The sequence below is a fragment of the Eretmochelys imbricata genome, chromosome 20 (assembly GCF_965152235.1).
Source record: "Eretmochelys imbricata isolate rEreImb1 chromosome 20, rEreImb1.hap1, whole genome shotgun sequence".
NCBI classification, from domain to species: domain Eukaryota; kingdom Metazoa; phylum Chordata; order Testudines; family Cheloniidae; genus Eretmochelys; species Eretmochelys imbricata.
Window position 1 is genome coordinate 14,742,005 of NC_135591.1, and position 68,946 is coordinate 14,810,950.

At 56.6% G+C, this 68,946-nt stretch overlaps 2 protein-coding genes across 6 annotated transcripts; one reads left to right on the plus strand and one right to left on the minus strand.

Moving 5' to 3' along the window:
* Nucleotides 1–6,245: 6,245 nt before the first annotated feature.
* On the minus strand, nt 6,246–16,759 carry TARBP2 (TARBP2 subunit of RISC loading complex). Of its 2 annotated transcripts, none has more exons than XM_077838749.1 (9): nt 16,554–16,759; nt 15,696–15,865; nt 14,765–14,870; nt 14,108–14,191; nt 12,710–12,779; nt 9,485–9,602; nt 8,907–9,034; nt 7,941–8,133; nt 6,246–7,492 (listed from the first exon to the last, which is right to left on the minus strand). In XM_077838749.1, exons 1-9 carry the CDS (start codon nt 16,604–16,606, stop codon nt 7,335–7,337), a joined length of 1,080 nt encoding a protein of 359 aa, XP_077694875.1. In that variant the 5' UTR covers nt 16,607–16,759; the 3' UTR covers nt 6,246–7,334. The 2 variants fall into 2 exon arrangements, with proteins under 2 accessions (XP_077694875.1, XP_077694874.1); XM_077838748.1 differs by having other exon boundaries at nt 12,710–12,782.
* Nucleotides 16,760–17,335: 576 nt separating this feature from the next.
* LOC144277711 (pleckstrin homology domain-containing family A member 3-like) lies at nt 17,336–26,784 on the plus strand. 4 transcript variants are annotated; one of them, XM_077838662.1, is made up of 8 exons: nt 17,336–17,427; nt 20,262–20,378; nt 21,192–21,347; nt 22,547–22,683; nt 23,332–23,502; nt 23,910–23,953; nt 24,366–24,523; nt 25,160–26,784. In XM_077838662.1, the coding sequence occupies exons 1-8, from the start codon at nt 17,388–17,390 to the stop codon at nt 25,219–25,221; spliced, it is 885 nt and encodes a 294-aa protein (XP_077694788.1). In that variant the 5' UTR covers nt 17,336–17,387; the 3' UTR covers nt 25,222–26,784. The 4 variants fall into 4 exon arrangements, with proteins under 4 accessions (XP_077694788.1, XP_077694786.1, XP_077694787.1 ...); XM_077838660.1 differs by having other exon boundaries at nt 26,579–26,784; XM_077838663.1 differs by having other exon boundaries at nt 17,361–17,427; nt 20,029–20,378; nt 26,579–26,784.
* Nucleotides 26,785–68,946: the final 42,162 nt, after the last annotated feature.

Sequence of the window (68,946 nt, forward strand, 5' to 3'; positions counted from 1 at the left end):
TACACACACACAGGCTGTGCCCACCCTGGAGTTGGCACCTGCCCACTCTGGCAGTTACAGGCACACCACCCCTCCGGCCAAGCCCTGTGCCCTCGGCACCACCTTTCACTAGCCCCCGGGAGGAGCCGGTCTGTCCAAAGGGCTGAGCATGCCTGATGCCCTTGGGCACTTTGGGAACCTCCTCCCCCTGCCCAGCGGGGTGTTGATCCTGCATGGGGGGGGCGGGATTCCTTCTGCCCCCGACTTCCTTGGCGCTGCCCTCACCCCCCAGCATGCCGGCCAGCCCTGGCAGGGGGAGCCGGAGTTTCTCCAGCGCGTGTGTTCCCATCTCAGCCTGTCACTGTCACCGAGCCCCAACCGCTTGGTAAATGGGTTTCATTAAGCAGGGAAGTGGCGCCGAGGGAGACAGGCGGAAGCGACAAGGTGGGGACCGTTAACCAGACAGATGACGCCATGACAAATGTGTGGACTGGAGTGGGGAGGGGGTGGGGAAACCGAGTCAGTCTGACAAGGCGGCTGCGGGGCAGGGCAGAGGTTGCAGGTGGGGGAATCAGTGGCTGAGGGACCCTGGTGTAAACCCCCCCCCCCGCCCCGTGGGCCGGCACTGGCAAGCAGCTGTGATAAACCAGCGTCAATTAACTCTCACTTTTAGAGGGGCTTAAAGGGCCATTTGAGTGGATTTATCCCTGTAATAATGTACAAACAGCCTGGCCCGCGGGCTCAGGCTGGTGCTGGTGCTGTCTCTCCTGGGGCCACCGGCTCCTCTCTGGGCCCAGCGTGGCAATCAGTTCTGCAGCTCTGGTCCCCAAGCCCCCGCCTTACAAATGACTGGTGAGGCTCCCCCATCAATCCCACTCGCAGAGCCCAGTCCGTGCGTTGAGCTGGGCTCCGGGTTTGGGGGGATATAAGAGCCGCAGCGGGGGAAGGTGTTCACACAGCGCAAGGAGGGAGCGGGGCTGGGGATCATACCGCAGCCATGGATGTGAGCCTGGCGCTGCTGCTGCTGGCCCTGCTCTCGGGTACCGCGCCGATGGGCCAGTGCCTGGAAGGAGGGAGCGTGTCCAAGGAGACCCTGGCGGACGAGCCCAACGGCTACCTAAAGAGACTCTCCGACTTTCTGGTGAGCGGGCGCTGCCCAGGGAGGTGGCAGTGGGCTGGGTAGGCAGGGACCACGGCTCTTGGGTGCACACAGCAGATTGTCGCTCCCTCACTGGGTCCAGGCCAGTGGACAGAAACGGGACCCAGGACTCCTGGGTTCCCTTTCCATTGCTGGGAGGGAGCGTTGGTCAGTGGTTAGAGCAATGAGCTAGGAGCCTGGATGTCTAGGGTCTATTATGGGCTTGCTGTAACCTTGAGAAGAACCACATCCCTGGCCCCCTCTGTGCCTCAGTTTCCCCATCTGTTAACGAGCCCAACCTACCTCATGAGGCTGAATTAATGAAAGGGCTCTGAGTTGCTGGTGGGAAAGATGCAATGGATGGGCAGAGGCTCCCTGCTCCCCTCTTTGAGTCATGGAGCCTCCCCCACCCCCACCCCAGCCTTGCAAACGGGAGTGGCTGAGTGCTGGGCTCTTGTTCCTGGTGGTGCCTCACGCGGACTCTGCTCTGATCCTTGGGCCACTCAGTGCCACCCACTGATGTCAACGGACCACGTGGGTGCGACAGGTGCCTCGCACCAGCTCAGCCCCTCCTGGCCAGCGGCGTTGGTGGCAGGTCACTGGACACAGTATGTTAAAACCAGGGCTTCGCACGGGGACAGCTAGGATGCTGTCACACATACACCCCCACCGCCTTGCCCCAGCATCAATAAGCCTCTGCCCTCACCTGCACAGAGAAAACCCCGACCCATCCACAGTGACCCCCATTCCTGGCTGCTGGGCTCTGGGGTATCCTCCCTCAGTGGGGCTGGAGCCGCACCCGGTGCTGTGGGAACACGATGTCTGTCTGTCTGTCCCAAGGCCTTTGAGCTGCTGGCGGATCTGAGACACTGGGGGGTACCCCATCCCCAGCCAAGCAGTGCCCCAGCAGAGCCACAGGGATCTGGTAGGCTCTGGACCCCTCCTGGGGTCCCCCATGCTGATGGGCTGAGCCTTTCCCCTGGGAAACAGGAAGGTTCTGGCAGATGGAGAGGAGAGACACGAGCTTCCCGCTGTCTGCTGGCTCCTCGCGGTTCAGGCAGGGTGCCTAAGGATTTGGGCACTTGGATGCTACGGGAATCGGGGGATGGGCTCCCCTGGGATTTGGTGGCAAATCCCAGCTGCCCACCTTAAGGCCAATGATGTCAAAAGAGGCCACCGACCTGGGGGTGGGACGTGAAAGAATCTCAGGCTGTTCCCTCCCCGCAAATGGAGCTAGAGCAGCCCACAAGGGGGCCCCTCTGAGAACCTGGGGGCCCAAGGAATTATCCTTCCACCCCGCTCCCACCCTGGTGAGTAGCATCACCCCCTTTTTACAGAAGGGGAAACTGAGGCACATCACGGGGCAGGAACTTCCAGGATCACCCAGCAGGCCTGTGGCAGTGCTGGGAATGGAACCCAGGTTTCCTGGCTCCATGTGCTAACCACGACTGAGTTTAGAGAGCGGCTGAGTAGCTGGAGCGTCCCCTGGGAGTCCATGCTGGACCCAGGTTAGTTCTGGGGGGGACAGGAGACAGCACCTCTGTGATGCTCATTCAAGCACATCTGTTGTTCCCCATGGGTCTGGCAGCGGGGTCGGAGGTGCCCGTTAAAGGGCACCTGGTGTTGGATCCCGGGGAACCAGGGCGTAAGCCCTGCCGTCCAGGCCCACGTCCACCCAGGCAATTCCCCACTGCCTCCCTGCATCCCCAGCAGGAAAAGGAGTTTGCCATCCCTGTCCGCCTGTAATGCATGGTTAAACACGGCTGCTGTGCTCCACCCCAGAGGCAGCTGCCTCCCGGCGCGGGCAGCACCAGCCCGGGCTGTACACACTACGGGACAGCTTGGGTTCCTTCTGGTTAAAAGGCTGAGGCGGGTGCGTGAACATTGCCCTTCTGCAACCAGGAGCAACAGACACCCAGTGCGAATTCTTGCAGGGCCTGAGGATGGCCCAGGCTGCCCGTGAACGTCCTCGTTTAACCCCCTGCAGTCAACCCACCTCCTCCCCAGATCTCTGGGGTTGTTCGGCTCTGGGGCCGCAGTTTGCAGCATGGGGCCCTCTGCTGGCAGGCTGGACTCAGGGACTCTAGCAGGGTGAAGAGTTTGGCCTAATGGCTGGCAGGGGGAGGCTTGATCCCTTGATGGGAGAGTCTGATGGGGGTGTGTGTGGGTACCCTGCCTGGCTGCCTCTTGGGGGGTTTGATATCCAGACGGTGCTGCCCCGAGTGTGTAGGGTTGGGGCAGCTGTTAACGGGCAGGGGCACTTGGCTGTTTGCCCCACTACACCGCGGGGGGGGGGGGGGATTGGATATATATGGGTTGGCCAAGAGCAAACCCCAGAACCACCTTGCTCATGCCTGCCCCCCGTTTCGGCTCACCTGCAGCAGTTTAATACGGTGGCACTGGCCCCTGGGGCCAGCCGAGCTGGGGGCCCAGACCCAGCCTAAACGCCATCCCTGGGCCAAATTCCCCTCCCCCCCACGCGCTGGGACCCCTCTGCAGGCAGGGGGCTGTGTAACCACATCCTGTCCCCGCCCCTTGCAGCAGGAGAGTGAGGATCGCGCCCCTCGGTCCCTCTCCGCTGAACGCCTGCCGAGCACCCTGCTTCGCTCCCTGCTCTTCGCCCTGCAGCGACCCGGCCGCAGCCCCTCCTTCCTGTTCCAGCCCCAAAGGTAAGGAAGGGGGGCACTGGGGCCCACCCACACCCCAATAACCCCCCCGCCCCGCTGCTCTCTGCAGCAGCCTGGAGTTAATATCCCTTGACTCTCCAACACGAAGCAGCATCAGCCTTGCTCACTGCTTGGCTAGAAGCCCCCCCCACCCCCGCCCTTTTGTAAGGGGACGGAGGGTGAGTGCTCATTTTACCAGTATACCTGCCCCTGACCCCCTCCCGACCCTCATACATGGGACTGGATCCCGGGTAGCTCAAGCCCCTTCCCCAGGGCCACACACTAAATGGAGAAAGCCCTTTTGCTACTGGAAGAGGCGTCCACACCAGGGGTTAGACCCATGTAACCACCTGGGCTCAAATACAGTCCCAAGGGCCTGGGGGATGTGGTGCCAACACAGAACTCGGGTTTGGGGGCTAAAGGGAATTGAGCTAACCGGCATTATAACTCCTTGGTCCCCAGACACGCCACTAGGGGGCACCCTCTCCTCAGGGTCCATCTACACCAGGGCAGGACAAACCGTGGTTAGCACGAGTTAAACCTGCCCCACTTGGCACCAGAGGCAGCCTGTGGCATATGGCCAGCTAGCAGTCGTTTAGAGGCACAGAGTTGGCCTAGGGCCCCCTCCCCAGCCCCTGCAGCTGCTCCTAGCTACACACCCCAGCGCGGATCTCGGCAGCGCCTCCCAAAGTGGGTCAGTCACATGAGGTCAAGGCGTCCCGAGTCCCAATCCAGAACTCTCGCCACTAAGCCAGACATCCTCCTACCAGGCCGTGCCCTGCTCCCCAGCCAGCTGCCGGGCCGAGGGGCCGGGCTGGTGGGTCTGCACTCGAGTCTGGGCCCTCGAGTTAGGTGACTGGCAGTGCCGGCCTAGTTCACACGGGGCCGGTACTGGGATAGGGCTGGCGCGGGGATACTGTAGCCAGTTAGCCCGGTACCACCTCGTGTGAATACGGGTGTACTGGCGTAAAGGAGCCTGCTACAGGTCACAGAGTCCGAAGCCAGCAGGGACCATCAGCTCATCCAACTGGACCTCTTGCCAGAGGCCCCTACAGTTCCCCGCGTCGAGCCCAGGACTTAGGTTAGACCAAAGCAGACAGGCTCAAGGCGCTGACGCTGTTGTGAGCCCAGATGCCAGAGGCCCCTGCCACAGCAGGGGATTGAGTAGCAGAGACGTGCCCGCATGATCCCAGCAGGCGACCTGTGCCTCACGCTGCAGGGGAGGGGGACCCCCCCGCAAGGTCCCTGCTGATTTGACCTGGGGGCGGGGGGGATTCTTTCTAGCCCACCAATCTGACCCCTGGTTCACCCCAGAGCATGTGAGTAAGACCCACCAGCCAGGCACCAAGAGAGGATCCTCTGAAGTGCCTCAGAGCACCGTTTCCACCCCAGCGGCTGCCATGCCCCCCTTAGGTGACAAGCCCCAGAGTCCAGCTGGCGGGACCAGCTTGGGCTGCAGCAGCAGCTGGCAGCCCAGTCTAAGCATGGCTGTAGCTCCAGCAGCCTGGTGAAGGGGCTACGTCGGTGGAGACACAGCCCGAGGCCAGCAGGGATGCCAGGACGTCAGGCTGGCCCTGCCACCAGTGGGTGCATCCCACTGGCCCTTACTTGGTTTGATGGACCCGGCCGTACAGGAACAGGGGGCACCAGCCAAGCTTGGGCCATGGGTTGGGCCAAAGGCACTTCAGCAGCCAAGGGCTTCATCTGTCTCCCTGCAGGTTTGGCCGCGAGACCCAGGGGAGCTGGGGCAGCGAGGGCCGGCTCAGCCAGCGCGGCTGGGACTCCATGGCCCCCCAGTTCTGGAGCATGGCCGTGCCCCAGCGCTTCGGGAAGAAGTGACTCCGAGGGGCTGCTTGGCTCCAGCACCCGCCGGCCTGGATCAAAGCCCCCCCACCTGTGAGCAGACTGGGCTGTGGTGACCATGGCTCTGGCAACGATAATAAAACGTGAGCGTCACAGCTGGGGGATATGTGGTCAATGTGCCCGCGGCACAGTACCGCCCTTCGCCTCTGGGGGCAGCCCACACCCAGGGGGCAGCACCCTCGCCGTGCCACAATCTGAAGCAGGGAGGGAGCGGTTCTGAGTTCTCCCCTGGCTCCAGTCAAATGGGCTGAGCTGGAAAGGGAGAGGCCGGGGGCCACTGGTCTCTGCCCCGTGCGCGCTAGATCCCACTGCCTCCACCACAGCCACATGCCGGGGGGCGAGGGAAGATCCTACAAGCCAGGGAGGGAAGGGCCCAGGTGGGCCCATCTCAGCGCCAAGATAGGCCAAGCTGCCCCGGCCAAACCAGTGCCCCCGCCTCACGATGGGCAGCCGGGTGCCTTGGCTCCACTCGGCTCCCCCCACCCCACTACTGGGCCTCAGACTGGCCCCAGCGCCCGATTGCACCCACCCAGCCGAAGACTCAGCTGGCCCCATCCCATCTCCCCAAAAGGAAACACATCAACGTTTTGGAGAAAACCCCTCCATCCAGTTTATTTCCCATCTCCTCCGGCACTTGCTGCCCCCAGGGCGGGTTCCGGGACAGTCCCCCCCACAATCGACCCATGGGTTCCAGCACTGGCCCCCTGGCCATGGCGACTCCTCCGGCACGGCACGGACGCCGATCAGGACAGGAGACGCGAGGGCAGCTGCCCCTCCCAGAGGGGATTTGATCCTGCAGCAAGGTCCTTGGGCCCGTGGCAGGGGCTGGCTGCACCTGAATTTGGTCTTAAAAACCTTGTGTCTCGCCTTTAAACAACAATAAAAATCTACCCCGCCCCCCCGCTCCAGTCCCACAGGGGCGGCTCCAGCGCAGACCCCTGGGGGGCGGCTCTTGCTCCTGGCGGCCCGGGGCAGCTCCATACTCCAAATCTGCTCGGGACCCAGTTCCTAGGATGGTGCTTCGGCTGCTGACAGCGAGGGTGTGGGGGAGCAACTCCTGGGGGGGAGGGGGGGTTCCAGCCCCGCCCAGGTCAGGGGGCACAGTCAGAGGCTGCTGACGAGTCTGGGGATGTAGCGACAGGGGTAGGAGGGCGCTGACCCTCCCTATGGCCAATAAGAACTTTTGCTCTGTGCAGCTGGAGCAGGACAGCAGCTGGGGGGGCAGGTTGGAACAGCCGTGGGGCAGCATTAGCCCCCCAACAGTGCAGTGGAAAGCGCTGGGCTCGGCTGGGGGAGGGGGACTCCCTGGAGTGGGCAGCGCTTGGATCAGGAGCAATCTCCTGCTAGGGTGAGCTGCTACACTGGCCCTCTGTGTCCCCACGTGTGGTGGGGGTGTCGGAGCAAGTGGGCCCCGCCCCTGAGAGCCCAGTGTGTCCCTGCATTCAGAGCCCACTCAGGCCTGGTGGAGGCTGCTGGGGCAGGGCTGGCGTCTCTCCGGGGGGCTCCAGGTCCTGCCCCTCACGAATCAGGGGAAGCAGGACGCCCCGCCCTGGCCATGGGGCTGCGTGTGGGTCCAACCGGTGTCTGCCCCAGCCCCGGCCTTGGGAGGCATGTGCCGGCATGGCTCCAGGCACCCACCTGGCTGAGCGTCCACGGCCCCAGAGGCTCTGCTGGGCCCGGGCACCTCCTCATTTGCCTCCCGCCATGATCTTGAGGTACTGCAGGGCGTTGCGGGCAGCGGCGGTGCGGGCAGCAGCGCGGGAGGCGGCTGAGCCGTGGCACACCGTGGTCGGCTGCGTGGACAGCTCCACCAGGCACTGGTACAGGCCGCTCAGGCTCATCTCGTCTGTGGGGAGAGATGGGGCGTCACGGCCGGGGGCACTGCAGGCTGAGCCCGGGGGGACGTGGGTGTGAGCACAACAAGGTGTGCTTGGGGGGGGCTGCTGAGCCCCGGGAAGGGGGGGGGGGCAGGATGCTCAGGCCCAGGGGAGAGGAAGGGGCAGAGGGTGATGGGCGGAGCCCCTGAGGTTGGGGGGCAGGGTGCTCGGCCCCTGTTTGGGGCATGGGGGAGGGCGCTTTTCCCGCCAAGGCTGGCGTCAGCAGTAACAGACTCTGGAGGTCGCTGCCCCTGCTCCCCACGGCCGGCCCGAGGAGCCCCCAGCATATGGCGCAGTGCTGGGGAACCCTCGCCCCACAGGAGGGACAGTGCCGGCCCTCAACGGCATGGTGGAGCATTCCTGTGGGGGCAGGCGCCTGGCGGGCAGCGGGGGCCAGGTGGGGTCTCTGCCCCTTACCGATGTCCAGGTAGCTGATGTCGAAGCTCTGCTCCTCGGAGAGCTCCTGCAGGAGGCTGCAGAAGCCGGCGTTGAGCGCCTCCAGCGGGTGGCTCTTGAGATGGAGGATCTTCTCGCCGGCCGAGTTGCGCAGTGAGTCCCAGGTGCAGCCCGAGAGCCGGCCCTTCAGGCTGTCCAGCTTGTTCCCCACGGTCTGGAGCGGGGGAGAGAGCATCAGCTGGGGGCCCAACCCAGCAGTGGCCGAGGGGCAAAGTGTTGGGGGAGCACGTCTAGGCCTGGCCTCTGCTTACAAGGCAGATCTGCAGAGCTGCACTGCCCGGGGGTGAGGAAAGGGACGCTCTGACGTGGGCACAGCCCTGCCCACCTAGCCCTGACGCGGGCACAGCCCTGCCCTCCTAACCCACAGAGGAACCCCCACTTCCGGTGCAGGAGGCTGCGTCTACACTATGGGTCCCACTGGCACAGCTATGCCGTAGGGTGGACGAGCCACTACTTTGAGCCCAGCCGCTCAGCTCGAAGGGGCAGGCTGGGCCTTGTAACCTCCATAGGTTGCCCCCACAATCCTACTGGGCTCCTTTGTCTCTAAGCGGCATGATGCATTGCGTGCTGGGAGGCGTAGTCTCTATGGGCCACACCCTCCATTAGGGAGGGCAAAGCCCCACTGCCTCCAGCTCCCAGCATGCCATCTGTTGCGCTGCTTATAGTCTCCATGGGCCACACACTCCCCTGCTAGAAGCCCAGACACATGCCCGCTATTGCCTCCAAGCAATATGGAGCACTGCATGCTGGTAGTTGTAGTTTCTATGGACACACCTCTCCATCAAAGGGTGAGACCCCATTGTCTCTTAGTAGCACACAGAGCACTGCATGCTGGGAGTTGTAGTCCCTATGGACACACCTCCTCCATCAGAAGGTGAGGGCCCCATCTCCAAGCAGCATGCCAGTCCCGCCCTCGCCCGCACTCACGATGGAGAACTGGTCCTCCTCCACCTCGGCCTCGCTGCCCTCCCGCTGGTCCATGGGCACATTGTGGATTCGCACCAGCATCTTGGCCGCCGCGTTGCGCTTGGCCAGCTTCTTGGAGGTGCCGCTCCCTGCGGGGGGAGCGCTGTCATCGCTGATGCCCAAAGCCCGGCATGGGCACCGCTTGCCCTCTGGGGAACAGGGGGTTAACTCCTGCGCAGCACAGGGAAGGGCTAGAAGAGGAGCCCTCTGGCTGCACCAAGGAGTCCCCTAGGGCCTTGTCTGATAGGGAAAGATCACCAATGGGGGTGTGCCTTCAAGAGGTTAGGATTGAGGGGCACAGGCAGAGCTGGGGTGGGGAAAGCCCAGGGCTGGGACTGTGAGTCAGGACCCTGCCCAGCCCCTCCCTGCCTCCACCTTTGAATGCTGGATTCACTCACCCACTTTAGGGGCACCATGTTTTCTCTGAAATTAATCTGAACACCCCTGTAATCCCCACCCTCCCCGGGACCCTCTTCTCCCCATGGGAGGTGGAGATGCTCCCATCACCCATGTCGCCTCAGTACATGGCCGGCAGTTACCTATTTCGATGAACCTCTCAACCCGGCAAGTCATGGTGAATTCCTTTCGGTGGGCAGGCCCCGATTCCTGGGTGACGGTGTATTCTGGCAGTCTCCAGCCCTTCTGGACCACCAGCTCCTTGGGGAGGGTGACAACGGGGCATCATGAGAGCCTTGGCAGGATCCTCCTCAGGTAGGGGAGTGGGGGACCACCTGACCCCAGACACAGCTGGTGGTGTGAGCACCAGCAAGGCTGGTTCCAGGGACCTGGGTGGAGAGGCCCTCAGACTGGCAGCAAACAACCAGGATAGGGCAGTCCCCGATGCCCCTTGCAGATAAATTCCTACCCAGATACCCTGGCCAAGCTACTACCATTAAACACCAGGGACTGGAGGAGGGGGTAACTGGCTGGGGCAAGTCTGAATCCAGGCATGGTCAGTGCAGACCAACCTCCCCCCAACCCCCTCCCCCCAGTCTGTCACTTAGTGGCCCATGTGACGTTTGGGTCTCATTTAGGGCTGTCAAACGATTAAAAAAAATTAATCACGATTAATTGCAAGATTTAAAAGATGGTGATTAATCGTGAGAGAAAAAATGAATTGTGATTAATCGCAGTTTTAAATCGCAGTGTTAATAATAGAATACCAATTTAACTTTATTATAAATATTTTTGCATGTTATTTTTTCTATCTTTTGAAACATATTGATTTCAATTTCAACACAAATACAAAGTACACACTGCTCGCTTTATATTATTTTTTATTACAAATATTTGCACGGTAAAAGAAAAGTGCAAATCTACAAGTTGAAGCATGAAGAGGCATACGAATGTTTAGCGCATCTGGCACGTAAATAACTTGCAATGCCAGCTACAACAATGCCATGCAAATGCCTGTTCTCACTTTCAGGTGACATTGTGAACAAACAGCAGGCAGCATTATCTCCTGTAAATGTAATCAAACTTGTCTGTCTGAGCGATTGGCTGAACAAGAAGTAGGACTGAATGGACTTATAGGCGCTAAAGTTGTACATTGTTTTGTTTTTGTGTGCAATTGTGTAAAAAACCAAATAATTCTACGTTTGTAAGTTGCACTTTCATGATAAAGAGATTGCACTAAAGTACTGGAGTACGCTGGAGGGCAGGGATAGGATACAGAGGGACCTAGACAAATTGGAGGATTGGGCCAAAAGAAATCTGATGAGGTTCAATAAGGATAAGTGTAGGGTCCTGCACTTAGGACGGAAGAACCCAATGCACAGCTACAGACTAGGGACCGAATGGCTAGGCAGCAGTTCTGCAGGAAAGGACCTAGGGGTGACAGTGGACGAGAAGCTGGATACGAGCCAGCAGTGTGCCCTTGTTGCCAAGAAGGCCAATGGCATTTTGGGATGTATAAGTAGGGGCATAGCGAGCAGATCGAGGGACGTGATCGTCCCCCTCTATTCGACATTGGTGAGGCCTCATCTGGAGTACTGTGTCCAGTTTTGGGCCCCACACTACAAGAAGGATGTGGATAAATTGGAGAGAGTCCAGCGAAGGGCAACAAAAATGATTAGGGGTCTGGAACACATGAGTTATGAGGAGAGGCTGAGGGAACTGGGATTGTTTAGTCTGCCGAAGAGAAGAATGAGGGGGGATTTGATAGCTGCTTTCAACTACCTGAGAGGTAGTTCCAGAGAGGATGGTTCTAGACTATTCTCAGTGGTGGAAGAGGACAGGACAAGGAGTAATGGTCTCAAGTTGCAGTGGGGGAGGTTCAGGTTGGATATTAGGAAAAACTTTTTCACTAGGAGGGTGGTGAAACACTGGAATGCGTTGCCTAGGGAGGTGGTGGAATCTCCTTCCTTAGACGTTTTTAAGGTCAGGCTTAACAAAGCCCTGGCTGGGATGATTTAATTGGGTATGGGTCCTGCTTTTGAGCAGGGGGTTGGACTAGATGACCTCCTGAGGTCCCTTCCAACCCTGATATTCTATGATTCTACTCATATGCGTTGAAATGAAAAATATTATTTCTTTTGTTTCTCTCTTTTGCAATACAAATATTTATAATCAAAAATAGTAATAGATAGTGAGCACTGGACACTTTGTATTCTCTCTTGTAACTGAAATCAAGATATTTGAAAACATAGAAAAACATCCCAAAGTAGTTATAATAAATTTAAATTGGTATTCTATTATTGTTAAACAGTGCGCTTAATCACAATTAATTGTTTTAATCAAGTTAATTTGTTTTGAGCTAATCGCTTGAGCTAACTGCAATTAATTGACAGCCCTAGTTTCGTTGTTTTTATCATGGTCATGCCTAGAGGTCTCAGCTGAGATCAGTCTCATTGTGCTGCACAGACACCAGGTGAGACAGCCCCTGCCGCAGACAGACAAAGGAGGGGAAACTGCGGCACGGAGCGGGGATGTGATTTGGCTGAGATCAGTAGCAGAGCCAGGAAGAGAATCCAGGTCTCCAGAGTCACAGTCCAGTGCTCTAGCCAACACCACGTCCATCCCTAAGTCACCATGGCAACCTACCTGCTCGCAGACTGGCTCAGCAGAAGCCATGGAAACCGAGAGCCCAACCCAGGGGAAACTCAAGGGGAGGGTGGGGAGTTTGCCCAACAGCGCCTGGGCTGCCCAGTGTCTGTGGATGGGGACAGCCCATCTGGGCAGAGGTCCCAAGAGGGTTAGGAACCCAAAAGCTATTGGAAGGGGTCCTCACATGGTGCAGCCGGTGCTGTGAGACTCACCCCTCAACACCCCCACTCTTGAGGGACTGAGGGAACCCGACAGCCACAGGCGAGACACATGGGACTGGGCACACCAGCTGCGGTTTGGTTCTTCCAGTGATAAGCCCGGGATCTGAGTGCTGCTGAAAGGGGCCAGCTGGACAGCTCCAGAGTCCCGTGACCACAGGGTTGGGGACAGCCCAGGCAGCCCAAGCCCGCCCCGAACCACCCGCGAGAGGGACCCCTGTCTGCTGAAGCTGCTAATGGAGATGGCAAAGGCTCAGATCTACCCAGGAGCCATCAGACAGCTGTCAGGATTTGGGCCCAACCAACCCGTTCCGGGATTCAAACCAGCTACTCTGCCCCATCTGGCCACCCAGGGTCTCTGGTACTCGAGGGTCATGAAGCCTTTTGCTTCAATAGCTTCGTCCCCAATCCAGCCAGCCCAGGCTTACCTGGGGCACTCTCACTCCCCAAAGCGAGCAGAGGCCCTTGCGCCACGGGGAAAAGTGCCCCGACAGCACCTACCTGCAGCGCCCCCACAGGGTTACACTCCGACTGCTGGGGCGAGACGGGCGACTTCACTTCCATCGGTGAGCTTCTGAGTGAGACACAAGGGCACCAGTGAAGGGGGCTGAGCTGGCTGTCTGGGCTGCTGCCTACAGCCCTTGGCCAGGGAGTCTGCTGGAGGTGCCAGGGGCTTGCGGGAGGGGATGGGGAGCCACTGGCAGGAGACACCCAATGGAACTGGGATGGGTTTCTCAGTGGAAGGCACTGGCTGCAATGCTCCAGTAGGATGCTAGGGGGCGCTGTGCTGCAGGGAGTACAATGGGGGAATCAGGAGGGGACACTCTCCCCTCAGAGTCAGCGCTGACTCCAGACCTCCAGCCCCCCGGTGCTAGCAGGCAGTGCCAGAGGCGGTGCTGTTTAGTTGAGCCGTAACAGCGAGGTCCTACGCACTGGGGGTCACCCGAGTCCCCCTGGCTCTTTTCACAAGAGTTGGGGCACGAATCCCCATTTCGGCAATTCCATTCCGGCGCCCCAAATACCCCCGGCACTTTCAATTACCAACAGGATCCTTCTTCACTCCCTGCCCTAAACTGTAGTTGTATTGCTGTAAGACACCCGCCATGCTCTGCCCCAGAGACGGCTGCATTGCAGAGATGGACGACACAACCCAATACTCAAGACATTTGGGGATGAAAGGTGCGGGCGAGACGTATGTGCCTCTGAGCTCACCAGGCCAGAGGTTTCCCAAGCACAGCCCCCAGCGTGGATTTGAGTGATTTTTGCGTACCCAGCTTGGGACCCTGAATGTACCATGGCCACCCCCGAGGGCTCAAAAACCAGGGACTGGCTTAAGAATCAGGTGATTTTTAAACAATAATCACTGTTGGGTTCTTACATTTACCTGGTGGTTACTAAACCTTTTGCAGCTTTTCTAGGCAACCCCCAGGGCAAGACACTTAACCAGTTTTTTAATGGAAGCTGAGATTCCCTGTGAAATAACATGACTCGAGGAGCTGGGGCTTTAAGAATAAATACCAAATAGCATGCAGATTGGCAGTACTGCTGATAGGGCCCTGATACCTGAGTTCCCACTCGGCACCAGCCTATGGGCCAGTCAGGCAGGGGGACTACATTGCCCACAACCCCTTGCAAAGCGCTCTACTGCCCCAATGCATCCTGTGATACAGAGTCCTCACCAGGCCTCTACCTACAGGCCAAATGGGCAGGAGGACTACATTAGCCACAACCCCTCCTGCCCCAATGCATACTGGGATACGGAGTCCCCACCAGACTCTGAAAACCAATCCCCTTTGAGGTGTCTTTAAATTGAGCACCCCACCAATACAAAACAAAGTGTCCCAAGATCACACTGGGTGACCTTGGCCCAGAGCCCCTCCCTGTGACTTTCCCTTTTACCTGGGAGAGGCAGCAGGCAAGATGGGCGCTGCAGGGGCCGCTGCGGTGCTGAGCTGAGAAAGGGGCTCTAGGGAGAAAGGAGAGCTTTGAAAATAAAAGGTGACAAACATTAAAGCAGGCTTTGCGCCTCCGAGCGCAACAAGAACCAGCTCTTCCTACCTCTAAACGCTTGGGTGTGGTGCCACTTGGGGGCAGGAAAGGGACCGCGGGGACTAGGGATGTTTTAATAATGAATAATACCACCACCCAGCTCAAATGTAGTGCCTTTCATCCACTGATCTCAAGGCACTTTACAAAGAAGATCAGTACCATTATCTACATTTTACAGCTAGGGAAACTGAGGCAAAGAACAGGGAAGTGACTTGCCTAAGGTTACCCAGCAGGCCAGTGACAGTGCCAGGAGTAGAACGCAAATCTCCTGACTCCCAGTCCAGTGCTCTAGCCCATAGGCTGCACCAGCTGGGGGCCATTTCCTCAGCTGAGATTCTCCATCCCCAATTCTTCCCACACGTACCCCCAAATCTCTCTACTCTGACAGGACTGGAGTGGGGAGTAGAGGGCGGGTTTGGGTCTGGATGCGAGTCTGCAGGTAAAGGATCAAAGAAGTTGAGAAGCAAATTAAGTAAAGGCCCAGGTCCCCCCTCTGCCCCCCCTCACCTGGATTCCTCCGATGCTGCTGGCTCCAGCATATTTCCCCCTTTCAGGAGCTTTAGGGCCACCTCTGCTGCCTTGTGCTTGGCTGCCTTCTTGCTTGGGCCTTGACCTGGAAAGCAGGGTGTCTAGCAGTTAGAGCAGTGGGGGGCTGGCAGTCAGGAGTCCTGGGTTCTTTTCCCAGCTGTGTCACTCAGTTGCTCTCTGTGCTGGTGATAGATCAGCAGCTCCCAAAGCTGACGGCCTCTAGCCCCCAAGCAGGGACAGCAGCAGGGCAAGGAACTCTGTCTCCATGGCCCATTCTTCCTTGAAAAGTGGCCCATGGGGGGCTGGCAAGTGCCAAGAATCAGGAGGGTTGTTTTTATGGTGGAGGCGCCTGTGCCACTAGGAGCTGGGCTGCGACCCAGCCATCTCCCTCCACCCAGAGGCTACCAAACAAGACCTTAAGTGCTAATAGCTGAACTTGAACCCAAGACCTCAAGGCCCTGGGATCCTCCCGCCAAGGATGCTCTAGGCATGGTTCAGATTGGGAAACAAGAAGCTCCGAGTTCCACCCCCAGCCTGAATGGGCCCCATACACCAGGATGATGACTCCCATCCCCCTCAGAAAATCTTAGTCACCACCCCCTACTCCGGGGAGAATTCTGGCCAAAGCCACCTCACCCATTCCCCCTCCGCTCACTATAGCGCCACCACCTAGCTCTTACAAAGCACGTCCAGCCACAGGGCTCAAAGCACTCTATAAAGGAACCCAGATTCGAACTCAAGAGTCCTGATCCACAGCTCCCTGGCTCCAAGCACGAGTGACAACTTTAATGCAGAGACACGATCAGTCAGCAGGAGGCAGCTCAAGATCAGGCCCCTCAAGTGGGTGGCAATGCCAAGGTTTCCCTTGTTTGGGAGCCATATTTACCCGCCTCCCACACAAGTAACTGACCGGTGCAGCTAATGTCCCCGACAGTCACGCGGAAGGTGAAGTTGGGCTGATGCGCTTGTCCCTCGGCTTTGAGTAGATCATACACGGGCGTCTTGCCTATTCTTGTCCCATACTCCTGGAGAAGGCTGATCGGGGTCTTTCCGGGATTGGAGGCAAGCATTTGCTCTATACTGGGGCAGGGGACACAACACAGGGACACAGGCTCAGAAACCACCACAGATCAGGGCTTGCCCCAAGGCCTTAAACACCCAGGGCTATTCCCAGAGCCGGAAGGGGGAGTTGTGGGGAAAGAAGCAGTGGGAGAAGCTCCCCCTCCCACACCAGAGCACCCCACTGATCCTGTGAAAGAGTCCCCCAGTGAAGGCGGAGGGCTCTAATGAGAGCAGCTACCCCCTCACCCCATGGCAGTCTCCCTGGTCCCCCAGTAGGAGGGGTCAGTGGGATCAGCTACCCCTCGTGATGCCCCCAGTGAAAATCCCCTCAGTGCCCAGTTGGGTGGTGGGGCTCAGTGTGAGAAGCCGTCCTCCACCCCTGGATGCTCCTCTACGCCTGTCTGAGGACACCCCAGTACCCCGTGGGAGCAGCTGGCTCTATCCCATGATCTCCCACCCCTGTACCCAGCGGGGCGGGGGGCCAATGGGAGCACGTCCCCACCCCGCCCCCATTGGGGTGGTGATGGGAGGAGCTGCCCCCCAGGACCCGCCCCCACCTCCCAGGGGTGCAGTGGGAATGGGCTGACCCCCCAGGACACCCCAGTGAGGGGGGGCAGTGGGAGGGGCTTCCCCCAGGATCCGCCCCCCCCCAGCGCCCAGTTTGGGGGGAGCGGTGGGCGGGGCCGCCCCTGAGCCGCCCCGTTACCTGGGGAACCCGCCACTCTTCTTGGTCCCACAGGCCTCCTCCTCCTCACTCATTCCCTCCTCCTGCCCCACCGGAGCCACCGTGCCTGCAGCCCTGGCTGGGAGCCCCTCTCCGGCCAGCGAGCGCCGCCACCGACAATGGCTGGGGGAGGCCGCCCGCGCCGCCCAGGGATCCCTGGAACATGGAGTCCTTACCAGGCCCCTCGTCCCTGGCCCAGCGGCAGGGGGACTACATTACCCACAACGCCCCCCGCGCAGCGCGGCTCTGCCCCGATGCATCCTGGGACATGGAGTCAGCACCACGCCCCCTCTTTGAGCCATGTGGCCAGGGAAGACTACATTACCCACAAACCCGTGAGACGCACCCTGATAGCCCCGATGCATCCTGGGACATTGAGCTCCCGTCTCTGAGCCCTGTAGGCCGGCGCAGGAGGACTATATTACCCACAATCCACCGCCGGGCGCTCAGCTGCCCTAGGGCTCCCTGGGATTTGTATTTCCTGCTTGCCTTGCCACCAAGGAATAGAATGGGCTGGAGCACTACATCACCCAAAGGCCTTTGCGCGCCATAAGTAGGGGAAATGGCGGCCTGGCGGAATGGAGAGTTCTCTTTAGCCACAGGCCGGGGTCTGTTGATGTCATTAGTGCCACGCCTGCTGTTCCCTCCCACACGTGCACTTCCTTCCATGGTGATTGGCTTGCCTTTCCCAAGTCCCGCCCCCGTATCCAATCCGCTCTTTTTATTGGGCGAAAGCGTTCAGCCCGCCCTCTCGGCTGGTGATTGGTTGGTCGCTCCCGTGTTGTCAATGGGCGGCTCACATTTACTACCCTGGCGATGGAGGGAGCGTTACTGAAATGGACCAACTACCTCTTGGGTAACGGCCGCGGGTCCGGGTCCGGGTCCGCCGCCCCTGGGGGCTGGGGATTCCCCTGCACTGGGGGCGGGGGTGGAGGCGGACCATCCCCGAACCGGGCCAGGTCCGCGAGAGCCTCCCCCCCCCGCCCCGGGCTGAACCGGGCCAGGTCCCTGTGACCCGACCCTCCCCCACCCCGCCCCCCGAACCGGGCCAGGTCCCTGTGACCCGACCCTCCCCCACCCCGCCCCCCGAACCGGGCCAGGTCCCTGTGACCCTCCCCTCCCCCCCCCCCGAACCGGGCCAGGTCCCTGTGACCCTCCCCTCCCCCCCCGAACCGGGCCAGGTCCCTGTGACCCTCCCCTCCCCCCCCGAACCGGGCCAGGTCCCTGTGACCCGACCCTCCCCTCCCCTCCCCCCCCCGAACCGGGCCAGGTCCCGGTGACCCTCCCCTCCCCTCCCCTCCCCCCCCGAACCGGGCCAGGTCCCGGTGACCCGACCCTCCCCTCCCCTCCCCCCCCGAACCGGGCCAGGTCCCGGTGACCCTCCCCTCCCCTCCCCTCCCCTCCCGAACCGGGCCAGGTCCCGGTGACCCTCCCCCCCCCCCCCCCGAACCGGGCCAGGTCCCGGTGACCCTCCCCCCCCCCCCCGAACCGGGCCAGGTCCCGGTGACCCTCCCCCCCCCCCCCGAACCGGGCCAGGTCCCGGTGACCCTCCCCCCCCCCCCCCCGAACCGGGCCAGGTCCCGGTGACCCTCCCCCCCCCCCCCCCGAACCGGGCCAGGTCCCGGTGACCCCTCCCCCCCCCCCCCCCCGAACCGGGCCAGGTCCCGGTGACCCTCCCCCCCCCCCCCCCCCGAACCGGGCCAGGTCCCGGTGACCTCCCCCCCCCCCCCCCCCGAACCGGGCCAGGTCCCGGTGACCCTCCCCCCCCCCCCCCCGAACCGGGCCAGGTCCCGGTGACCCTCCCCCCCCCCCCCCCGAACCGGGCCAGGTCCCGGTGACCCTCCCCCCCCCCCCCCCCCGAACCGGGCCAGGTCCCGGTGACCCTCCCCCCCCCCCCCCCCCCGAACCGGGCCAGGTCCCGGTGACCCTCCCCCCCCCCCCCCCCCCGAACCGGGCCAGGTCCCGGTGACCCTCCCCCCCCCCCCCCCCCCGAACCGGGCCAGGTCCCGGTGACCCTCCCCCCCCCCCCCCCCCCGAACCGGGCCAGGTCCCGGTGACCCTCCCCCCCCCCCCCCCCCAACCGGGCCAGGTCCCGGTGACCCTCCCCCCCCCCCCCAACCGGGCCAGGTCCCGGTGACCCTCCCCCCCCCCCCACCCCGAACCGGGCCAGGTCCCGGTGACCTCCATCCAGAACCGGGCCAGATCTGTGTGCCCCTCCCCCACCCCCTGGCTGATCCGGGCCAGGTCCGTGTGACACCCCGCCCCCCTCCCCGAACCGGGCCAGGTCCCTGTGACCCCCCCCCCCCCCCGAACCGGGCCAGATCCGTGGGATCCTCCCCTGCTACCCCAAACCGGGCCAGGTCCCTGTGACCTCCATCCAGAACCGGGCCAGATCTGTGTGCCCCTCCCCCACCCCCTGGCTGATCCGGGCCAGGTCTGTGTGACACCTCCCTGCCACCCCGCTGAACTGGGCCAGGTCCGTGTGACCCCCCCCCCCACCCCGCTGAACTGGGCCAGGTCTGTATGACACCCCTGCCCCCGCTGAACCGTGCCAGGTCTGTGTGACCCTCCCCAGCTGGTCTGGGTGTCTGTGCCCTCCTCCCCGCCACAAACTGGGCTGAGTCTCTGGAAGACGACATCCCCTCGGAACTGGGCCAGCTCTCTGTAACCCCTCCACCCCCCACTTCCAAACTGGGCCGGGTCTCCCTGCCCTCCTCCCCTGACCTGGGCCTGCTCCCCCCGAATAGGGCAGGTCCATGATCTTTCTCCCCCAAACCAGGACAGGTCTGTGACCCCTCCGTCCCTGAAGTGGGTTCACTGCCCCTGAACCAGGTTCACAGGACTGTGACCTGGACCCACCCCCCACAAACCAGGCTTATGTCTCTTCCTTCAAAGAGGGGCTGCCTCCCTCTCTTTGAACGGGGCCAGGTCTATGCCCCCCTCCGCATGTTTCCGGATGGGGTCGGAGGACCCCACCATCCCTTCCCCCAACAGGCTCCACGGCCTCTCCCAGTCCCAAGCTCTAACTCGGCACAAAGGCTGGCTGGCCCATGGGCGGCTCCCTGTTCCGTTCTGAGAGCCAGGTGCCAACTGGGGGCAGGGGCCACCCTGTGCCTGGGGGGTCGTGAGGATGCAGAGTTTGTAATTCTCTTATAGGGTAAGCGACACAGGTGGACCCCAAAGTGGGAGGGGTAGCAAATAACCTGCTGGCCCAGTTGGCTTTTAGCTCATGCAGTAGAGGCTCGTGCACTAAGCTTCAGAGGTCCCAGGTTCTATTCTGCCCGCTGACGACCGGGGTCTGTCGGCGTTACGTTTGCACACCTCTGGCCCCTTTCACTGGAGCACGTCACCCCCGTAATACCCGCATGCAGACACCGATGGGGGAGCGATGCGTCGGGGGCACAGGCAGGGGGTAGGACCCAGGAGTCCTGACTCTGAACCTTCTCCTCTCCCACAGCCAGGAAGAGAATCCAGGAGTCCTGCTTCCTGGCCCGTTGCTCGAAGAACTAGACCCCACGCCCTCCCAGGGCTGGAAATAGAACCCAGGAGTCCTGGCTCCATGCTGACCCTCGCGTGAGCAGGGCTGCTGTGCGCCAGGCGGCAGCCGTGGGAGCTGGGCTCCCTGGAGGAGAGAAGCGCCCTGGCAGGCATTAGGCGGGTGACTGGCCTGGCCTTTCCCTTCCCCTCTAGGTTGGCAGCCACGGTACTTTGTCCTGGACAGCGGCATCCTGTCCTACTATGACTCTCAGGACGACGTGGGCAAAGGCAGCAAGGGCAGCATCAAGATGGCCGTCTGTGAGATCAAAGGTTGGTGCCCTGCACTCCCCCGCTGGGTGAGAGGCTCGTGCGGGTAGGGGGCGGCAATTGGACCAGGAGGGGGCTGGCTCGCTGTGCTGCTGACCTGGGATCCTGGCAGGGCAACGGTCCAGAATTTAACGAACACTGAGGGGGCCAGATTCTCCAATGGGCCCTTCCCACCCCGTGCCGCTCTCACCTGCCCCTTCCCCCCCCGGCAGAGACACACACGCGTCTCTCTGGGCTATTTCTGTCCTCCCCAGTCACTGCCCCCTTTGGGTTTGCACGTCGCTTCTACCTCTGAGCGCAGTTGTGATGCCACTGAAGATGCACCTCGCACCAAGGGAGCCAATCAGTCGTGTGGGAGGTTTCCCTTGGATTCAGTGGGCCCTGAAACTCTTCAGAGCCCGGGCTTGGGCTGCAGCCAGCTGAGGGTTTCGCTGTGGGTGGGCTGGAGACAGGGCAGCTCCCCAGTTTAAGAATCTCCACCCTGGAGACCATTCCAGGGCTTTGTCCAATCTAGTGGTGAGATTCCACAAAAGAGTGTGTGGCTGTTGGAATCCGGCATAGAACCCAGGTGTCCTAGCACTCAGTCCCCTGCTCTAACCACTAGACCTCTCTCTCCTCCCAGAGCTGGGCATAGAACCTAGGAGTCCTGGCTCCCAGTCCCTTGCTCTAACCACTGGATCCCACTCCCACTCTCCTTCTGGAGAAGCCCTGGGTCCCTAGACTCTGCCTGCAGAGCTGATTGTGTCATGCAAGGTGAGAACAGACTCTGCTACCCGAGCACTGGGCTCTCGCTCAGCGACTGTCTTGTCCCTGCAGTGCACTCCACCGATGCCACGCGCATGGAGCTGGTGATTCCCGGGGAGCAGTATTTCTACCTGAAGGCAGGGGGTGCTGCGGAGAGGCAGAAGTGGCTGGTGGCCCTGGGCAGCTCAAAAGCCTGTTTGGGCGACAACAGGAGCCAGAAGGACAAAGGTGGGTCCTTCCTGAAGAGAGAGGGTGGGCACTGTGCCAGAGAAACGGTGATCTCTGTTGCGGTGTGGCAGATCTGGGCAGTGTGTATGTCAGGAGTCAGGGACAGATCGGGGGGTTGGGGGAGCCCAGGGCTGGGGTAGCAGGGGGCAGCGGGTTGGGACTGAGGGACATCGGTGAGGCTGTAGGTCAGGATTGAGGGGCACCGGCAGAGCTGAGGGTGGGGAGCCTGGCACTGAGAAAGCAAGGGGCTGTCGGTTGGGATAGAGGGGCTGGGGTTGGGGGGCAGGCTGGAATAGCAGGGGGGGCTGCGGGTCAGGATTGAGGAGCACCGGCAGAGCTGTGCGTGCGGGCCCAAAACTGCGGCAGCAGAGGGGTGTGGAAGGGCTGGCTGCACCGGGGAGCAGAGACGGGCTCGGGTGCCGGCGTTCCCCCCTCCTCAGGAAACAGTCACTCGGCGGCGACTGCAGAGAACCGGAATTTCATCCTTCAAGCCAATCCCAGCTGGCCTCTGACCTGCTGGTTATGGGGTGGGGGGCCCAGTAGCGGACGGCCTGACCCCAAAGCCCCAGCCCACTAGAGGGTGCCAGGCTGCAGGGAGTGATATGGAGGGGCTCAGGGAGGGGGCGCCCTCTTCCCTTGCAATCTTCCCCTTCCGGTCAATGCTGAGCTCAGTGCTATGCTCCGTGGCAGAGAAAACAGGGGGAGCGGAGATAAAAAAAAAAAATTAAAAAGGCAGCACTTCTGCTCAGTGGGAGAGCGGCCGCTGCCCCGCTCACCCCTAGCTACGTCACTGGCTGTGCTGGAGGGTGGGTGCCTCCAGTAGGGGGCGCTTTCTCCTCTCTGGGTCAGTGCTGAGCCCGATGGCCCCCCGCACGAGACAGGTCCGCTTATTACCAAGCCCAGTGCCCGCTGTAAGAATCGGGGCATCAACCTCTGTGTCCTGGCTAAATTCCAACGTGGGCCATTCCATTCTGGCTCCCCTGACGGTTTCTGCTGGATCCTCTGTTTTTCTTCACTTCCTGTCTTAGACTAGTGCAGTGTTATTGCAGGTTGTTAAGCAGATGCTACGTTCCACCCCAGAGGTGGCTGCACTTCAGTGGCAGGGGCGAAACAGTCCCTGCATATAACATACAGGGCATGGGGCTTCCAGGGGAGCAGGATAGGAACGAGGCAATGCTGATCTTCCCATCTCCCTCCAGACATGCACCTGAGCAGCGAGTCCCTGGGCCGGAAGCTGTCAGAGCTACGGCTGTACTGCGATGTGCTGACTCAGCAGGTCTTGGACGTCCAGGAGTCCACGCGGCCCCAGGACAACGGCACCCCGCTCGATATTGAGGTTCAAAGGGAGTGGGGGGGGGGGGTTAAGGGGGAGCTGTTGGGTTTTAGGAGGATCTGGAGGACACAGGTCCTAGCTACCCACTCCCTCCTGCTGAGGCACAAAGGCCACCTGATTCCAACAGCTCAGAGAGGGCTGCAGCACGCAGTGCAGAGTCAACCAGTGGAACTCCCCGCTGCAGGGCTGTGCTGCTATACCACCTGCTCAAGTGGCTGGGATCCTCATGGGGTATGAGGCTTCATGGCATAAACAGATGGGGCGGGGCCCAGGAGTGAAGATATGCGTGGATGTGAGCCCCCTGATCTAAACACTTGACCCCACTCTGCGCCCAGAGGCAGGAATAGAACCCAAGAGTCCTGATTCCCACTCCCCTGCTCTATCCGCTAGGCGTGACTCTCTTTCCCAAAGCTGCTTCTGTTCTGAGCAATGCCTTGGCCTGTGCGTCTGCAATGCCAGCTAACACGGAGCCAGCTAACAAAGGCGCGGGGAGGCCACCGACTCCCTGGGTGGCCGGGGCAAGTCACTGCCCCTCTCTTTGCCTCCGTTTCCCCACCTGTACAGCAGGCTTGGAGAGGCTGAAGCTACACGAGCGCAAAGGATTGTGGGCGGCTGTTCCTCTTGGTAACCCTCTGTCCTCCCCATCCCCAGAAGATGAATGAAGCCTCCTCCCTGCTCAAAGCCACCTGCAGCCAGTTCATCTCCACGCTGGAGGAGTGCATGAAATTCGCCAACGCCCGCCTGGCACCTGAGCTCTACCAGCCCTCGCCGGCCCCCCTGCCCCAGGACTTCGTGGGCACCAAACTCCCGCACTCCCATAGAGTAAGAGCCTCCCTAGGGCAGGGGGCAGCATTTGAACTAGCAGTGGCATCTGCCGAGGACAGATCGGAAACCCAGCATGCTTCGCTTCTTTGCCAGCCCCAAGTGCCGGGGCAGGGCTGTGCGGGTCGGCTGGGAGCTAGCCGGGCTCTGGTCACGGCCCCAGAGCGGGCAGAGCCCAGGCAGCACCAGGGCAAGCTTCTGAGCAGGGTGTCTGGGGTCAGTTTGTCCTTGGCCTCTTTGCGAAGGACATTGCTATGATCCCAGCGTGGCTCATGCTGGCCCCCAGCTGTCATCAGATGTGTGCCCACGCTGCCAGTCTGAGCTGGATCTGAACCAGCTCCAGAGCTGCCCGGTGCCCCCAGATCGCTCGGTTCCATCTGACCCTCTCCCACTTTCTGGCCTCGCAGGTGAGACGCTCCCTCAGCCACACGGGCATCGTGTCCCCCGACAGGTGAGCAGGCTGGCTGCGAGGGAAGGGAGGAGGGGGCTCCTGGGTGGCGCAGAGGGGCTGGGTGAGGATCCCGCCGTCCCTGCGCTCAGCTGGGGTCTGAGACCGAGCGGGATGCAGGCGCAGGCAGGCAGCTGGCTTCTGGGTGCCCATGACATGGGTCCTGGCTCCCTCCAAGCCAGGCCCTCGCCCTTCGTGGTGCTGCCCTGGCTCCCCTAGCTGGAGGTGGGGAAGGTCCTGGAACTCAATCCCCAGCCCCCTGGGCCGGCTGAGGCCACCCTTCAGGGCATGCTGGGAACCCTCCATGGGTGGGTAGCCTGGATGGGAGGGGGAGCGATCAGCCGGGCTCTCCCTTGGGTGCCACCCTAGGTGCCCATCCCCAAGCCAAGGCTCTCACCCCGTCTCCCTCTTGCAGAGGGGCGGAGCCGCCCCGGCCCCCGGTGCCGCCGCAGAAGGGCGCCGTGACGGTGGTGCGCAACCTGGAGGAGATGGTGATGTTCCGCTCGCAGCACTGGAGCCAGCAGGGCCCCGCGCCCGACAGCCCGGTCGGCACCATCGTGGAGGAGAGGGAAGGTAGGAGCCGCGGGGCAGCCTCCCCGTCACCAGGAGGAGCCGGCACGATGCAGTGCGGTCACAGCTTGTCCCATTGCAGATGATTTACAGGGATTGAAGGACAGCATCAGCCCTCCTCCCCCGCGCCCTCCAGCTTGCCCCAGCTGACTCTGCCTTTCCTGCTGGCCCCGCCCCCCGCTAGCCATGCCCCAGTGGGCCCTTTGGGGCTGAGGTTCATGGCTCCCATGTGTCACGCTCCCAAACTGTGTCTCCTGCGAGCAGGGGGGCCCCATTGGTCAGAGGGGAGCAGGGGAAACAGGTTCTCTAGTGGACTGAGCACAGGACTGTGAGCCAGGACTCCTGGGTTCCATTCCCAGCTCTGCAAGGCAAGGGGCGAGTCCCTCCCTGTGCCTCATTCCCCCAGGATGGCAAGGCTGGTAGAGCCTCTGGAGGTGGCAGTGGTGGGTTAGGTGAGGCTGTCCTGTGCAGGAAGTAACAGGAGCTGAGTGACTCTCTCTGTCTGAGGGGTCCCTTGCCCATGCCCCCTGTCTGATCCAGTCTGGGGACTGGAGCCCTGGGCTCCCTCTTCCGGCGCTAGAGCCCCCCAGAGGCCAGAAGCTGCTGGTCTCCCTAATTCCTCCTCCCCTCCCTCGCCAGAGGCCCCGCTGCCCACGCAAGAGTCCCCGGCGGAATCGGCTGGCGGTGATAAGCGGGAGTGAGCGGCACCAGGATCCGGGCGCTGCCTCTGCCTCACACTGGGGGCTTTGGAACATCCCTGGCCCAGCCCCATGGGAGCACGGCCCTTCCCTGTGCTTGGGAGCTGCCAGGGACCAGCAGAGAACAACGGAGCTGTGTTCTCCCCCCCCAACTCCTCAGGCTGGCCCCCAACTGCTTCCCCCCTCGCCCAGCGCTGGTCCCAGCTCCGGAGGGGCGGTGCCCTTCTGGGAAGGGAGTAGTGTCGAGCAGGGGACTGGGCATCAGGATGCTTGAGTCCTGTGTCCCGGGGTGGGTCACCTCCACTCTCTGCGGCCATTTCCCCGTCTGCACGGAGGAGGGTCTGGAAATGGTTTGGCTGTGCAGGCGGAAGAGGCCAGGGGGGCACTGCAGGGTGGCATTGCTCAGTGGGTGCCATGGGTGGTGAGAATGCAGGCTCTCTGGGATGAGGGGACCGAGCCCCCAGCCTGGGGTGGGGCAGAGGGGGCCTTGTCCCGGGAGCAGAAGAGAAACATTCTCCTTGGTGCTGATCTCCCCTGGGCTTGGCGCCCTGGTGCCTGTGTTGGCCTTACGCCCGTCTCTGGGTCGATCGGGGGCAGGGGGAAATCTGCTGAGCATGGAACCCCCTCTCTGCTCCCCAGCCCAAGGAGCCCAAACACCGGCTGCCCCGGCCTCTTGTCCCCTCCCCCTTGCTGTGATGCTGGGCGTGATACCATCAGCGCAGGAGTGGGGGGGGACCCGGGGTGTCTGCGATCACCAGCCAACACAGTATTAGAGCTTCAGAGAGCCAGCCAGTGTGCTGGGGCTAATGGCCAAATGTGATCCAGCAGGATCCCCTGTAATCCGTGGGTGCACAGCCAGTGTCCCCACTGTGTGGTGTGTCGGGGGAGAGCTCTCCCTGCCCCGGGAATAGTACCGCTCCCTAGAAATGGGGCTAAGAGGAGATCTTGCTCTTCTACCCCTCGTCCCATCCAGTTGGTGCCCAGTTTGGTGCCATGGTGCATCAAACCACCTCTTACAGCCAGGCTTCACCCATCGGGGCTCTCTCTTCACTTTCTCGCCACGGCCTCTGGATCCAGCAGGCAGGTGAGAAGAGGCTGGTTCCGACGATCTGGCAGAGCGCCTCCCTCTGGCCAGTTCCCGGCCATGCCCTGCTGACGGTTCAAGCCAAGGTCAGAAGTGAGAGCCCAGCTGGCTCTCCTGCTGCAGGGGCTGCTGGGAGTAAAGCCTACCTCTCATCTCAGGGACAGTAGATGCAGAGATGAGGAGAAAGATGGTGCCAGGGGAGGGTTGGCTCCTCCCACCCGGACTTCACCTGAGTCAGGTGACTACACCCAATGCTAACCTCTTTGAACACTACAGCAAGGACCAAGGACGTGGCCGATTCTAATGGAGGTGCAGAACTGTCCCTGCTCTCGTCCTCTGGCTCTCTGTCCTTTGACACAGGATTTTTGTACAGACGCGTCGTCAGGTTGGGGCTGTTTTTTTGCTGAGGGAAGCAGCCGTTTCTGCGGAGAGCTCTGCCAAAGATCAGGCCTTGCAATAAAGACTCTAATTTTGAAACAGTCGGCTCGTCTCCATGTGTCTCTTTCCCCCATGGGGGCTTTTCCCCAGGGCTGGTGGAAGGAGCAGCTGCACGGTGTGGGGAGGCGGCTCCGGAGGCGCTACGGCCTGAAATTGCTGCAGAACGAAACTGCTTCATTGCAATTGGCAGGCGAAAGGAAGTGCCTGAATCTTCGTGGCTCTGACCCAAACCGTTGGGTCACTCATGGTGGCTGCCGTTTGTTCTTCTCGTCTGGATCCAGGCGTCGTTCCGAGCTCTCCCAGACTCTGGGAGCGGCAGGAACAAGGTTCCTGCAGCTCCCCAGGTGTTTAAGCAAAATACAGAACTTGCCTCAAAGCAGCTGTGAAATTCTGTTGCAGCTCGGCTCTTGGTGTCTTGATCCGACATGGCCTATTTCTCGTTCTGTAGCTCCCGGATGATCTTGTTTTTGCGGAGAGGGTATTTTAAAGAGAGAGCACAGTGAGATTGCTGGGTATTTTACTCAAATGTGCAGAGAGGGTTTATTCCCTTGTGGTTTAGAGAGAGACCAGGCCAGAGTAGTAAAGCCATCCCCACTATTCATAATACCGCAGGAAAAAATCAAGAACCGTTTGCGACTGAAGTTCTTTTCATCAAATGATCAGGCCTGACATGCCCTTAGACCAGTGAATTTCTTGCATATTGTTGGTAACAGACACTAGCTTCTTGCTGATGCTAATGCCCCCTTTTCACTGGCGGGCCGGTGCCGAGGGGTTGTTCCCCTGTCGGGAGCAGTGCTGCCTTTTGGCCTGGCCTGGCAGATTCTCAGTGGGAGGAGAAATTGGGGAAAGGGGGTGTGTCCGCCTGGCCTGGAGCAGAGGCCGGGCGCTTTGCTGGTATCTGTGTACTATAGTTTGTCATGTCGAGCTGGCCAAAGAGAGCACCTGCAATCCCCTGGTGGAAATCTCAGTCCAAACCCCAGGACCTGCCTCCGGGGATCAGGTGGGCCCCAGTTAGAGGGATTCAGGCTGAGACCGATCTCTCCTGCTCCTTGCACCAGCGAGGCATGACCTCACGCAAGGAATGACAATATAGCATTGCTTCCAAGGCTGTACGCCGCCCACACGCTCAGGAAAAGTCCTCGCATGGCCATGCAGCAGCACTGCCGCCTGTCAGAACGGGCCATGTGGTGGTGTCAGGTATGGTGGCATGCAGGGCTGTGGGTGCAAAGCAGAATCGGGCCCAACTTGGTTTCCTTCTGTTTCCCAATAACACTTCAATTGCTAACTGTCAAGGTTCCTTCCCCACTCTGAACTCTAGGGTACAGATGTGGGGACCTGTATGAAAGACCCCCTAAAGCTTATTCTTACCAGCTTAGGTTAAAAACTTCCTCAAGGTACAAACTTTGCCTTGTCCTTGAACCCTATGCTGCCACCACCAAGCGTGTTAAATAAAGAACAGGGAAAGAGCCCACTTGGAGACGTCTTCCCCCAAAATATCCCCCCAAGCCCTACACCCCCTTTCCTGGGGAAGGCTTGATTAAAAATCCTCACCAATTTGCATAGGTGAACACAGACCCAAACCCTTGGATCTTAAGAAGAATGAAAAAGCATTCAGGTTCTTAAAAGAAGAATTTTGATTAAAGAAAAGGTAAAACAATCACCTCTGTAAAATCAGGATGGTAAATACCTTACAGGTTAATCAGATTCAAACACAGAGAATCCCTCTAGGCAAAACCTTAAGTTACAAAAAGACACAGAAACAGGAATATACATTCCATTCAGCACAGCTATTTTACCAGCCATTAAACAAAAGGAAATCTAATGCATTTCTAGCTAGATTACTTACTAACTTAAGGAGTTATGAAGAGCATTCCTGATCTGTTCCTGGCAAAAGCATCACACAGATAGACAGACCCTTTGTCCCCCCACTCCAGCTTTGAAAGTATCTTGTCTCCTCATTGTGGGTCAGGTGCCAGCGAGGTTACTTTAGCTTCTTAACTCTTTACAGGTGCAAGCGTTTTGCCTCTGGCCAGGAGGGATTTTATAGTTCTGTATACAGAAAGGTGGTTACCCTTCCCTTTATATTTATGACACTAGCGAAAATCACTGGTTAAAATTTCATTTGAACTCTTAACGGCAATGGGAGGAAACTGTCCCATGTTTCCTCCCAAAACCAACATAGAATACCAGGGTTGGAAGGGACCTCAGGAGGTCATCTAGTCCAACCCCTTGCTCAAAGCAGGACCAATCCCCAATTTTTGCCCCAGATCCCAAAATGGCCCCCTCAAGGATTGAACTTGCAACCCTGGGTTTAGGAGGCCAATGCTCAAACCACTGAGCTATTCCTCCTCCAACTGCCTATTGAGTATCTGTGTTTCCCCTTGCAAAACCTCATTCAGTTGCTCCAAATCTGGTCTTCCCTGCTCCCTATCTAGACAGGAGATTCATAGATCCTAAGGTCAGGAGGGGCTACTGTGGGCACCTTTCTAACACAGGCCCTAGGACTTGCCTGGGTTACTTCCTGTTTACACTAGAGCAGATTGTTTTAGAAAAACATCCACTCTTGATTGAAAAATCTCCATTGATGGAGTACGCATGCGAGCCCTTGGTAAATTGTCCCAGTGGTTAATTCCTCAAGCCGGTAAAAATTTGTGCCTCTTTTCCAGCCTGAATTTGAGATTTGCCCTTTGTTAAAAATTCCAGGGTGTCTTTTGATGTCCAGAAATAAAGTTCTCTTGCTCAGCACTTTCATAAACATTTAATTTTCACAACACCCGGCCTGTGACTGATGGGTATCTCCTCCACAGTAACCAGTCGGAGACTGTTCTGGTGCTATTTTCATGGCTCAAAGGTTGGAGGAGTTCCTCTGATGATAGACTGCAGAGCTGAGATGGGAAGGCAGCCTGAGGGTGCAGGGGATGCTCCCCCCCCCCCCCCACTGTGATACTTCAGGACGGGGGAAGAAGGTAAATTCTGAGAGCCCTGTTGCTGAGTCAGAGCTGGCTACAGCTCCCAGATGCCCCCTCAAAGGCCCAGTCCCCTTTCACTTCAGGACTAGTCTGACCGCAGGCCCTCCCATGGGCACCTGACTGCATAGAGGGCCCTATGCCAGCCCCCTTCAATATCAAGCCTGCGCTCCTCTAGCCACGGCGGTCTAGGGTGTTAATTGCCAATGGGCACATTTCTTCTCCAGGCAGAGTTCTGGGGACCAGCTCTCCGCGATGGCCTTAACAATCTACCCATTTCCTTGGTGTATGACGGGAGAGGGTGTGTTTGATACTCCCAGAGCAAGGAAAGATGTGTTACTGGTATTGTAGCAGCACTCGGGAGCCCCAGCTGTGACAGGGCCCTGGGGTGCTGGGCCCTGCATGTCCACATTCACTCGTTAAGGACATGCCGCATTGCAGTTAGTTTTGTGATGCAGTTTCTTTGGCAGAGGAGCTGGTGCAGGCAAGAGGAGGGTTTGTTCCCTGCCTCGCGCTCTCTATCCTGAGTCAGTTCTTCAGGAAGGAGAACTGGGCACTGGTGGTTGGGCTGCGGTTCTTGAAAGGGGGATGGCTGCCTGTGGTTTGTGACCACCTCTGTTCCAGGACAGGTGTGTATAGTGTGACCAAATGAACTACGTGCTGGATTGTGTGTCACTGATTTCTCCTCCTGGGCAGGGAAACCGACTCTCCAGGCTCAGGTAGGTGTAGTTCTTGGTGCCCACGAACCATTGGGTGCTTGTGACCACGGTTTCCATGTAGGTCAGCATGTCCTGGCCTGGCGTGCGCAAGGAGCGGAGCTGCCCACACTGCCAACAAGGGACTGGGCACATGACCAGGCCCCGCAGCATCAATCTGCCTCTGCCTGCACCCAGCCCCGAGCTCCCGCCTGCCTGCACCCGGAGCTCCCCCTGCCTACACACAGCCCTAGCTCCCCGCTGCCTGCACCCGGAGCTCCCCCTGCCTGCACCCAGCCCCTAGCTCCCCCCTGCCTGCACCTGGAGCTCCCCCCTGCCTGCACCCTGCCCCTAGCTCCCCCCTGCCTGCACCCGGAGCTCCCCCTGCCTGCACCCGGAGCTCCCCCTGCCTGCACCCAGCCCCTAGCTCCCCCCTGCCTGCACCTGGAGCTCCCCCCTGCCTGCACCCTGCCCCTAGCTCCCCCCTGCCTGCACCCTGCCCCTAGCTCCCCCCTGCCTGCACCCGGAGCTCCCCCCTGCCTGCACACAGCCCCTAGCTCCCCCCTGCCTGCACCCGGAGCTCCCCCTGCCTGCACCCAGCCCCTAGCTCCCCCCTGCCTGCACCTGGAGCTCCCCCCTGCCTGCACCCTGCCCCTAGCTCCCCCCTGCCTGTACTCAGAGCTTCCCCTGCCTGCACCCGGAACTCCCCCTGCCTACACAAAGCCCTAGCTCCCCCCTGCCTGCACCCAGAGCTCCCCCTGCCTGCACACAGCCCCTAGCTCCCCCCTGCCTGCACCCGGAGCTCCCCCTGCCTGCACACAGCCCCTAGCTCCCCCCTGCCTGCACCCGGAGCTCCCCACTGGCTGCACACAGCCCCTAGCTCCCCCCTGCCTGCACCCGGAGCTCCCGCTGGCTGCACACAGCCCCTAGCTCCCCCCTGCCTGCACCCGGAGCTGGCTGAAAGGCTGAAAATCGAAGATGAGATCAGGTTGAGCCTCCCTAACATATGTTCCCAGCTGGAAAAGCTGTGCAAGGAGGAGCAGGCACATCCATCCCAGTAAGAAGACTCCTGGCTTGTAAGTCTTTTAATATTTTTATTTACAATATTTGATTCTGTTCTAATTAGTAGAAAATAGGGCTGGATCTTTGCTTACAGAGCACAGACATTCAGACCCTTCCCCCCCTACCCCCCAAAATTGAACACACAATATAGTGTTCAAAGTTGGACAACGGTTTTGTTTTAAAATAAAATACTGTGGCACTTTTTAAACAATATTGTTAACGTCGTTGCGTTGCTCCTGGTTCAGTTTTATTCACAGTTGAGTTTTCCCTGTTTGAATGCTGCATTTTGCTCTCACCGTGCTTATTGCAGCTGCACAGGTGGGCCTCGGGCTGGGAACCCCCTGGGTTAGAGCTCAAAGAACCGGCTGGTGGCAGCTGTTCACACCTTCCAGCCGAGCAATACCCCCATCTCAGCTCAGCCTGTTGGCCTCATGGAGTTTCAAAGCGCTGGTGCCCTGAGTGACTTCTCTCCCAGATAGAAAAGCAATAAGAGTGGGTTGGTGGGGGGAGGAGTCGCACTGTCCCTGTTGAGGAGGAGGGACATAGGGGACACAGCCCATGGCCTGTGGGGAATGGGGTGCAAACAGAGGCCCTGCCAGGGTGAAGTGGCGAATAGGGGGCGCACGGAGCCTTGGCAGTGAGGGGTATGTATACGCATTGAATCCCTGAAATAGCGGGGTGGGAGGATGGCACACCAGCCCCAACTCAGGTCTTGTTAGGGCTAATTCATGTGCCTGAAGGCCTTTGAGATCCCAGGATGGAGACAGCGACTAGAATGGCAATTTAGCGTCGGTACTTACTGATCCATCCATTACAGTGATGATTCTTCATATGGCGCCCATCACCATAGCATCTGATCACCTCATAATCTTTCGTGTGTTTATCCTCATACGCCCACTGTGAGGCAAGGTACCACTGTGATTCCCAGTGCGGAAAAGGGAAACTGAGGTACAGAGGCTTGGATCCTCAAAGGATCGCACCTATGTGACTTGCCCAAGCTCCCTCCTGCGGCCCAGCAGGGAATTGAGGGCAGGTCTCTGGCATCCCAGGCTAGTACACGAACCCCTGGGCCATCCTCCCCCTCCGTTGTTTGGTATTAAGGTCTCCTTGCCCCCTGCTGGCAGGACCAGATTCCCAGTTCATGTAAACCAGTGTGACTCCAGTTTTGCACCAACTGAGGAACTGGCCTGCTAGTTAACTGCCAGTGCCTTACCGGGATTGGGGACAGCTTGGAGTACATTGTCCACTCCACCCCCGCTTTATTCTCAGCTCTGCCACTGACTGGCTGGCTGACCTTGGGCAAGTCACTTCCCCGTTCTGTGCCTCAGTTTCCCCTCCTGCCATTTGTCGATTCAGGCTATGAGCTGTTCAGGGCAGGGCCTGTTTCTGTGCAGTGCCCAGTATAATAATAATAATTAATAATAATGTCTAGCTCTTTTCATCAGTAGATCTCAAAGTGCTTTACGAAGGAGGTCATTATCCCTATCCCTGGGGAAACTGAAGCACCAAGACAGGGAAATGACGTACCCACAGTCACCCAGCAGGCAGGGGCAGGAATAAACCCAGCACTCCTGAATCCCAGTCCTGTGATCTATTCACTAGGCCCTACTGCAACCTGGGGGCCTGATCTCAGCTGGAGCCAGTAGGTGCCACCGTGATATACATATAGTATTTGTCAGTGATCACCAGGAGGTGACATGGGGGGGACAGAAAACTGGCCCAGTGCAAGAGCCCCATGGCCCCACCCGACCATCACATGGATTCTGCGCCCACTAGAATTGCATCCCCAGATACAGAGTAGGTTTAAGCCCCACAGGGTTGGCAGAATCTCTATCTAGGTCTGTACAGCACCAAGCACAATGAGGCCCTGATCCTGAGTGAGGACTGGGCAGATTTATAGATTTTTTTAAGGCCAGAAGGGACCATTATGCTGGAAAAAATATAGGGCTTGTCAGACTTGATCATATCTGACGGCTGTTCAGGCCAGTGCCAGATGCTGCAGAGGAAAGTGTGGGACAATCGGCCCCCCGTGCCAGGTCTGATCCTGGTGTCTACTAGTTAGAGATTGGTTTAAGCCCTGAATCAGGAGGTTTAATATCTCTGCCCACATCAGCATTCACTCGTCTAAGTCTGTCTGTTCCTGCTATCTATAAATCTATCCAGCCCCTTTGGGAAACGCACAAGCCTCTTGGCCTCAATGATTTCCAATGGCAGGGAGTTGCACCAGCCAATTGCCTTTGACCTTGATTACCTAGGCTGAGCACTTGATCACTCTAGCCCATATCTGGTGGGTGAGCTCGAGTGCAGTTTTTAGATAGAGCTGTCCAGTCATGCTTTAAAGACTCCAAGTGATGGTGAATCACCATGTCCCTGGGCAAGTTGGTCTACTGGTTAATTGCCCTCTCTGCGTGGTGGCGGGGTGTGTGTGTGCAAGGAAGGAGTTTACTGATTAGATAGAAAACCATTGATTGCTCATGTGCGTGGAGATGGATGGATGATGGATGTGTGGGGGGATGGATGGATGGATAGATGTATATGGGGATGGATAACTAGCTAGCCATGTATACGGCTGGCTAGCTGTGTCTGCGGATGGATGGAAGGATGGCTAGCCAGCTAGCTGCGTATGGGAATGGCTAGCTGCTGATGGCTAGCACTGTTGAAAAATGGAAAGTAATGCACACTGGAAAACATCCTCCCAACTACACACTTCAAATGATGGGGTTTAAAGTAGCTGTTTCCACTCAAGAAAGAGATCTTGGAGTCATCGTGGGTCATTCTCTGAAAACATCCATTCAAGGGGAAGCAGCAGTCGAAAAAGCCAACAGAATGTACAGCAGGAAAGGGATAGATAGAAAATATCATCGTGCCTCTATTTAGCCCATCGTACGCCCACACCCTGAATACCGTGTGAAGTCCTGGTCACCCCACTGCACAAAATAGACATTAGAATGGGGACACGTACCCAAAAGGGCAACCAACATGATGAGGGGTGTGGAACAGCCTCCCTATGAGGCGAGATTAAAAAGACTGAAAACGCTCAGTTTAGAAAAGAGATGATGGGGGGGGGGGGGATATGACAGAGGTCTATCAAATCATGACTGGTGTGGAAAAAGTGACAAGGGAAGGGTTATTTACCCCTTCACGTGACGCAAGAACCAGGGGTTACCCAGCTAAATGAATAGGCAGCAGGTTTCAAACAAACAAAAAGTACTTCTTCACATGACGCACAGCCTGCGGAACTCATTGCCAAGGGATGTCAGGAAGGCTAAAAGCATAACTGGGTTCAAAAAGAACTAGATAAGTTGATGGAGGATTGGTCCGTCGATGGCTATTAGCCAAGATGGCCAGGGATGCTGCCCCATGCTCTGGGTGACCCCGAATCTCTGACAGCCAGAAGCAGGTGGTGGACAACAGGATGGATCATTTGATAATTGCCATGTTCTGCTCACTCCCTCTGAAACATCTGGCATCCGCCACTGTTGGAAGCCAGGATATGGGGCTAGATGGAGACCCAGTGTGGCCGTTCTTATGTCTGCGAATGGATGGAAGGATGGATAAATGAATGCACGTGGGGATGGCGAGCTAACTAGTTCTGTATGGGGATGGCTAACTGTACATGGAGATAGCTAGCTAGCTAGCTAGCTGTATACAGGGATGGATGAACGGATAGCTATCTGGCTGTGTATAAGGATGGATGGAGAGACATGTACATGGGGATAGCTAGCTAGTTAATTTTGTATGGGGCTGGCTAGCTGGCTGTGGGGATGGCTAGCTAGCTGGGTACAGGATGGATGGAAGGATGGCTACCTAGCTGTGTAGGTGAATGGCTAGATAGATGTACGTGGGGATAGCTGGCTGGCTAGCTCTGTATGGGGGTGCCTGGCTAGCTGGTGGGGTAGCTGGCTGGCAGACTGGTGGAGTGGGGTGGCTCGCTGGGTGGCGGAGTGGCTAGCTGGCTAGTGGGCAGGGTGGCTAGCTGGGGGGGTGGCTGGCTGGCTGGCCGGAGGGGCAGGGTGGCTTGCTGGGGGGGTGGCTGGCTGGCTGGCCGGAGGGGCGGGGTGGCTAGCTGGGGGGGTGGCTGGCTGGCTGGCGAGGCGGGGTGGCTAGCTGGGAGGGTGGCTGGCTGGCTGGCCGGAGGGGCGGGGTGGCTAGCTGGGAGGGTGGCTGGCTGGCTGGCCGGAGGGGCGGGGTGGCTAGCTGGGGGGGTGGCTGGCTGGCTGGCGAGGCGGGGTGGCTAGCTGGGAGGGTGGCTGGCTGGCTGGCTGGCTGGCGAGGCGGGGTGGCTAGCTGGGGGGGTGGCTGGCTGGCTGGCCGGAGGGGCGGGGTGGCTAGCTGGGAGGGTGGCTGGCTGGCTGGCCGGAGGGGCGGGGTGGCTAGCTGGGAGGGTGGCTGGCTGGCTGGCCGGAGGGGCGGGGTGGCTAGCTGGGAGGGTGGCTGGCTGGCTGGCCGGAGGGGCGGGGTGGCTAGCTGGGAGGGTGGCTGGCTGGCTGGTGAGGCGGGGTGGCTAGCTGGGGGGGTGGCTGGCTGGCTGGCGAGGCGGGGTGGCTAGCTGGGAGGGTGGGTGGGTGGCTGGCTGGCGAGGCGGGGTGGCTAGCTGGGAGGGTGGGTGGGTGGCTGGCTGGCGAGGCGGGGTGGCTAGCTGGGAGGGTGGGTGGGTGGCTGGCTGGCGAGGCGGGGTGGCTAGCTGGGAGGGTGGGTGGGTGGCTGGCTGGCGAGGCGGGGTGGCTAGCTGGGAGGGTGGCTGGCTGGCTGGCCGGAGGGGCGGGGTGGCTAGCTGGGAGGGTGGCTGGCTGGCTGGTGAGGCGGGGTGGCTAGCTGGGAGGGTGGCTGGGTGGCTAGCTGGGAGGGTGGCTGGCTGGCTGGCGAGGCGGGGTGGCTAGCTGGGGGGGGGGGTGGCTGGCTGGCGAGGCGGGGTGGCTAGCTGGGAGGGTGGGTGGGTGGCTGGCTGGAGGGGCGGGGTGGCTAGCTGGGAGGGTGGCTGGCTGGAGGGGCGGGGTGGCTAGCTGGGAGGGTGGCTGGCTGGCTGGCGAGGCGGGGTGGCTAGCTGGGGGGTGGCTGGCTGGAGGGGCGGGGTGGCTAGCTGGGAGGGTGGCTGGCTGGCTGGCGAGGCGGGGTGGCTAGCTGGGGGGGTGGCTGGCTGGCTGGCGAGGCGGGGTGGCTAGCTGGGGGGGTGGCTGGCCGGCCGGAGGGCGGCAGGCGGAACAATAAGCGCGGAGGGTAGAGCCAGCCCGTGACTCAGGCGAGAGGCTCCGTTCGCCTTTAAGAGGCCGGCGCTCGCTCTCCCGGCCCCGCAGCTCCCGGCCCCCCGCTCAGGGCGTGTCTGTCCCCGGGGTGGCGGCGGGGCGGGGGCGCGGGGCGAGGCCGGGAGCGGGAGGCAGAGCCCAGCCGGGGCTGGCACGGAGCGCGCTGGGGATGCTGCTGCCGCTGGCCGGGGCGCGCTGCAATTAGCCAGCTGGGCACCGGCCTGGCCAGGAGCCGGCGGGGGAGCCCGGCCTAGGCCGGCTGCTTTGTTGCTGCTGCTGCCGGATTTTCGGGGTGGAAGGAAAAATCCAGGAGGGAGCCTCCCCCCATCAGGATTGAGAGGTGAGGGGGCTGGGCCGGCAGCGGGGGCAGGGATGGAGGGGGGGACCAGTGCTGGGGATGGAGGATGGGGGGCAGGGATGCAGGGGGGGCCCAGTGCTGGGGATGGAGGAGAGGGGCAGGGATGGAGGGGGGGACCATTGCTGGGGATGGAGGATGGGGGGCAGGGATGGAGGGGGGGACACCAGTGCTGGGGATGGAGGATGGGGGGCAGGGATGGAGGGGGGGACACCAGTGCTGGGGATGGAGGATGGGGGGCAGGGATGGAGGGGGGGACACCAGTGCTGGGGATGGAGGATGGGGGGCAGGGATGGAGGGGGGGACACCAGTGCTGGGGATGGAGGATGGGGGGCAGGGATGGAGGGGGGGACACCAGTGCTGGGGATGGAGGATGGGGGGCAGGGATGGAGGGGGGGACACCAGTGCTGGGGATGGAGGATGGGGGGCAGGGATGGAGGGGGGGACACCAGTGCTGGGGATGGAGGATGGGGGGCAGGGATGGAGGGGGGGACACCAGTGCTGGGGATGGAGGATGGGGGGCAGGGATGGAGGGGGGGACCAGTGCTGGGGATGGAGGATGGGGGGCAGGGATGCAGGGGGGGACCAGTGCTGGGGATGGAGGATGGGGGGCAGGGATGCAGGGGGGGACCAGTGCTGGGGATGGAGGATGGGGGGCAGGGATGGAGGGGGGGACCAGTGCTGGGGATGGAGGATGGGGGGCAGGGATGGAGGGGGGGACCAGTGCTGGGGATGGAGGATGGGGGGCAGGGATGGAGGGGGGGACCAGTGCTGGGGATGGAGGATGGGGGGCAGGGATGGAGGGGGGGACCAGTGCTGGGGATGGAGGATGGGGGGCAGGGATGCAGGGGGGGACCAGTGCTGGGGATGGAGGATGGGGGGCAGGGATGCAGGGGGGGACCAGTGCTGGGGATGGAGGATGGGGGGCAGGGATGCAGGGGGGGACCAGTGCTGGGGATGGAGGATGGGGGGCAGGGATGGAGGGGGGGACCAGTGCTGGGGATGGAGGAGAGGGGCAGGGATGGGGGGAGGGGGCCAGTGCTGGGGATGGAGGAGAGGGGCAGGGATGGGGGGAGGGGGCCAGTGCTGGGGATGGAGGAGAGGGGCAGGGACGGAGGGGGGGGCAGTGCTGGGGATGGAGGAGAGGGGCAGGGATGGAGGGGGGGGCAGTGCTGGGGATGGAGGAGAGGGGCAGGGATGGGGGGAGGGGGCCAGTGCTGGGGATGGAGGAGAGGGGCAGGGATGGAGGGGGGGGCAGTGCTGGGGATGGAGGAGAGGGGCAGGGATGGAGGGGGGGGGCAGTGCTGGGGATGGAGGAGAGGGGCAGGGATGGAGGGGGGGGGCAGTGCTGGGGATGGAGGAGAGGGGCAGGGATGGAGGGGGGGCAGTGCTGGGGATGGAGGAAGAGGGGGGCAGGGCTTGTCTTGTGCATGCTCCAATTGCTGCTGGGCCGAGCTACAGCTTGAGGCCCCCTCCCCCCACAGGGCAGGGCTGCAGGGGGCAGGGCTGACTCCCCCCACCCCCAGGCCTGGCCCCTGGTACCGGGGCTGTTTTGTGTGTGAGAGCAGAGCGGTCGCACTTCCCCCTCGGTGAGCTCCAATCACTGCTGGGGGAGGGTTCACCTCCACCACCCTGGGCAGGTTGTTTTGGGGTCTGGGGGAGGACCCTGGACACGCTCATATGGTAGCTGGGAGGAGGGGATGGGGACGCAATCTGAGTTATTCACCCTGATTTTCCTGGGGGCGGGAGGGCGGTGCTGATGGGGAACAGAGGTGAGTGGTGTTGCAAGCCGCTGGTATTCAGATCCTTGGTGGGGTCCTCCATTCCCTCCTCCCCGGCTGGATCCTTTGGTGAGATGCCCCCTTCCCCCAGGTGCCAATACACCGCCAGCAACATGGACACTCCAGGATGTGGGGGGGGAGAGATTGAAAGGCCAATATGGCTGTGGAGGCTGGCAGCCTCGGCACACGCTTGTGCCCGCTCTGGTCCCCACTGCATGCCCATCTGTGCTGGGTACGCAGGCCCTGGAGGAGCTGCTATTCTGGCCGCCTCTGCGTACCCAGCACTGGTCCCCCAGGCAGTGCTGGTCGGGTAGATGTCCTGGAGGATGCAGAGGGCCAGGTGGCCCTGGGGGTGGGAGCTGGGAGCTGAAAGAGAGGAAAGCCTGGTGCGGGAGCGAGTAGGACCCTGCTCTGCCCATCTGAAAGATGGGGACTGGGCTCCCAGTGGGGAGAAGCAGCCATGCCCAGAAATGACCCTATCCAGGGGCTAACACAACGTGAGACAGCAGGGGGCGCTCTCAGTGCAGCTGCCAAAGAGAAGGGGGAGCTGCCCCCCAAGCCAGGGACAGAGAGAGGAGGAAGAGCTGTGGACTCCCCCTTAGTTTAATCCCAGCCCCTCTCCATCCATCCCCCTCTGGGTCTGGATCTGCCCGTCACTCATCCATTGGTGCCCCCACGAGATTCCCCACCCCCTACTCTGCTGCTGCAGAGGGAGGGATGTTCCTTCAGACAGAACCACTTCTCCCTCCTCTAGCCCCTGGGATGCTGGGCACCAGAACTGGGAGGGAAAGGGAGGTGATGTGTCCTAGTCCCCTTCCTCCCCCTGGCTTCTGTCCCCTTTTGCTGGAGAGGACTCCCCCACCTGCTGAGGACATCCTCATCATTACATGGGTGACTGCTACTCCCCATCACTTTCTGTGTTGGCTTGACAGGCCCAGAGGCCTCTGGGTAGGCCCAGAGCAGGGAGGGCAGGAGGGAGGGGAGCAGCAGGAGGGACAAGTAACCCCCCCCCCATACACCTCAGCCCCTGTGAAAGCTTGGCTTGTCGGCTGAGGGCCCCAACAAGAGGGGTTCGATTCAAGCCAAGAGGGCTGCGCGCTTTGGGATGGGACTGTGCTGGGAGCTGGTCTGAGAACCCACCAGCTCATTTCATGAAGGGAACTGCCAGCCCTCCGAGCAGAGCTAGATTTGAACCAGCGGGCTGGAGGCGAAGACTGTCGGGCCCAGCTAGGGGTGGGGAGAGATGGGATCTGCAGGGGAAGAGGGGGAATGCTCCGGATCCCTTACCCAGAGCCCTTGCCAGCATTCAGGTGTGCTGCTCGGTTCTGACACGTGGAGTCAGGTCACTCGAGGGGAAAGCCGCTGTAGCTGCACCAGGAGGGGTCCAGCCCAGGGGGTGTCCCTGAGAGCATTCTCCAGGAGGGGAGTGCGGCAGAGCCATCTCTTGGCCAGGCTTGGGAAGGGGGGAATGAGCCATCCCAGTTGGATCATTCACCTTGGTGTCCCTTTGCAAGCTGAGGGGAATGGGTTGCAGCCCCTGACAGAGCCCAGCAGGGGGCACTGCACACCACCACTCCAGCCTCCTGCTCGGAAAGGGGCGGGGGTGGGTGTCAGCAGGCACCAGGACCTGGCCACGTCCCAGCTGATCTAGAAGGTGGTGCTGGAAGTGGCGATCTGATGCCTCAGCTCCAGGACTGTGTCCCAGAAGGGAGGGTCGTGAGCAGGGAGAACAGGCCCCCTCGCTCAGGCACATCCCTGCTTGGAGAGAGAAGGAATCCCTGAGAGCAATGACGGGTGGGAGCCTGTCCTGTCTTGGCCCAGCTGAAGGAGATGGAGGAACCCAGATTTTACCACTATGATCAGACTCCCCGCCGGGCCCATCTAGGCCAGGGTCCCTGCCTCCCCGGATCGGCCCAGTAACCATCTAACTTCATACCCCAGCTCCTGCCACGCTGGGCCAGTTCAGGTCCCTCTTGGTTCTGGTTTCTTGCCTCTGGCAGTTGCCAATCGCAGCGCTTTAGGGAGGAGAAAAGTCTTCCTAAAACAATGTGGCCTGTCGGAGAGGAGAGCGGTGAGGTCCCTTTCTGATTCCCAGGGGACCATTTCCACACGGTTGGATCCATTTCTTCCCCTCCCATCCATTCTGTTTCCAGGCTACCACTGGTGTGGGGTGGGGTCCATGGCAGCTGAGGGGGTCAAGCTGCCACGTGCCCCGTTGCCTGGATGTTGCAAGGTCCCAAACCTGATTGTGCTTCTGGAGGGAATTTCTCCCCAAGAGGTCCCCCTAGTTCTGGCGGGGTCCAGGGTGCATGTTGCAGTGATAGGGGCAGACAAGTGACCTTTTTTTTTTGAGGGGGGGGGGGTGCACGTCTGTCTCCCTGACTGGCTGCGGGGGGCGGATGCTAATCTGCTTCAGAAAGTATCACTGTCCCCATTTCATGGGGGAAGGGGTAGCAGGCGTGGGGGCTGGGAAGGGGGAAGAGGCATGTTGAGGTCACGTGCTGAACGGGAGCAGAGATGGCAATGGAACCCAGGAGTCCTGATTGCAAGTCCCCTGCTCCAAGCACTAGGCCATGTTCCCGTCTGGATAGTAAAGAGGTTTGGGGGTAAGAGGCCATTAAAATAGATCTGCCACCGAGACCTTCACGGTGATTTGCCTGCACCCACCATGGGGCAGGGGGATTAAATTTGTAGCTTGGTCTTTTCCCAGATTGCAAGGACTCCAGCACAGACTCAGGGCTGCAGCTTGAAGCAGATCTTTGCTCCGGGGTTCTTGCCTTCAGGAGGGAAGTCAGAGATTTCCATGGTCTCTGTGCTATCAGGCTTTATAGTTCGCTCTCTGACATGCCCACTCCATCCTGGTAGGAATTCTGGGTAGTGTAGTTCCAAAGGCACTTCCTGTTGCACTAAGAACTGCCACTAGAGGGCAACAGCAACAGGGCAGGCACGTCGATCTTACACCATTCAGTGGATAGCAGGCTGCGTGCTCAGGGCTGCAGGGCATTGGCATTGCTTTGTGCGTGCGTGGATGGGAATGGTAGGACTGGACTAGCTGGGGGTCGGGGCAAAATGTGTTGGCAGAGCTGAGGGGATCCCAAGGCTGGAGTGGCAGAGGGGGCTGGGGTTCAGGGGCGAGGTGCATTGGCAGAGCTGAGGGGGATCCCCACACTGGGGTAACAGAGGGGGCTGGGGTTCAGGGGCGAGGTGCATTGGCAGAGCTGAGGGGGATCCCCACACTGGGGTAACAGAGGGGGCTGGGGTTCAGGGGCGAGGTGCATTGGCAGAGCTGAGGGGGATCCCCACACTGGGGTAACAGAGGGGGCTGGGGTTCAGGGGCGAGGTGCATTGGCAGAGCTGAGGGGGATCGCAGGGCTGGAGTGGCAGAGGGGGCTGGGGGTGAGGAATGAAGTGCATTGGCAGAGTGGTGTAGAGGTGACTGGGCTCGACAAGCAGGGGCTGCTGTAATTCTTGCCTTCCAAGGGGGTTGCTGTGCTGGATGGAAGTTTGTTTGCAAAACGCTTTGAGATCCTGGATGGCGCTGGAGTGGGGCAGCGTATCTCAATCCCCAGCTTCTCGACACGGGGGGCAGACGTGTCTCTGTCCATGCACCACCATGCCGTGCTATTGGTGGCCCTGCAGCTGGGGGCTGGCGCATGGGCCCCAGAGCTGGCATCCATCCCCTTGTGTATTTCAAACATCACCCCATGGAATGAGCAGGGCCGGTGCGGCCCCGTGGTCGTTACACTCGTGCAAGGACGAGCAGGGATTCATTTCTGTGGGCATCTGAGGGACGTGAGCCCCAAGGCAGGAGAGGGCTCACTGGGGATGCTTTGTGGTGTTGGCACTGGGAGAAGTAGTGTCCTGGTTGTGCCTAGTGGCCCTAGCTCAGATGGGGGCCCCGTCATGCCAGGCATTGCACAGACACAGTCCCTGCCCCAGAGAGCTCTGTCTAAATAGGCAGAGTGGGAGGGGAAACTGAGGCCCAGAGAGGGGAAGTGCCTTGTCTAAGAGCCAGGAATAGAGCCCAGGAGTCCTGAATCCCAGGCCAGTGCTCTATTCATTAGGCCACACTGCCCATGGGGATTACACAGCGAGCTCTAGGCAGCGGTGGGATTGTCTCCCTGTCGCAGGACACGGGCTTGCACCATTTACAACCCCTCGCTGTGGAGGGTGGGTAAGTTTTATTATCCCTGTTTTACAGAAGGGGAAATGTGCCCAGAGCAGGAAGTGACTTGTCCGAAGCTGTACAGTGAGTCAGTGGCAGAGCAGGGAATAGAACCCAGGTGTCCTGACTTCCTATGCCCTGCTCTATCCCCTGGACCACACCGCCTCCCAGAGCCAGGAATCCGGGCTTCCCAGACCCCGGATCTAACCACTAGATGACATTCCCACCCTCAAAACCAGGAACAGAATCCAGGAGTCCTGGCTTCCCAACTTCTGAGCTAACCCCTAGACCACACTCCCGTCCCTCGGGAAAGCTTTCAGAAACCTTGACTATGCCCATGCCTCTAAATTGTCCTCGAGATTTGCCTTTAAATCCGGGCTGGTTTGATGCTGTTCCGATACGCTAGGATTGGGACTCCCCCCTCAGGCTGGGGGTGGGGGTGCTGTGCAGGGGGGTGGGAGGTGTTGTGCAGGGGGAGAGGGCAGTCTAGTGAGGGAGCGAGCTCTGAGAGAAGAAGGATGACTCTAGCCTGGGATGTGGGAAAGCTTGGTTCTTCTGTAGACTTTCCTGTGTGACCTTGGGCACGTAGGCTGCAGATCCGGGGGCTACCCGGGCATGGCCTGACCACATTTTGGCCAGCCATAGCCCAGCCTGGGGCAGCCGATCCAGCAGCACCGGGGCCAGGCATGGGGTGGAGCATCCCTGGTCATCATGAAGGGAGGGAGTGACCCGCCTGCGTGCTGTGGTGAGAGCCAATAGGGCCTGAGCATGGAGCCAGGCCAGCCCCAGGGGACAGGAGCCACCACTGCAGGCTGAGTGCGGGGTGGGTTCATTCTACAACTCCCCCACCCCAGGCTCTATCATCTGCTGGGGACAGGACCCGACATCCCCTTTTTCTCCTCTCCCCTCCCCCGGGGCGTCCAACTGTAAATGGCATTCTACATCCCCTGTTTGTGCAAGTCACCTGAACGGTATTTAGACCATGGGAGTTAGGTGCCAGATGCCATTGAGGAGCTGAGCCTCTCTGTGCCTCAGTTTCCCATCTTTACAGTGGGGATAACAGCCCTGCCCTGCCTCTCAGGGGTTGTGGGAATAAATACATTAAAGTGTGTAAGGTGCTCAAACACTGTGGTAACAGGGGCAGATAAGTACCTTAGATAGGTGGAGCGTGAGTGAAAGTTGATACAGGATGGCTGTATAAAAGGCAGGTGTCTGTGTAAATGTTAATAGGCAAGATGGCCGTAGACATCAGAAATCTGCAGGGTTGATTTGGTAGGTGAGGTGGGTTGAAACCTATATTAAAATTGTAAGCCATCACCTTAAATCCTCAGCGGGTTTCCTGGTCCTGCTGGCGGCCTAGGGGACTTTGTAGGGAAGCATGGAATCTGGGTGTCAGCAATCTGCAAAGAGCTGGAGCAAGGCAGGACAACTGGGGCCTAACTGTCTTAGGGAGCAGCCTGCTTTGTCTCTCTCTGGTTTTGGTTTCTGGTGTGTTAAGGTGCTGGATTTTAAGAAATCAAATAGGGTGATGCGATGTTCCAGTAAGAGTTCCTGACGTTTTTAACTAACATGTGCTGTGAACATAACAGTCGGACAGTAAAACTAGGTGTTCTGCTTGGTAAATGGCTTCTCTGTGCCAAAAACAACAAAAGAGAGAGGATCAAATAGCTTAGGTTCAACGCTGCATACGGTTTACTATTGATCATTTGCGTTGTGGAAGCTCTTCTGGGCCTTAAGCAGGAATCAGGGTCCCCGTTGCACATGGTGCTGGCTTTAAAATCCCGAGTGAAAGGGAAAACGTTTCCTAGCCAAGTCTTGTGATAGTTGGTGTTTTTCTGAAAGCCCCAGCTCCCGGAGTCCTGAGATGACAAGAGAAACACAGCTTCCATTTAAGAAAGTAATGTCCATTTCTAGGTCTTGAGATGAAGAAGGAAGATCTTGAGATTGTGACTCCTAAATACCCCCAACCCAGGCGGCCAGTGAAAAGAACCCAACATTTATTATTATTTTTAAGCCAATCTGGTGATTTGTTGGGGGCCCCTTGATGAATGGCTGCGGTGGCTGACACAACGTAGCTTCGAAAATATATATACTTTCAGTGGCCACAGTAACAATACGCACCTTTTAGCGTAGGTAATCTCTGCAAAGGGGGTTTATTACAGAGCCACCAGAGGGAGCCCCAGACAGTGTCTGTTTTGCTGGCTCTGCAGAAATAAGCACAAATGTTGTCGTACAGAGGCACATTCCAGGCACACGGAAACGATGCTCGAACTCAGCCAGATGTTGTGGCTCGATGCAGGAGTCATAGGGTGAATTCTCCAGCCTCTGCTTGGCAGAAGGGTCAAGCTAGCCAGTCAAATGGTCCCTGCATGACTTGATCACGATCCTACATGGGGAGGCGATTTCACATAGGAGAAGGCTCTTGATTCTACCAGATAAAGGCAAAGTCCTCAAGCTGAAGCTAGATAAATTCAGGCTAGAAATAAGGTGACGGTGATTTACCATTGTAGCAACTTACTGATGGATGTGGAGGATTCTCTATCACTTGGGGTTGGAACCAAGACTTCCTAGAACAGATATGCTGTATCATAGAATATCAGGGTTGGAAGGAACCTCAGGAGGTCATCTAGTCCAACCCCCTGCTCAGAGCAGGACCAATCCCCAATTTTTGCCCCAGATCCCTAAATGGCCCTGTCAAATTTCCTTCCCCACTCTGAACTCTAGGGTACAGATGTGGGGACCTGCATGAAAGACCCCCAAAGCTTATTCTTACCTGCTTAGGTTAAAAACTTCCCCAAGGTACAAACTTTGCCTTGTCCTTGAACAATATGCTGCCACCATCAAGCGTGTTAAACAAAGAACAGGGAAAGAGACCAGTTGGAGACGTCTTCCCCCAAAATATCCCCCCAAGCCCTACACCCCCTTTCCTGGGGAAGGCTTGATTAAAAATCCTCACCAATTTGCATAGGTGAACACAGACCCAAACCCTTGGATCTTAAGAAGAATGAAAAAGCATTCAGGTTCTTAAAAGAAGAATTTTGATTAAAGAAAAGGTAAAACAATCACCTCTGTAAAATCAGGATGGTAAATACCTTACAGGTTAATCAGATTCAAAACATAGAGAATCCCTCTAGGCAAAACCTTAAGTTACAAAAAGACACAAAAACAGGAATATACATTCCCTCCAGCACAGCTTATTTTACCAGCCATTAAACAAAAGAAAATCTAACTCATTTTCTAGCTAGATTACTTACTAATTTAACAGGAGTGGTAAGGCTTGCATTTCTGATCTGTTCCCAGCAAAAGCATCACACAGACAGACAGACCCCTTTGTTTCCCCCCTGCCAGATATGAAAGTATCTTGTCCCCTCATTGGTGATTTTGGGTCAGGTGCCAGCAAGGTTACCTTAGCTTCTTAACCCTTTACAGGTGAAGGGGTTTTGCCTCTGGCCAGGAGTTACCCTTCCCTTTATATTTATGATAGGCCCCCTCAAGGATTGAACTCACAACCCTTGGTTTAGAAGGCCAATGCTCAAACCACTGAGCTATCCCTCCTCCAAACTGTAGCTCCACCCCAAACTATGGGCTGGATGCAGGGATTGCTGGGTGAGGCTCTCCAGCCTGGGTTATACTCAAGGGCAGACTAGGTGTTTGTAATGGTCTCTTCCAGCCTTAAAATCTATTGATTCCCAGACTTGTTCCCCTAACACACACACATCCCCCACTGGATGGAGCCAGTGGTTGGCGCACTCATCTGGGATACAAAAGGCCTGGGTTCAGATCCCAGTGTTGCCTGATCTGGAGCTCAGGGACTTGATCCCATGTTTTCCGTATCCTAGGGTAGTGCCCTGACTAGCAGGCTGTTGGGTGTAGTCCAGTGGCATGCATGTGTGCGTTCTCTCTCTGGCTTTGATCTGACATTTCATCCTGGGCCTGAGGAACCTTCCAAAGGCAAGTCGAAACCACCACGTTTGTGCAAAAAGTTGCACTTTCGATGAATTGGTGTTTTCTGGCCCCGGTGGATCTGCCCAGTTCTCGTCTTTGTCTCCCTCGCGTGGCCGCTCTGCATAAGAGGCCAAGGAAGCTGTAACCGCAGTTGCTCTTTAGCTCAAGAGGCAGCTGCTTTCGCTGCTAAGATTACTGGGTTCAAACCTCACTGGTGGCGTGAGCAGCCCTGATCACAAGAGACCCTTTCCTTCCAGTGGATCGCGCTGTTCCCACCAGAGGGGTAAAGCTGGGCTCAGGAGAGGACCCCACTCCAGCTCTAATCCCGTCCCTGAGCTCAGGAGAGAGCAGCTGAGGCCAGGAACTGGTGCCTGCAAGGACTGGTTCTTGGGATGGACACAGGGGCAGATCTCTGCAGGGAGGCTGGCGGCAGAGGGGTGTGTGGGGGGGGGGCCGGAATTTTGTGATGCTCACAGGATATGGGGAGGGGTACAGCTGAGGGAGGGGAGAAGCGTGAGCAGGTTTTATTGTGGGGACACTGAGTCTCAGCACCCTGGGGTCTTGGGGTCAGCATTGTCCCTGGTCTGTGGAAGCTGGCCGGGGCGGGGGGGCTCTGCCGCAGCCTGGGCATCCCAGCCTACCACCCAAGAATCTGCATGGCCAGGGTCCCTTTAAGGGTGCTCTCAGGACAAAGGGGGGAGTGGTTTGGATGCTGCTTCACCTCCCCCCCCTCCCGCCCCCCAGCTCAGAGGCAGGCCTGGCAGCTGGCAGCTGGTGGGGGTCCCTGCTGCCCATCTGTGCAATCTGGACCCAGCTAACGAGGCCTGAGGCAGAGGTGGGGGAGGGGGAAGGGCTGCATCTCAACCTGCTTTCTCCCTTCCACTCCCTCCATTGACTGATTGCTGGGTGGGGGTCAGAGAAATGGCCGGGCTGGGTGGGGGGGCAGAGATGCGCGCGCAGACAGAGACTCGACCAGGCTGCGCAGTCTAATGTGAGACAGGAGCCCAAAAATCCATTAGCGTCCATTATGGCGGGGGAGGGGAGCTCCCAGGGGCCTGTGGGGGGAGGGGGGATGGTTACAAAACCCTGGCTTCTCTGCATGGCTGATCCCTTCTGCTTTTCGCTCTCCTCGCTGGCGGGCTCTGCAGGAGGGGTGACTTCGGGGCTGTTGGGAGTCAGGACACTTGGGTTCTCATCCCAGCTGTGGGGGGGAGGGGGGTCTAGCAGTCACAGCAAGGGGGCTGGGAGTCAGGATTTGTGGGTTCTAATCCCGGCACGGTGCGGGGGAGGGTTAGAGTATGAGGGCTGGAAGTCAGGACTCCCGAATTCTGGCTCTGGCATGGCAGTAGGGTCGAGTGGCTAGAGCAAGGACTGGGAGTCAGGACTCCTGGGTTCTAGCCCAGCTCCGCAACAGATTCACTGTGTGACAATGGGTTTTTATGCTCTGCAGCGCCTCGGAGCTCCAGTCACAGCCTGTGAGCGCATTGTCCTTGGCGCTGTACAAACGCAGAACAGAAGATGGTCTCTGCCCCAAGGAGAGGTCTCCCCGGCTCTGTTAAATAGGTCGGGACTTTGCCTGGAGTAAATTCTGACCCTCCGGGCTGGTGAAAACCTTCCCCAATTGCCTCAGAGTCACCATTTCCTACCTCCAGCTCTTATGCTACCAAACCTACTCCACCTGCACTGCCCTTTTAAACCGCCTTCCTTTGCCAGGATCCCTGCTTGAGTCCCCCCAGCACACCCTCCTCCTCACTGCTAGGATAATGGTAACCATCTCTAGCTCTGATTTAGCCCTTTTCATCAGCAGATCTCAAAGCGCTTCACAATTAGTATCATGATCCCCATTTTCCATATGGGGAAACTGAGGAACAGAGAGGGGCAGTGACTTGTCCAAGGTCACCCAGAGGCAGAGCCGGGAATACAGCTTAGGTCTCAGACCCAGTCCAGTGCTGTACCCACTAGATGATATTGCCTAGAAGGGCCCCATCCCTGTGTGCTTCCTGTACGCCCCCACTTCAATTGCCAACCTTCGCTGATCGCCTTCCTGATGTTGTTTCCAGCTGATCAGGAAGTACCCTGCTCTGTGGCAGGGGTTGCCCAGCTGTGGGCGGGAGGTACTTGCTGGTCCCCGGAGGGCTGCTTTTTGGGTCTGTTCGTTCCCAGCTGCTCAATCCCGGTGAGCAATAGCTGAAAACACAGGGAGACTTCCCTGGTGTTAGTTTGCCAGGTAAGAAAGTGGCTGTAGGTGCCATGGGGATGTCACATGAGCATGAAGGGGTGGGGGAAGAGGTGTGATCGGGGAGGGGAGCTTGCCCCATAGAGTCAGCCCCCTCTGCCCCATTCGGACACTCTCAGGACAGGGTCAGGTCCCATAAAACAGGACCTTATTTTTACAAGCCCTGAGATGAAAAAATATACACGAGACTTTGAGCCTAGGGGAAGGTGTCCCTTTCTGGGAGTCAGGAGTTCAAATCTCAGCTCTTTAAGGTGGCCACGTGTGGTCTCTCTCATCCACATTGCCTTTCAGAGTGGACGTGCCAGAATTACGGCCCCGGCTATGCTATCTGTAACCACCACCATAACGATCCTGACCTCCCTTGTAAAGTGTTTGGAGAGCTGTGGATGGAAAGTGCTACAGAAGAGCGAGATGGGGGTGTTATGACTCTAATCCCTAGACCACGTGCCCAAGCCAGGAGCAGAACCCCAAGGCCCAGCAGCCTATGCTGTCTCGCATATACCTGGATGCACTCTGCCAAGCACGTTGGCAAGTAACAGCGTGTCCATGGCTAGCAGTTGTTCCTGTGCGGTAGCTTCCAAGGTCACGGGGCCTGGCCTGGCTGATGACTCACGTGGGCAGGTCTCATGGTTGCACATGGTAAAATTTCCTTTTTCTTTTTTCGCCCCTTTTCTTGTTCTTTGTTTTAACGCGACATCAGTGGACGCATGTGCAAATGTTGGCCTGGCCCTTTGCTTCCATCTCCCCTCTCTAAAACGAAGGGTAATGGGCCCAGTTTTCAAAATCGCCAGGATTTATGCTTCCAAGTCACTTGCATGATGGGGAGATGAAGCCAGGAATGAATGCCGGTGTGAGCGCCATAGGGCCGCCCCATGACTGTGGCTCCTAAACGCTACAGCTAATAATAGAAAGCAAGGGACAGAGAGGGGAAGTGACTGAGCTCCTGTCTCACAGTGGGTCGGTGGTCGAGCTGGGCTGGAACCCCGGAGTCCTGACTCCCAGTCTTTGCTCTAACCACTTGGCCCTACTGCCATTTCAGAGCCGGGGCTCGAACCCAGGAGTCCTGACTTGCAGGGGTTGGGTGGTATGTGCGGTCACACGCTGAATGAACGGGATGAAAAGAAATATTGCAGAGCTGCTCGGTCAGGGCACAGGATGGCCGGCACTCACATAATGAGGCAGGGGTCCTGTGGGAAAAATAGCAGGTGATCATGCGATTGAATGCACGGGGCAGAGGCCGAGGGGAGCTGAATTAAGGTGGCATGTGCACCCTTAGGATCTCACCCAGTGGTGCTTGCGTCGTGGGTGACCAGAGAGAAAGTGTGAAAAATCGGGAAAGGGGGTGGGGGGTAATAGGCACCTGAATAAGAAAAAGCCCCGAATATCGGGACTTTCCCTATAAAATCGGGACATCTGGTCACCCTACTTGCGTCAAGCACTCAAATAAGCGTTGTGGCCACCAGCCAGGGATCGAATCAGGGACCTGCAGAGCTCAGCACTGGAAGATGCCCGGATTTGAGCTGTACCACCCCATGACTGCTGTGGAGTGGGCACAGAGGGGGGCTCGCTAACACTCATCAGGGGATTATGGCCGCATTTACAAGGAAACTGAATGTGGTGTGGGCTCCAGGGCTGTCACTGGTGGGTCAGCAGCTTAAGTCCCGCTCAGGTCGCTGACCCCGGAAGACCTTCCCTTCTAAGGCGGCTCCATCTGTGAGATGAGTTTGGTGGATCTCAGGTTCCACTGGCTGGCAGACGAAGCGGAGGGACCGAGACCAGCATGGGCCCTAGAGACTGGTCTGCCCCTAGAGGGAGTCTTTGCTGCTGCCCTGAAACGCCAAGCAGCATCTTAGCCGAGTTGGACCCTGGGACAAGTTGCACCACCCAGGATATGGGGGGAGGGACAGCTCAGTGGTTGGAGCATTGGCCTGCTAAACCCAGGGTTGTGAGTTCAGTTCTTGAGGGGGCCATTTAGGGATCTGGGGCAAAAATTGGGGATTGGTCCTGCTTTGAGCAGCGGGTTGGACTAGATGACCTCCTGAGGGCCCTTCCAACCCTGATATTCTATGATACAGTGTACATATGCCAGTGACGGGTTTGCTCTTTGGGCTAAACTCCCAGTGCAGATAAGGTGTGTGAGAGGCAAGGTTCTCCACAGAGCTCAGCACCCAGGTGCTGTCACTGAGACTCACCCCCCCAACCCCACGCACTATTTGGAATCTTCCAGGAGTGCAGCATTGGCAAGCACAAGTTCTCAGAAATCGTGGCTCAGGCCGCTCCGAAACCACTGGCTTGGCTTAAAAATTGTGAGATCAAAAGAATAATGATCAACTTTGGGTTCTTTTTCTTGGGCTTCTGAGCCCCAAGGGGTCACGTCTGCAGGAAACCTCAGATTCTTTTCCTCTGAAGCACCTGACGTGGGCCACTGTCGGAAGACAGGATACTGGGCTGGATGGACCATTGGTCTGACCCAGTATGGCTGTTCCTATGTCCTTCCAACATGCCATGACTCCAGGGGCTGGGGCTTGAGGGACAACAGCTGAATATCACAAGACTTAGGATAAAATCGTGATAGCTGGTGACACTGCCACCAGTCTCAGCCTGGCACCTTTAAGCACGGCACCCTCCTGACAATGGTGTTTCTGAATTACACATTAAATTATCCCTCACAGTGCTGGTAGACATTAGAGAGGAAATGGTCAGGGTGCTAATTTGGGGCTTGAGAGACAGGAGTTCAATTCACGGCTCTGTTATTGATCTCTGATGTGACCTTCATAGATTCAAAGGCCAGATGGGACCCACTTTGATCATCTGGTCTGACCTCCTGTGTAACACAGCCCGTGGGACTTCCCTGAATGAACTTCTGTTTGTACCAGAGCAGATATTTTAGAAAAACATCCAACCTTGATTTTAAAATCTCCAGTGATGGAGAATCCACCACGACCCTGGGGAAGTTGTTCCAATAGTTAATTACCCTCACTGTTAAAAGCATGTCCCTTATTTCTGGTCTGAATTTGTCTAGCTTCAACTTCCAGTCATTGGATTGTGTTAGACCTTTCTCTGCTAGACAGAGGAGCCCTCTATTATCAAATTTCTGTGCGCCAGGTAGGTTCTTATAAACTGGGATCAAGTCACCCCTTAACCTTCTCTTTGTTAAGTTAAATAGATTGAGCTCCTTGAGTCTATCACTATAAGGCAGGTTTTTTAAAGAAGTGCTCAAGGAAGACAAGGCCATTGTGGAGAAGCTAAATGAATTCTTTGCATCGGTCTTCACTGCAGAGGATGTGAGGGAGATTCCCACACCTGAGCCGTTCTTTTTAGGTGACAAGTCTGAGGAACTGTCCCAGATTGAGGTGTCAGGAGACGAGGTTTTGGAACAAACTGCTAAATTACATGGTAATAAGTCACCAGGACCAGCTGGGATTCATCCAAGAGTTCTGAAGGAGCTCAAATGTGAAATTGTAGAACTGCTAACTACTATTGCCTAAAACAGCCTCTGTACCAGCCGACTGAAGGACAGCTAATGTGATGCCAATTTCTGAAAAAGGCTCCAGAGGCGATCCTGGCAATTACAGGCTGGTGAGCATGGGCAGCGGGTATCATAGGCTGGGGGAGGCTGAGCCTCCCCAAACAGCCAGGTGTAGCCCCGCCCACACTCTGCCCCCCCGTCCCCCTCCTGCTTCCTGCTCTGCAGGCGGCTCTTCCCCTGTGCCATCAGGGTCCCAGCTGGGGCTGGCACTGGGGCCGCGCTGCCCGCCCTCCCGGTGCTCCGGGGCTGGCGAGGCTTGAGGCGGGCCTCCCGGCACTCTGGGGATGGAGGGAGACTGGGGCAGGGACCAGCGGCCAGTGGCGGGGGGGCTGGGCTCTGGACGCAGAAAGGGTGGGGCCTTGGGCAAAAGGGGCAGGGTTGGGGGGCTAGCCTCCCTGAGCCAGCGGTTCACCCACTCCATGCTGGTAAGCCTAATTTTAGAAGCAGGCAGATTGGTTTAAACTATACGAAAAGGACAGAATTATCAGAGGCCTAGATGAACATGATTTGCTGGAGAAGAGTGAACACAGCTTTTGTAAAGAGAAATCATGCCTCACCAATACATTAGACTTTTTTGAGGGGGTCAACAAACATGCAGACAAGGATGATCTAGTGGCTATAGTGTACTTGGACTTTCAGAAAGCTTTTGACAAGATCCCTTTTGACAAAGGCTCTTAAGCAAAGTAAGCTGTCATGAGATAAAAGGGAAGGTCCTCTTATGGATCAGTAACTGGTAAAAAGATAAGAAACAAAGGTTAGGAATAAATGGTCAGTTTTCAGCATGGGGGATCTGTACTTGGACCCGTTCTATTCAACATATTCATAAATGATCTGGAAAAAGGGATAAAGAGTGAGGTGGCAAAGTTTGCAGATGATGCAAATTTACTCTGGATAGTAAGTGTGACGAAGTGGGACTGTTCTTAATGTTTCCTCTGAATAGTGTGGGGGTGCCTCAGTTTCCCCTATGCAGTTCTTAAGCATCTAGGGGGTGGGGTAAGGGTGTATGATCACTGCAGAGCCCTAGAGGGCAGGGGTAAGCAGGGGTCTGGACACAGAGAATGGCCGACACCCTGTTTCCTGGCAACTGATGGCCTGGGCCCTTCCCCCCTGCAAGGTGAGAGCTAAAGGGTTGGAGAACAAGGGAATCAGGTGACCTCCTGGCCCGGGAAAGGGACAAAGCCCAGAGGGGGAGGGGCTGGAGGGAGTTTCAGTTTGGGGCTGGCTGGGGACATGGAGTGAAGGGCAGACGTGGTTGTCTGGCTCACTGCCCCCCAAAATGGACCCAGCTGAGGGGTCCTGTTCTCTGCACCTGCAAGCTCTGTTTTAGACCATGTTCCTGTCGTCTAATAAACCTCTGTTTTACTGGCTGGCTGAGAGTCACATCTGACTGCGGAGTTGGGGTGGAGGACCCTCTGGCTTCCCCAGGAGCCCCGCATGAGCGGACTTGCTGTGGGAAGCGCACGGAGGGGCAGAGGATGCTGAATGCTCCAAGGTCAGACCCAGGAAGGTGGAAGCTGTGTGAGCTGTGTGTCCTGAAGACAGGCTGCTCACAGAAAGGAGACTTCCCCAGAGTCCTGACTGGCTTCATGGGGAGCAGTTCCAGAGCATCGCCCAGGGACTGGTAAAAAGATAAGAAACAAAGGTTAGGAATAAATGGTCAGTTTTCAGAATGGGGGATCTGTACTTGGACCCGGTCTATTCAACATATTCATAAATGATCTGGAAAAAGGGATAAAGAGTGAGGTGGCAAAGTTTGCAGATGATGCAAATTTACTCTGGATAGTTAAGTCCCAAGCAGACTGCAAAGAGCTACAAAAGGATCTCTCAAAACTGGGTGACTGGGCAACAAAATGGCAGATGAAATTCAGTGTTGATAAATGCAAAGTAATGCGCATTGGAAAACGTAATCCCAACTATACATACAAAATGATGGGGTCCAAATGAGCTGTTACCACTCAAGAAAGTGATCTTGGCACCATCCTGGATAGTTCTCTGAAAACAGTCAAAGCAGTCAAAAAAAACGAACAGAATTTTAGGAACCATTAGGAAAGGGATAGATAATAAAACAGAAAATATCATAGTGCCACTATATAAATCCATGGTATGACCAGACCTTGAATGCTATGTGCACTTCTTGGTTGCTCCATCTCAAAAAAGATATATTAGAACTGGAAAAGGTACATATGGAACAGCTTCCTTATGAGGAGAGATGAAAAAGACGGGGTCTATTCAGCTTGGAAAAGAGGTGACTCGGGGGATATGATAGAGGGCTATAAAATCATGACTGGCGTGGCGGAAGTGAATACGGACGTGTTATTTACCCCTTCACATAACACAAGAACCAGGGGACACCCAATGAAATGAATAAGCAGCAGGTTTAAAATGAACAAAAGGAAGTACTGCTTCACACAACGCCCAGTCAACCAATAGAAATTGTTGTCTCTGGATGTTGTGAAAGCCAAAAGGATAACTGGGTCCAAAAAAGAATTGGATAAGTTGACGGAGAATAGGTCCAGCAGTGGCTTTTAGCCAGGATGGTCAGGGATACAACCCCATGCTCTGGGTGTCCCTAAAACTTGGATTGCCACATTCTGGAACTGGACAATGGGATGGATCACTTGATAATTGCCCTGCTCTGTTCATTCCCTTTGAAGCACCGGGCATTGGCCACTGTCAGAAGGCAAGATGCTGGGCTAGATGGACCATTGATCCAACTGAGTATGGATGTTCTTATGTAATGTTAATCATTCTCTTAGCTCTTCTCTGAACCCCCTCCATAGAATCATAGAATATCAGGGTTGGAAGGGACCTCAGGAGGCCATCTAGTCCAACCCCCTGCTCAAAGCAGGACCAATCCCCAACTAAATCATCCCAGCCAGGGCTTTGTCAAGCCAGGCCTTAAAAACCTTTAAGGATGGAGATTCCACCACCTCCCTCCAATTTATCAATATCCTTCTTGAACTGTAGACACCAGAACTGGATGCAGGATTCCAGCAGCGATCACACCAGGGCCAAATTCAGAGGTAAAATAACCTCTCTGCTCCCACTTGAAATTCTGCAGTTGCCCCAGGATCACATTAGCTCTTTTGGCCACAGCGTCATCCACCGTGACCTTCAAGAATTTTTCAGTCACTGCTTCCCAGGCTAGAGTCTCCCCTTATGTAAGTAATAGGGCTGGCATTCTTTGTTCGGAGATGTATAAATGAACATTTCGCCACATTAAACTGCATATCGTTTGCTTGCACCCTGTTTACTGAGTGATCCAGCTCACTCTGTATCAGTGACGTTTCCTCTTCGTTATTTTCCAGCCTCCCAATCTTTGTATTACTGGCAGACTTTATCAGTGATGACTTTGTTTTCTTCCAGGACTTCCTTGGGAAAATCACTTAGGCCCTGATACTCAAAGGTATTTAGGAACCTAACTCCCACTGGCCTAAGTACCTTTGGAGATCTGGAGCTTAGCTTCTCTGTGCCTCAAGTCCCCATCTGTACAATGGGATAATAGCACTGTCTAGGGGGTTGTGGGAGGATAAGCACTCAGCATAAATGGGGGCCATGTGAGTACCTTAGAATTGATGTGAAGTGCTCTGTGCACAAGGGCTGGGTGTTGTGATCCTCATGGAGATGAGAAGGATTCCACGTGTCTCATTCACATTCTATGCTCCACTCGCTTGGCCAATTTCATATTCCGTCTCTGAGTCAGTTTCCTGGTTCTGATCTCCAGCCCTTGTTAGCCACGGGACAACTCAGCCCTCCAGCCGCTCAGCAGTCTCTCTCCCTTTGAGCTTCCCGCAATCGCCTCGTGTTTTCCCGTTGCTGCTGAAATCACCAGCTTTTATTGTCCAGGAGCTTTTTACTGTGATGATTCCAGTCGGCAGTTACCAGGGACGCTTGTGTTCAATAAATCCTGAATGCGTGCGTGCACCTGGATCATCGCCGGGGGGGGGGGGGGGGGCGGGGCGGGGGGGGGCAGTGCACCTTCTCCTGGCTTTGATGCTACTTCAGCCACTAGGGGGAAGCCAAGCTGTAGTGCTCAGGGGAGCCAGCATTCCAATAATGTGGCCCTTGCTTCCCAGAAGTGTCTGAGTTTCACGCCGCATCATTTGCATGTGCATAAAGGGACCCTATCAACATAATAAGAAAGCAATTAATTTCACAGGCCAACCCTTCTTCAAAGGCGTTTAAAAATGCTCTACGGCTTTAATCACACGTTGGGAGAATTATACAGCAGATCAGGTGATAAATAATAGATCGTAACAATGGGGGTGGTAAATACTGGGGCTGGCTCTGCTCTTAGTTATACCCGCGGGCAGGATCTGGCCCCACAGATGTGCAGAAGGGTCTAGTGAGAAGGTGCCCTTCTCCAGAAACTTTCTAATGCACTGCCAGGAGTGACGCAAGGGCAGGGCTTCCCGGGGCAGTGCCTTTTGCGGGACAGTCTACAGCAGCAGTTCTCAACCAGGGGTCCAAGGCCCGCTGGGGGGCCGTGAGGGGGTTTCACCGAGCAGGATCAGCCTGAGACGCCCTGGAGCCCAAGGCAGAAAGCCAAAGCTCGACTGCCCAGAGCCCCACCACCCAGGCCTCAAGCTGAAGCCTGAGCAGCTTAGCTTCAGCGGCCCCCTGTGGCATGGGGCCCCAGGCAGTTGCCCTGGTTGCTACCCCTTAACGCCAGCCCCAGCTTTTATATGCAGCAAGACAGTTGCTGTGGTCTAGTTGGGCCGTGGCGTTTTTAAAGCATGTTGCGGGGGCCTCAGAAAGAGGAAGGTTGAGAATCCCTTGTCCGCGGGTCTGTTGCTCGGCTGCGCCACCAACTCAGGTGAGGTTCCGCAAAAGCCATCTTAATACTCTCTCACCTAAGGGACGAGGAGCCTGTGAATTCAAGCTTAACCTCTCCTGGGGACTGCAGTCGGTGTCTCTGAGCACCCTGCAGCCCTCGCTGCAGTACAAAGCTCCAGACTCCTCCGCCAGGGGGCAGGCAGTTACCCTTCCCCACCCGCGGCCCCCTCCCAGATCAGCTGAGGGGCTGCAGAGGGCCTGGTTGCTAAGATCTGGCCCCTTTTCAAGACCCTGCTGTTTAGTGGCCCTGCTTTTCAGAGTCCATGCGAAATCCTGTTTATTAGTAGTTGTTTTTTTTTAATTAGGCAATACCTAGAGAGGAAGGGTGATGCCAGATCAGCTTGCAGGAGAGCTGGCTTCAATTCTTGGCTCTCCCACCAACTCCCCAGCCTTTGGGCAAGTCACAGCTCTGTGCCTCAGTTTCCTTCATCTGTAGAAAGCATTCTCTCTCTCTTCTGTTTAGAGGGTATGTTCACTGGGACCAGAACTGTTTTTAGCACATATACATACAGCGCCTAGCACAATGGCAGAGGCGATGCGCAGGGGGGCAGGTGGCATCAGGTATCCCCACAGATTTGCTGCTTGGCTTGTACTGAGCATGCTCAGTAACACTGCTGAAGCCAGCTGCCCTCAGTCTGTTTCCCCCCCCCCGCCCCCCACTATTGGCAGGGGTTCTGATCTTGGTTGTGGCCTATAGGTGCTTACTGTTAATAATAATGTAACAGACTTTAAGCCCAGAAGGGACCATAGTGACTGTTATTTGCAGCTGCTTTGTAAAACCCTTGCTAGTGTTCCATACTACTTTAAGTACCATCATTAGCATCAGAGGAAGCCCGGACACCTGGGTTCTGTTCCCAGTTACAAGGTCGAGTGATTATAGCAGAGGAATGTGAGCCAAGGTTCCTAGATCTGAGAGGGGAGCATGGTCCAGTAGCCACAGCACGGAGTCAGGAGTCCTGGGGATGTGCTGTGCAGCCATAGGCAAGTCACTTCCTCAGTTTCCCTCTCTGCAAACCAGAGATAAGAGTCCTTGGCCACTTGGAGCTGGGGAGCATTCATGGGCGAATGCTCAAGAAGGGTTCTGTGAGTTCTGAAGGGACGTGCTGTGGCTTTCTCATAGGGGACTCTTGAAAATCGGTACGACTGCGCTTGGTGCTGTATGCGACAGCATTAGGGACCTGGCCATCTCATCTGCCTGCTCCTTTTCTGGACTACAGGGAGCCTGCAATGTGCTAGGTGTTGCAGGAAGCTGTGTCTCTGCCCCGTGGAGCTCCTGAGCTAATCTTAATGTGCCTCTGTCCCGGCATTTATGCCACACTCATCACTGGGCTCCTGGAGCCCCAAACTGGCTGGAAACTCTCCGTGGCCGGGGGGGGGGGGGGGAGAGAGGTTTATTTGCTTTAAAGAAAAAGAGAGACTACCTTCCATTGGAATTTCTCTCTCTCTCTCTTTCATTTCACGCACACAGTGCCTGCCGCTCTGAGGTTTGCTGAAGCTCCATCCGCCCTCCCCACCCAGGGTATAGGTTGGAGCCCGCATTTGCTCTGACAGGGTTTCTTTAAATCCCCTGATGTCGAGCTGAACAGATTGAGCGGTTGGTGTGGGAGGAGGCGGTGTGGGAGACCCAGCGCTCACACCAGCCCCAGTGGGGAGGGCGGTGTTCCAGCGACCCCATTAACCCCAAGGGCCCAGCTGATTGGGGAGTGGGTGGGGCTGAGACTGGCACAGCTGTTCATGCATCAGGGTTGGGGGTGGGGTGCAATTCCTCTGAAAGCTTTAAATTACCCCCCAGCCCCCTTCCTATCTGACTGCAGCTCATTTGAACTCCACCCCTGCCCTAGATATTGGGCAGAGACTTCAACGTGAACTCCTGCAGCGTCTGGGCTGCTTTTCTCATGATCCCCCCCCAAGTCCCACCCCCCTCTGCAGCTCTTCTCTGCCTCTGTCCCTATCCCAGCCACCAATCCTCCTCCCTGACACCCCGTCCCCTTCTCCTTCATTATCTTCCTTCTCTCCCCAAGCCAGCAGGGGTCGCTGTGGCAGCCACAGGAGGTTCCCCCATCCCACTCACCTGAGCATGGAGCAGTGTTTCAGCTGTGGCAGAAGGGTGAACCATTGAGGGGTGGGGGATTTTCTCCTCAGGATCACATGTAACTCCGGGTGTTTTCAGAAAGCCGGAACAACACGCCGCCCCCCATGGGTGGTTTGGCGGCAGCAGGCATTGAACCTGGGACCTGTGGATCTAAGAGCCTGAGCTATAAAACCTTCGGCTGTAGCAGGCTCCTTTGCCTATGTGGCCCAGCCACCACTAGAGGGGAACAGAGCGTCACTGTCTTCGGTGGGCGTTCAGAAGAGCTGGGAAAGCCTGTGGGTGGCACAAAAGAGTCTTTGCAAAGCTCCCTAAAGGATCCTCATGAGGGATGGGCCAACCCCTGGGTCTCGGCTTGCACCCATCACAGCAGTGTCACTAACTAATTGTTCTTGGAGCCCCAGCACCTGGAGCTGTGTCTGGGAGTTCACAGTGATGAGATGGGATCAAGAGGTGACTTGATCCTGGTGTAGGAGTACCTCCCCAGAGAGAAAATACCGGGTACTAACTGGTCTGTGATCTAGCATCAGGAACCAGGTCATGGGCGGTCAGGTTCAGTGCTTAGAGTCATAGGTGGTCAGCCCTGGAAGGCTCAAGCCAGAGTCAGTAGCTGGGGTCCGGAGCCCAGGGTCGGAGTCAAGAGGCAGGAACTGGGAGCGAACAGGCGGCGGCTAATGGGAGTTTTGCAAGAAAGTTCTCCAAGTGAAGGAGGAGCGATTCTGTGACCCTTGGGGTAAATTTGCTGTCTGTAGTGTGTGTGTTTGTGGGGTGCTTGCTGCTTGACTGAAATATACCGTGTGATCTGTTTGTTTGGGGGACTGTGTGCTGAGCCTAGCGGCCTGCTTGGCAAGGCTGAGAGCTTCTTAACAAGGCTTTGATCCCTAAGCCCCTTCGCACCCATCAATCCTTAACCAGGGGATGGGGCTACTCACAAAGACCAGGGCTTTAAAAAGCTGGCTCCTAAGCAACCAGAGGAGCTAGCCAACAGTAGTGGCTAATAGGGGAGTTTTGCAAGGGAGTTCACAGTGGGAGTGTGTGTGGGAATGGCTAGATACACTTAACATTCTTTAAACTTAAAGCCCAAAACACCCCCTGATAAAAACAAAACATCAACAAAGGAACGAGCTGCAGGAGTTAAAAGAGCATGCAGGCAGAAGTCCAGCAACAGAGTTGGGGCTATCCAGTTTACTGCACCCAGTGCAGCATGGGCAGGTGGCGTATGTGTGCATTTTGTGCAAGGAGCTCCTGGCCCTCAGAGACTGTGTACGGGCTTTGGAGACCAGAGTGGCTGAACTGGAGGAGCTGAGGGAGACAGAGAGGTACATAGATGAGATTTTCCGGGACACGGTAGAACAGCCCCAACCCCCGTCTGACAGCCTCTGTGCTGTTGAGGAGGATGAAAGTCTTAGGGAAGGAGAACATCCAACTGGAACAGCGGGAAACGATCCCCTAGTTGGGACCCTCCTTCCAGATGATGTCATGGTATCCTCTCACACTGAGGATACCTCTCCAGGGGAGAGAACTCCAGTTATTGATAAGAGACAGGTAATAGTTATGGGGGATTCGATTAGAAACATAGATAGCTGGGTTTGCGAACCACATGGGGACTTGCCTGCCTTGTTCAAAGGTTGCGTATCTCTTGAGACATCGAGATAGACTTATGTGTAGTGCTGGGGAGGAGCCGGTGGTCATGGTACGTGTAGGTACCAATGACACAGGGAAGGATAGCAGAGAGGTCCTGGAGGCCAAATTTAGAGTGGTAGGTAAGAGACTGAAGTCCAGGACCTCCATGGTAGCATTCTCTGAAATTAGCGTTCTATAGTTTAGCATATTAGCATAGTCGCACCATCTCCACGGTAGCATGAGCATGGTAGCATTCTAGTTCTGTCCACAGGGCCAGTTAGACAGGCAGAACTGCAGGGTCTCAATGCATGGATGAGACGATGGTGTATGAAGGAAAGGTTTAGATTTATTAGGAACTGGGGAAACTTTTGGGAGAGGGGGAGCCGATACAGGAAGGATGGGCTCCACTTAAGCCAAAATGGAACCAGATTGCTGGCACTTAACATTAAAAAGGTCGTAGAGCAGTTTTTAAACTAAGGGCTGGGGGAAAGCTGACAGGTGCAGAGGAGCACGAGGTTCAGACATAGACATCTCTTAGGGGAGGATCTACTAATGGAGATTCTCTATGCCCTAGTAAGGAGGAGAGGCTGGAAGATGATAAAATACAGGTAGGATCTGATGAGAAATAGTCCAGTGAAAAAGAGGCCCATTCAATTACATCATGTAATGGCAGACAGCTAAAAACTGACAAGTTTTTAAAGTGCTTCTATACCAATGCTAGGAGTCTAAATAATAAGATGGGTGAATTACGGTGCCTCATATTAAATGAAGATATGGATATAATAGGCATCACAGAAACTTGGTGGAATGAGGATAGTCAATGGGACACAGTAATACCAGAGTACAAAACATATCGGAAGGACAGAATAGATCGTGCTGGTGAGGGACTGGCACTATATGTGAAAGAAAGCGTAGACTCAAATGAAGCAAAAATCTTAAATGAACCAAACTTCACCATAGAATCTCTATGGATAGTAATTCCATGCTCTAATAGCAACAATATAGCAGTAAAAAGAAAAGGAGTACTTGTGGCACCTTAGAGACTAACCAATTTATTTGAGCATGAGCTTTCGTGAGCTACAGCTCACTTCATCAGATGCATATCGTGGAAACTGCAGCAGACTTTATATATACACAGAGAATATGAAACAATACCTCCTCCCACCCCACTGTCCTGCTGGTAATAGCTTATCTAAAGTAATCGTCAGGTTAGGCCATTTCCAGCACAAATCCAGGTTTTCTCACCCTCCACCCCCCCACACAAATTCACTCTCCTGCTGGTGATAGCCCATCCAAAGTGACAACTCTTTACACAATGTGCATGATAATGAAGTTAGGCCATTTCCTGCACAAATCCAGGTTCTCTCACTCCCTCACCCCCCTCCAAAAACCCACCCCCATACACACACAGACTCACTCTCCTGCTGGTAATACGAGCTATTACCAGCAGGAGAGTGAGTCTGTGTGTGTATGGGGGTGGGTTTTTGGAGGGGGGTGAGGGAGTGAGAGAACCTGGATTTGTGCAGGAAATGGCCTAACTTCATTATCATGCACATTGTGTAAAGAGTTGTCACTTTGGATGGGCTATCACCAGCAGGAGAGTGAATTTGTGTGGGGGGGTGGAGGGTGAGAAAACCTGGATTTGTGCTGGAAATGGCCTAACCTGACGATTACTTTAGATAAGCTATTACCAGCAGGACAGTGGGGTGGGAGGAGGTATTGTTTCATATTCTCTGTGTATATATAAAGTCTGCTGCAGTTTCCACGATATGCATCTGATGAAGTGAGCTGTAGCTCACGAAAGCTCATGCTCAAATAAATTGGTTAGTCTCTAAGGTGCCACAAGTACTCCTTTTCTTTTTGCGAATACAGACTAACACGGCTGTTACTCTGAAACCTGTCAATATAGCAGTAGGGATATATTACCGACCACCTGACCAGGATGGTGATAGTGACTGTGAAATGCTCAGAGAGATTAGAGAGGCTATAAAAATAAAAAACTCAATAATAATGGGGGACTTCAACTAGCCCCATATTGACTGGGTACATGTCACCTCAGGACAGGATGCAGAAATAAAGTTTCTTGACACCTTAAATGACTGCTTCTTGGAGCAGCTAGTCCTGGAACCCACGGGGGGGGGGGGGCGGGAAGGGGGGCGGGGGCGGGCAATTCTTTATTTAGTCCTATGTGGAGCACAGGATCTGGTCCAAGAAGTGATTATAGCTGGACTGCTTGGTAATAGTGACCATAATGTAATTAAATTTAACATCCCTGTGGTGGGGAAAACACCACAGCAGCCCCACACTGTCACATTTATTTCAGAAAGGGGGACTACACAAAAATGAGGAAGTTAGTTAAATGGAAATTAAAAGGTGCCAAAAGTGAAATCCCTGCAAGCTGCATGGAAACTTTTTAAAGACACCATAATAGAGGCTCACCTTAAATGTATACCCCAAATTAAAAAACACAGTAAGAGATCCAAAAAGGTGCCACTGTGACTAAACAACAAAAGTAAAAGAAGCAGTGGGAGACATAAAGGCATCCTTTAAAAAGTGGAAGTTAAATCCTAGTGAGGAAAATAGAAAGGAGCATAAACTCTGGCAAATGAAGTGTAAAAATATAATTACGAAGGCCAAAAAATAATTTGAAGAACAACTAGCCAAAGACTCAAAAAGTCACAGCAAAAACATTTTGAAGAAGCAGGAAGCCTGCTAAACAACCAGTGGGGCCACTGGATGATCGAGATGCTAAAGGAGCACTCAAGGACGATAAGGCCATCACGGAGAAACTAAATGAATTCTTTGCATTGGTCTTTGCTGCAGAGGATGTGAGAGAGATTCCCAAATCTAAGCCATTCTGTTTAGGTGACAAATCTGAGAAACTGTCCCAGATTGAGGTATCATTAGAGGAGGTTTTGGAACAAATTAATAAACTAAACAGTAATAAATCATCAGGACAGGATGGGATTCACCTAAGAGTTCTGAAGGAACTCAAATGTGAAATTGCAGAACTACTAACTGTCGTCTATAACCTATCATTTGAATCAGCTTCTGTACCAGATGACTGGAGGATAGCTAATGTGATGCCAATTTTTAAAAAGAGCTCCAGAGTTGGTCCCAGCAACTATAGGTGGGTAAGCCTGAATTCAGTACCAGGGAAACTGGTTGAAACTATAGTAAAGAACAAAATTGTCAGACACACAGATTAACATAATTTGTTGGGGAAAAGTCAACATGGTTTTTGTAAAGGGAAATCATGCCTCACCAATCTATTAGAATTCTTTGAGGGGGTCAGCAAGCAAGTGGACAAGTGGGATCCAGTGGATACAGTATACTTACATTTTCAGAAAGCCTTTGACAAGGTCCCTCACCAAAGGCTCTTAAGCAAAGTAAGCTGTCATGGGATAAGAAGGAAGGTCCTCTCATGGATTGGTAATTGGTTAAAATATAGGAAACAAGGGCTAGGAATAAATGGTCAGTTTTCAGAAGGGAGAGAGGTAAATAGTGGTGTCCTCCAGGCATCTGTGCTGGGACCAGTCCTAGTCAACATATTCATAAATGATCTGGAAAAAGGGGTGAACAATGAAATGGCAAAATTTGTAGATGATGCAAAACTACTCAAGATAGTTAAGTCCCAGGCAGACTGTGAAGAGTTACAAAGGGATCTCACAAAACTGGGTGACTGGGCAACAAAATGGCAGATGAAATTCAATGTTGATAAATGCAAAGAAATGCACATTGGAAAGCATAATCCCAACTATACATATTAAATGATGGGGTCTAAATTAGCTGTTACCACTCAAGAAAGAGATCTTGGAGTCACTGTGGAGAGTTTTCTCAAAACATCCACTCAATGTGCAGCGACAGTCAAAAAAGCGAACAGAATGTTGGGAATCATTAAGAAAGGGATAGATATTAAGACATAAAATGTCATGTTGCCTCTATATAAATCCATGGTACGCCCACATCTTGAATACTGTGTGCAGATGTGGTCGCCCCATCTCAAAAGAGATATATTGTAATTGGAAAAAGTTCAGAAAAGGGCAACAAAAATGATTAGGGGTATGGAATGGCTTCCATATGAGGAGAGAATAAGAAGACTGGGACTTTTCAGCTTGGAAAAGAGACGACTAAGGGGGGATATGATAGAGATCTATAAAATCATGACTGATGTGGAGAAAGTAAATAAGGAAGTGTTATTTACTCCTTCTCATAACACAAGAATCAGGGATCACCAAATAAAATTAAATAGGCCACAGGTTTTAAACAAACAAAAGGAAATATTTTTTCACACAATGCACAGTCAACCTGTGGAACTCCTTGCCAGAGGATGTTGTGAAGGCCAAGACCATAACAGGGTTCAAAAAAGAACTAGATAAGTTCATGGAGGATAGGTCCCTCAATGGCTATTAGCCAGGATGGGCAGGGATGGTGTCCCTAGCCTCTGTTTGCCAGAAGCTGGGAATGGGCGACAGGGGATGGACACTTGATGATGACCTGTTCTGTTCATTCCCTCTGGGGCACCTGGCATTGGCCACTGTCGGAAGACAGGATACTGGGCTAGATGGATCTTTGGTCTGACCCAATATGGCTGTTCTTACGTTCTTAACCAGAGCCCAGGATGGGGCTGGAGTCAAGAGGCAGGAACTGGAGCCCAGGGTCAGGCCAGACTCAAGAGGCAGGAACTGGAGGGCAGGCTGGCAGACAGGAAGAAAGTGAGGAAGCAGGGACCAGGAACAAGGTGAAGTCTGTCTCAGCAGCAGCCCAAGGACCTGCCTTGTTGCACAGATGACTTCCTGGTTCTCTCTCCAGGCTTAAATAGTAGGTCTGGGCCAATCAGAAAACATGAGAGGGGCTCCTGGTCACCACTTCCTGCAGTGACTGGTCTCCTAGGATGTTTGGTGCATTGATCCTGGCTCTGCCAAAACTGCCTGATGGTGGCGTCACAGACCCGGATTCAAGTCCTACTAATCCTCAAATCACCCCCCTCCCCCCAACCCATTCAGGGGCCTTGTAGGACCCGGCTTGTCCAGGTGACATCTGTGAAAGTCTTTTACAAGTTCAGGGGTGTGAAGGGTCCTGACTGGCTCCCAGGGCCGCTTCTCTGGGCCAGAGTCTTCCCAGTCTGTGAGGTACCACAATTTCCCCTGCTTTATTCTGGGGTCCAACAGGGCACGGACCTAGGGTGACCAGACAGCAAATTTGAAAAATCGGGACAGGGGGTGGGGGTAATAGGAGCCTATTTAGAAAAAGACCCAAAAATTGGGACTGTCCCTATAAAATCGGGACATCTGGTCACCCTACATGGACCTCATTCTCCTCATGGACCCAAACTAGAACCGGCAGGGGGGTGGCTGCGTTCGGTGGATGGTTTCAAGACAGAAACATGAAAGGTTGGGTATAATTTGAGGGATTTGGGTAAGCAGAGTTTGAAAGCCTCAGGGTTGATTTTTCCGGAATGTCTGGCAGGGTCCAAGAAACTGGAGGCCTAGCTTGCAAGACGGCTTGCCCGTGTTGGGATTCTCAGTGGATAACCAGACCTTCTGGCCAACTGAAAAAATGGCCCCTCCTGTCTCCGGAAGGCTGCGTATCGTTTGTGGCCTTTCTTAGTGTCCTCAAGGTGTCAGCTTAGTTCTTCTGGAACGGGGTGGAGTTGTTGAAGGAAGTCGGGAGCTGCCAGGTCTGGGTAGGCCACTGTAGGGCGGGATGGAAGCGAGGGTGGAAGCCAGAGTTAGCAATAAAAGGGCTCTGTCCTTTTGGAGGTATGTGGAGGCATGGTTGGTGTTATATACAAATTTGACATAGGGTTGGATGATGGCCCAGTTGCCTGGTGGTAATTAAGAAAACACCGTAAGCGTTGCTCCAATACTTTATTCACAGTCTGCGTCTGGCCATCCATCTGAGGGCAATACGCGAGGAGGCACAGGCATGGACCTGTAGTAGCTGGAGGGGTTCATGCCAGAAACGCGAGAGGAACTGGGGCCCTCGATCTGAGGTGATGCAGCTGGGGAGCCCCTGGAGACAGATGACATTTATTACTAGGAACTGAGCCGTCGTCTCAGCTGAAGGCACGAGAGCAGAGGGGATGAAGTGTGCCGTCTTGGTCAGTTGTCCTATGCCAGTCTGCAGTACCATGTGGCCATTTGATTCAGCAAGTTCTACAATGAAATCCACAGCAACGGCTGCTCATAGCCAGGGCAGGGCCTCCAGAGGCAGGAAGGTGCTGAGAGGTTTGGTGAGCAGCACCTTTGTGGGAGCGCATAAATTGACATACACCCGAATTTCAGCCCACATCCGGGGCCACCAAAAGAACCGGGAAGCTAAGGCAGTAGGTTTCGAGGAGCCCGAAGTTCCCTTCGGGGGGTTGTCATGGCTCAGATCACCACCAACCAACCGGGGATGTCCTGGAGGAACAGATATGTGGCCTTTAAAATGTTATTGCATCCCGCGTGGACCGTTGTTTCTCATTCTTGGCTCTTGATTGTTCTGGGGGGTTCCCCCATCCCCTGGGCCGGGGTGGGGGGGTCATCCTGAGAGGCCGATCAGATTAGTATAGTGTATAGTGTGATGGCAAAAAAGTTGTGGGGCTCGGGGAGATAACTGGGTTGGTCCCAGTAGTCTTCTCCCCTTTCTTGTAATATTCTCCCCTCTGGGACACGGCTTCAGCCTTGCCGTTCTTGGTCCCCAGTCGGTAAGTTATCTCTAAATGGAAGCAGGAGAAGAATAAGGCCCACCTGAGTTGTCTCCTGAGTCAGTGACGAGGCACAGATAGTGGAGGACTTTGTGATCAGTAGACACTTGTACTGGGTTTTGAGTCCCCTCCCAGGTAGGGACACTGCTCTTCAAATGGGGATGTCATCACAAGACCTCGTCTTGTTCTGCAGGGGTGAGCTTCCACAAGCAGGGGTGAGCTTCCACAAGCAGTATCTCAGAGAGCACAGCCCCCATGGCCAGATTAGATGCACCTGCTTTCACAATGAATGCTTGCGTTGGATTGGGCTGCACCAAAACTGGAGTGGGAGTGAAGGCAATCGTGAGCTGTTCAAAGGCTTGTTGGCCTTAGGTAACCAAATGACTTTGGGGGTCTTGCTGAGAAGGGCCGTAATGGGGGCTGTTCGCTCCAAGAACCCCAGCAAGAAGTGATGATTAATTGGCGAAACCTAGGAGGCACTCCATTTCCCGAGTGTGCCGTGGTGCTTCCCCATTGCAAATGGCTTCCACCTTGTTTGGCTCCATCTTAGCGCCATCTGGACATACCCCAAAAACTCTGTGGGGGGTTACTAGAAGGAACACGTTTCCAATTTTTGCTTACGGAACATGCTGCTCCCACCCCCTGCAATGGTCCCGATGTGGTGCTTGCGCTGGTCCAGGTTCTCCAAAAAAGCAAGTATGTCGTCTAACTAGGCGACAATGTATTGATCCAGAATATCCTCAAATACATCACTGGCGAAGTGTTGGAGGGTTGCAGGGATGCTAGTCAGTCCGAGTGACTGTAACGAGTTCGGAAAGCGGTCTTCCATTTGTCCCCCGCCTGGCTGCAGACTGGATTATAAGCCCCCACAGACATCTAGTTTGGTGAATATCTGTGCAGATCTCATGTGATCCAACAATACTGGGAGTACCAGTTCCGAATTGTCACTTGGTTCAGTGCCTGCCAGTCTACACAGAGGAGCAGAGTCCT

Coding starts and splice junctions, on each gene's coding strand:
- LOC144277711 (XM_077838660.1), top strand. CDS start 17,388: ATGGAGGGAGCGTTACTGAAATGGACCAACTACCTCTTGG. Junction 17,428..20,261: donor ATGGACCAACTACCTCTTGG/GTAACGGCCGCG, acceptor CTTCCCCTCTAG/GTTGGCAGCCACGGTACTTT. Junction 24,524..26,578: donor CATCGTGGAGGAGAGGGAAG/GTAGGAGCCGCG, acceptor TGAACACTACAG/CAAGGACCAAGGACGTGGCC.
- TARBP2 (XM_077838748.1), bottom strand. CDS start 16,606: ATGAGTGAGGAGGAGGAGGCCTGTGGGACCAAGAAGAGTGGCGGGTTC. Junction 9,603..12,709: donor ACCCTGTGGGGGCGCTGCAG/GTAGGTGCTGTC, acceptor ACCCTCCCCAAG/GAGCTGGTGGTCCAGAAGGG. Junction 9,035..9,484: donor TGAGAGGTTCATCGAAATAG/GTAACTGCCGGC, acceptor CTCCCCCCGCAG/GGAGCGGCACCTCCAAGAAG.